We start from the raw sequence: 72089 nt of genomic DNA, 5'->3' as shown, positions 1-72089 counted from the left end.
ACAACTACAGTACTCCAAGGACTGGTTTTCCAAGAACAGCAGTGTGCAACGTTACTTGTGTTGGCATAAGTCGGCATGGGGCCAGCTGTATTGAATCCCGATGCAATTTCTGTGTTTCATCGTCACTGTGAAGGTCCAAGGTTACAAGTAAACATGCAGCGGTGCATCGGAAACAACTACAGGACTCCAAGGACTGGTTCCAAGAACAGCAGCCGGCAACGTTACTTGATTTTGCATAAGTCGCCATGGTGGCAGCTGTATTCAATCCCAATGCAAATTCTGTGTTTCATCGTCACTGTGAAGGACCAAGGTTATAAGAAAACATTCTGCGGTGCATCGGAAACAACTACGGGACTCCAAGGACTGGTTGCAAGAATAGCAGTGTGCAACGTTACTTGACTTTGCAGACGTCGGCCCCGATACAATTTCTGTGTTTCATCGTCACTATGAAGGTCCAAGGTTACCAGTAAACATGCAGCGGTGCATCGGAAACAACTACAGGACTCCAAGGACTGGTTACAAGAACTGCAGCCTGCAACGTTACTTGATTTTGCATAAGTTGGCATGGTGCAAGCTGTATTCAATCCCAATGCAATTTCTGTGTTTCATCGTCAGTGTGAAGGTCCAAGGTTACAAGTAAACGTGCAGTGGTGCATCGGAAACAACTATGGGACTCCAAGGACTGCTTCCAATAACAGCAGTGTGCAACGTTACTTCACTTTGCATACGTCGCCATGGTGCCAGCTGTATTCAATCCCGATGCAGTTTCTGTGATTCATCTTTAGTGTGAAAGTCCAAGGTTACAGGTAAACATGCAGCGGTGCATCGGAAACAACTACGGGACTCCAAGGACTGCTTCCAAGAACAGCAGTGTGCAACGTTACTTGACTTTGCAGACGTCGGCATGGTGCCAGCTGTATTCAATCCCGATGGAAGTTATGTGTTACATCGTCAGTGTGAAATTCCAAGCTTACAAGTAAACATGCAGCAGTGCATCGAAAACAACTACGGGACTCCAAGGACTGGTTCCAAGAATATCAGTGTGCAACGTTACTTGACTTTGCAGACGTGGGCCTGGTGCCAGCTGTATTCAATCCCGATGCAATTTCAGTGTTTCATCGTCAGTGTGAGGGTCCAAGGTTACAAGTAAACATGCAGCGTTGCATCGGAAACAACTCCGGGCCTCCAAGAACTGGTTCCAAGAACAGCAGTGTGCAACGTTACTTGACTTTGCATTCGTTGGCATGGTGCCAGCTGTATTCAATCCCAATGCAATTTCTGTGTTCCATCGTCGGTGTGAGGGTCCAAGGTTACAAGTAAACGTGCATCGGTGCATCGGAAACAACTACGGGACTCAAAGGACTGGTTCCAAGAACAGCAGTATGCAACGTTGCTTGACTTTGCATAAGTCGGCATGGTGACAGCTGTATTCAATCCCAATGCAATTTCTGTGTTTCATCGTCACTGTGAAGGTCCAAGGTTACAAGTAAACATGCAGCGGTGCATCAGAAACAACTACGGGTCTCCGAGGACTGGTTCCAAGAACAGCAGTGTGCAACGTTACCTGACTTTGCAGACGTCGGCCCCGATGCTATTTCTGTGTTTCATCGTCACTGTGAAGGTTCAAGGTTACAAGTAAACATGCAGCGGTGCATCGGAAACAACTACGGGACTCCAAGGACTGGTTCCAAGAACAGCAGTGTGCTACGTTACTCGACTTGGCATAAGTCGGCATGGTGCCAGCTGTATTCAATCCCGATGCAATTTCTGTTTTTCATCGTCAGTGTGAAGGTCCAAGGTTACAAGTAAACATGCAGCGGTGCATCGGAAACAACTATGTGACTCCAAGGACTGGTTCCAAGAGCAACAGTGTGCAACGTCACTTGACTTGGCATAAGTCGGCATGGTGCCAGCTGTATTCAATCCCGATGCAATTTCTGTGTTTCATCGTCAGTGTGAAGGTCCAAGGTTACAAGTAAACATTCAGCGGTGCATCGGAAATTACTACGGGACTCCAAGGACTGGATCCAAGAACAGCAGTGTGCAACGTTACTAGATTTTGCAGACGTCGACATGGTGCCAGCTGTATTCAATCCCGATGCAATTTCTGTGTTACATCGTCAGTGTGAAATTCCAAGGTTACAAGTAAACATGCAGCGGTGCATCGAAAACAACTACGGGTCTACAAGGACTGGTTCCAAGAACATCAGTGTGCAACATTACTTGACTTTGCAGACGTGGGCCTGGTGCCATGTGTATTTAATCCCGATGCAGTTTCTCTGTTTCATCGTCACTGTGAAGGTCCAAGGTTACAAGTAAACATGCAGCGGTGCATCGGAAACAACTACGCGTCTCCACGGACTGGTCCCAAGAACAGCAGTTTGCAACGTTACTTGGCTTTGCATAAGTCGGCATGGTGCCAGCTGTATGCAATCCCGATGCAATTTCTGTGTTTCATCGTCAGTGTGAAGGTCCAAGGTTACAAGTAAACATGCAGCAGTGCATTGGAAACAACTACGGGACTCCAAGGACTGGTTCCAAAAACAGCAGTGTGCAACGTTACTTGACTTTGCAGACGTCGGCATGGTGCAAAGTGTATTCAATCCCGATGCAATTTCTGTGTTCCATCGTCAATGTGAAGGTCCAGGGTTACAAGTAAACATGCAGCGATGCATCGGAAACAACTACGGGAATCCAAGGACTGGTTCCAAGAACAGCAGTGTCCAACGTTGCTTGACTTTGCAGATGTCGGCATGGTGACAGCTGTATTCAATCCCAATGCAATTTCGGTGTTTCTTCGTCAGTGTGAAGGTCCAAGGTTACAAGTAAACGTGCAGTGGTGCGTCAGAAACAACTACGGGACTCCAAGGACTGGTTCCAAGAACATCACTGTGCAACGTTACTTGACATTGCAGACATCGGCATGGTGCCAGCTGTATTCAATCCCGATGCAATTTCTGTTTTTCATCGTCAGTGTGAAGGTCCATGGTTACAAGTAAACATGCAGCGGTGCATTGGAAACAACTACGGGACTCCAAGGACTGGTTCCAAGAACAGCAGTGTCCAACGTTACTTGACTTTGCATAAGTTGGCATGGTGCCAGCTGTATTCAATCCCAATGCAATTTCTGTGTTTCATCGTCAGTGGAATGGTCCAAGGTTACAAGTAAACGTGCAGTGGTGCATCGGAAACAACTACGGGCCTCCGAGGACTGGTTCCAAGAACATCAGTGTGCAACTTTATTTTGCAGACATCGGCATGGTGCCAGCTGTATTCAATCCCAATGCAATTTCTGTGTTCCATCGTCAGTGTGAAGGTCCAAGGTTACATGTAAACGTGCAGTGGTGCATTAGAAACAACTACGGGACTCCAAGGACTGGTTCCAAGAACAGCAGTGTGCAACGTTACTTCACTTTGCAGACGTCGGCATGGTGTCAGCTGTATTCAATCCCAATGCAATTTCTGTGTTTCATCGTCACTGTGAAGGTCCAAGGTTACAAGTAAACATGCAGCGGTGCCTCAGAAACAACTACAGGACTCCAAGGACTGGTTCCAAGAACAGCAGTGTGCAACGTTACTTGACTTGGCATAAGTCGGCATGGTGCCAGCTGTATTCAATCCCGATGCAATTTCTGTGTTTCGTCGTCAGTGTGAAGGTCCAAGGTTACAAGTAAACATGCAGCGGTGCATCGGAAACAACTACAGTACTCCAAGGACTGGTTTTCCAAGAACAGCAGTGTGCAACGTTACTTGTGTTGGCATAAGTCGGCATGGGGCCAGCTGTATTGAATCCCGATGCAATTTCTGTGTTTCATCGTCACTGTGAAGGTCCAAGGTTACAAGTAAACATGCAGCGGTGCATCGGAAACAACTACAGGACTCCAAGGACTGGTTCGAAGAACAGCAGCCTGCAACGTTACTTGATTTTGCATAAGTCGCCATGGTGCCGGCTGTATTCAATCCCAATGCAATTTCTGTGTTTCATCGTCACTGTGAAGGACCAAGGTTATAAGAAAACATGCTGCGGTGCATCGGAAACAACTACGGGACTCCAAGGACTGGTTCCAAGAACAGCAGTGTGCAACGATACTTGACATTGCAGACGTCGGCCCCGATACAATTTCTGTGTTTCATGGTCACTGTGAAGGTCCAAGGTTACCAGTAAACATGCAGCGGTGTATCGGAAACAACTACGTGACTCCAAGGACTGGTTCCAAGAACAGCAGTGTGCAACGTTACTTGACTTGGCATAAGTCGGCATGGTGCCATGTGTATTCAATCCCAATGCCATTTCTGTGTTCCATCGTCAGTGTGAGGGTCCAAGGTTACAAGTAAACGTGCAGCGGTGCATCGGAAACAACTACGGGACTCAAAGGTTTGGTTCCAAGAACAGTAGTATGCAACGTCACTTGACTTTGCATAAGTCGGCATGGTGCCAGCTGTATTCAATCCCAATGCAATTTCTGTGTTTCATCGTCAGTGTGAAGGTCCAAGGTTACAAGTAAACATGCAGCGGTGCATCAGAAACAACTACGGGACTCCAAGGACTGGTTCCAAGAACAGCAGTGTGCAACGTTACTTGACTTTGCAGACGTCGGCCCCGATGCTATTTCTGTGTTTCATCGTCACTGTGAAGGTCCAAGGTTACAAGTAAACATGCAGCGGTGCATCGGAAACAACTACGGGACTCCAAGGACTGGTTCCAAGAACAGCAGTGTGCTACGTTACTCGACTTGGCATAAGTCGGCATGGTGCCAGCTGTATTCAATCCCGATGCAATTTCTGTGTTTCATCGTCAGTGTGAAGGTCCAAGGTTACAAGTAAACATGCAGCGGTGCATCGGAAACAACTACGGTTCTCCAAGGCTGGTTCTTAGAACAGCAGTGTGCAACGTTACTTGTCTTGGCATAAGTCGGCATGGTGCCAGCTGTATTCAATCCCGATGCAATTTCTGTTTTTCATCGTCACTGTGAAGGTCCAAGGTTACAAGTAAACATTCAGCGGTGGATCGGAAATTACTACGGGACTCCAAGGACTGGATCCAAGAACAGCAGTGTGCAACGTTACTAGATTTTGCAGACGTCGGCATGGTGCCAGCTGTATTCAATCCCGATGCAATTTCTGTGTTACATCGTCAGTGTGAAATTCCAAGGTTACAAGTAAACACGCAGCGGTGCATCGAAAACAACTAAGGGACTACAAGGACTGGTTCCAAGAACATCAGTGTGCAACGTTACCTGACTTTGCAGACGTCCGCATGGTGCAAAGTGTATTCAATCCCGATGCAATTTCTGTGTTTCATCGTCAGTGTGAAGGTCCAAGGTTACAAGTAAACGTGCAGTGGTGCATCGGAAACAACTACGGGACTCCAAGGACTGGTTCCAAGAACAGCAGTGTGCAACGTTACTTCACTTTGCAGACGTCGGCATGGTGTCAGCTGTATTCAATCCCAATGCAATTTCTGTGTTTCATCGTCACTGTGAAGGTCCAAGGTTACAAGTAAACATGCAGCGGTGCCTCAGAAACAACTACAGGACTCCAAGGACTGGTTCCAAGAACAGCAGTGTGCAACGTTACTTGACTTGGCATAAGTCGGCATGGTGCCAGCTGTATTCAATCCCGATGCAATTTCTGTGTTTCGTCGTCAGTGTGAAGGTCCAAGGTTACAAGTAAACATGCAGCGGTGCATCGGAAACAACTACAGTACTCCAAGGACTGGTTTTCCAAGAACAGCAGTGTGCAACGTTACTTGTGTTGGCATAAGTCGGCATGGGGCCAGCTGTATTGAATCCCGATGCAATTTCTGTGTTTCATCGTCACTGTGAAGGTCCAAGGTTACAAGTAAACATGCAGCGGTGCATCGGAAACAACTACAGGACTCCAAGGACTGGTTCGAAGAACAGCAGCCTGCAACGTTACTTGATTTTGCATAAGTCGCCATGGTGCCGGCTGTATTCAATCCCAATGCAATTTCTGTGTTTCATCGTCACTGTGAAGGACCAAGGTTATAAGAAAACATGCTGCGGTGCATCGGAAACAACTACGGGACTCCAAGGACTGGTTCCAAGAACAGCAGTGTGCAACGATACTTGACATTGCAGACGTCGGCCCCGATACAATTTCTGTGTTTCATGGTCACTGTGAAGGTCCAAGGTTACCAGTAAACATGCAGCGGTGTATCGGAAACAACTACGTGACTCCAAGGACTGGTTCCAAGAACAGCAGTGTGCAACGTTACTTGACTTGGCATAAGTCGGCATGGTGCCATGTGTATTCAATCCCAATGCCATTTCTGTGTTCCATCGTCAGTGTGAGGGTCCAAGGTTACAAGTAAACGTGCAGCGGTGCATCGGAAACAACTACGGGACTCAAAGGTTTGGTTCCAAGAACAGTAGTATGCAAAGTCACTTGACTTTGCATAAGTCGGCATGGTGCCAGCTGTATTCAATCCCAATGCAATTTCTGTGTTTCATCGTCAGTGTGAAGGTCCAAGGTTACAAGTAAACATGCAGCGGTGCATCAGAAACAACTACGGGACTCCAAGGACTGGTTCCAAGAACAGCAGTGTGCAACGTTACTTGACTTTGCAGACGTCGGCCCCGATGCTATTTCTGTGTTTCATCGTCACTGTGAAGGTCCAAGGTTACAAGTAAACATGCAGCGGTGCATCGGAAACAACTACGGGACTCCAAGGACTGGTTCCAAGAACAGCAGTGTGCTACGTTACTCGACTTGGCATAAGTCGGCATGGTGCCAGCTGTATTCAATCCCGATGCAATTTCTGTGTTTCATCGTCAGTGTGAAGGTCCAAGGTTACAAGTAAACATGCAGCGGTGCATCGGAAACAACTACGGTTCTCCAAGGCTGGTTCTTAGAACAGCAGTGTGCAACGTTACTTGTCTTGGCATAAGTCGGCATGGTGCCAGCTGTATTCAATCCCGATGCAATTTCTGTGTTTCATCGTCACTGTGAAGGTCCAAGGTTACAAGTAAACATTCAGCGGTGGATCGGAAATTACTACGGGACTCCAAGGACTGGATCCAAGAACAGCAGTGTGCAACGTTACTAGATTTTGCAGACGTCGGCATGGTGCCAGCTGTATTCAATCCCGATGCAATTTCTGTGTTACATCGTCAGTGTGAAATTCCAAGGTTACAAGTAAACACGCAGCGGTGCATCGAAAACAACTAAGGGACTACAAGGACTGGTTCCAAGAACATCAGTGTGCAACGTTACCTGACTTTGCAGACGTCCGCATGGTGCAAAGTGTATTCAATCCCGATGCAATTTCTGTGTTCCATCGTCAGCGTGAAGGTCCAGGGTTACAAGTAAACATGCAGCGATGCATCGGAAACAACTGCGGGACTCCAAGGACTGGTTCCTAGAACAGCAGTGTCCAACGTTGCTTGACTTTGCAGACGTCGGCATGGTGACAGCTGTATTCAATCCCGATGCAATTTCTGTGTTTCTTCGTCAGTGTGAAGGTCCAAGGTTACAAGTAAACATGCAGCGGTGCATCGGAAACAACTATGGGACTCCAAGGACTGGTTCCAAAAACAGCAGTGTGCAACGTTACTAGACTTTGGATACGTTGGCATGGTGCCAGCTGTATTCAATCCCAGTGCAATTTCTGTGTTTCATCGTCAGTGTGAAGGTCCAAGGTTACAAGTAAACATGCAGCGGTGCATCGGAAACAACTCCGGGACTCCAAGAACTGGTTCCAAGAACAGCAGTGTGCAACGTTACTTGACTATGCAGACGTTGGCATGGTGACAGCTGTATTCAATCCCGATGTAATTTCTGTGTTTCATCGCCAGTTTGAAGGTCCAAGGTTACAAGTAAACATGCAGCGGTGCATAGGAAACAACTACGGGACTCCAAGGACTGGTTCCAAAAACAACAGTGTGCAACGTTACTTAACTTTGCATAAGTTGGCATGGTGCCAGCTGTATTCAATCCCAATGCAATTTCTGTGTTTCATCGTCAGTGGAAAGATCCAAGGTTACAAGTAAACGTGCAGTGGTGCATCGGAAACAACTACGGGCCTCCAAGGACTGGTTCCAAGAACAGCAGTGTGCAGCGTTATTTAGCTTTGCATAAGTCGGCATGGTGCCAGCTGTATTCAATCCCGATGCAATTTCTGTGTTTCATCGTCAGTGTGAAGGTCCAAGGTTACAAGTAAACGTATAGTGGTGCATTGGAAAACTACGGGACTCCAAGGACTGGTTCCAAGAACAGCAGTGTGCAACGTTACTTCACTTTGCACACGACGTCATGGTGCCAGCTGCATTTAATCCCAATGCAATTTCTGTGTTTCATCGTCAGTGTGAAGGTCCAAGGTTACAAGTAAACATGCAGCGGTGCATCAGAAACAACTACGGGACTCCAAGGACTGGTTCCAAGAACAGCAGTGTGCAACGTTACTTCACTTTGCATAAGTTGGCATGGTGCCAGCTGTATTCAATCCCAATGCAATTTCTGTGTTTCATCGTCAGTGGAAAGGTCCAAGGATACAAGTAAACGTGCAGTGGTGCATCGGAAACAACTACGGGCCTCCAAGGACTGGTTCCAAGAACAGCAGTGTGCAACGTTACTTGTCTTTGCAGACGTCGGCATGGTGCCAGCTGTATTCAATCCCGATGCAATTTCTGTGTTTCATCGTCAGTGTGAAGGTCCAAGGTTACAAGTAAACGTACAGTGGTGCATTGGAAACAACTACGGGACTCCAAGGACTGGTTCCAAGAACAGCAGTGTGCAACGTTACTTCACTTTGCAGACGTCGGCATGGTGGCAGCTGTATTCAATCCCATTGCAATTTGTGTTTCATCGTCACTGTGAAGGTCCAAGGTTACAAGTAAACATGCAGCGGTGCATCAGAAACAACTACGGGACTCCAAGGACTGGTTCCAAGAACAGCAGTGTGCAGTGTTATTTGGCTTTGCATAAGTCGGCATGGTGCCAGCTTTATTCAATCCCGATGCAATTTCTGTGTTTCGTCGTCAGTGTTAAGGTCCAAGGTTACAAGTAAACATGCAGCGGTGCATCGGAAAAACTACAGGACTCCAAGGACTGGTTCCAAGAACTGCAGTGTACAACGTTACTTGTCTTGGCATAAGTCGCCATGGTGCCATCTGTATTGAATCCCGATGCAATTTCTGTGTTGCATCGTCACTGTGAAGGTCCAAGGTTACAAGTAAACATGCAGCGGTGCAACGGAAACAACTACGGGACTCCAAGGACTGGTTCCAAGAACAGCAGTGTGCAACGTTACTTGACTTTGCAGACGTCGGCCCCGATACAATTTCTGTGTTTCATCGTCACTGTGAAGGTCCAAGGTTACAAGTAAACATGCAGCGGTGCATCGGAAACAACTACGTGACTCCAAGGACTGGTTCCAAGAACAGCAGTGTGCAACGTTACTTGTCTTGGCATAAGTCGGCATGGTGCCAGCTGTATTCAATTCCGATGCAATTTCTGTGTTTCATCGTCACTGTGAAGGTCCGAGGTTGCAATTAAACATGCAGCGATGCATCGGAAACAACTACGGGACTCCAAGGACTGGTTTCAAGAACAGCAGTGTGCAACGTTACTTGACTTGTCATAAGTCGGCATGGTGCCAGCTGTATTCAATCCCGATGCAATTTCTGTGTTTCATCGTCACTGTGAAGGTCCAAGGTTACAAGTAAAGATGCAGCGGTGCATAGGAAACAACTACGGGACTCCAAGGACTGGTTCCATGAACAGCAGTGTGCAACGTTACTTGATTTTGCATAAGTCGTCGTGGTGCCAGCTGTATTCAATCCGAATGCAATTTCTGTGTTTCATCGTCAGTGTGAAGGTGCAAGGTTACAAGTAAATCTGCAGCTGTGCATCGGAAACAACTACGGGACTCCAAGGACTGGTTCCAAGAACAGCAGTGTGCAACGTTACTTGACTTTACAGACGTCGGCCCCGATGCAATTTTTGTGATTCATCGTCACTGTAAAGGTCCAAGGTTACAAGTAAACATGCAGCGGTGCATCGGAAACAACTATGGGACTCCAAGGACTGGTTCCAAGAACTACAGTCTGCAACGTTACTTGACGTTGCAGGCATCGGCATGGTGCCAGCTGTATTCAATCCCGATGCAATTTCTGTGTTTCATCGTCAGTGTGAAGGTTCAAGGTTACAAGTAAACATTCAGCGGTGCATCGGAAACTACTACGGGACTCCAAGGACTGGATCCAAGAACAGCAGTGTGCAACGTTACTAGACTTTGCAGACGTCGGCATGGTGCCAGCTGTATTCAATCCCGATGCAATTTCTGTGTTACATCGTCAGTGGGAAATTCCAAGGTTACAAGTAAACATGCAGCGGTGCATCGAAAACAACTACGGGACTTCAAGGACTGGTTCCAAGAACATCAGTGTGCAACATTACTTGACTTTGCAGACGTGGGCCTGGTGCCATGTGTATTCAATCCCGATGCAATTTCTCTGTTTCATCGTCACTGAGAAGGTCCAAGGTTACAAGTAAACATGCAGTGGTGCATCGGAAACAACTATGCGACTCCAAGGCCTGGTCCCAAGAACAGCAGTGTGCAACGTTACTTGGCTTTGCATAAGTCGGCATGGTGCCAGCTGTATTCAATCCCGATGTAATTTCTGTGTTTCTTCGTCAGTGTGAAGGTCCAAGGTTACAAGTAAACATGCAGCAGTGCATCGGAAACAACTACGGGACTCCAAGGACTGGTTCCAAGAACAGCAGTGTCCAACGTTACTTGACTTTGCAGACGTCGGCATGGTGCAAAGTGTATTCAATCCCGATGCAATTTCTGTGTTCCATCGTCAGTGTGAATGTCCAGGGTTACAAGTAAACATGCAGCGGTGCATCGGAAACAACTGCGGCACTCCAAGGACTGGTTCCAAGAACAGCAGTGTCCAACGTTACTTGACTTTGCAGACTTCGGCATGGTGACAGCTGTATTCAATCCCGATGCAATTTCTGTGTTTCATCGTCAGTGTGAAGGTCCAAGGTTACAAGTAAACATGCAGCGGTGCATCGGAAACAACTATGGGACTTCAAGGACTGGTTCCAAGAACTGCAGTGTGCAACGTTACTTGACTTTGGATACGTTGGCATGGTGCCAGCTGTATTCAATCCCAGTGCAATTTCTGCGTTTAATCGTCAGTGTGAAGGTCCAAGGTTACAAGTAAACGTGCAGTGGTGCATCAGAAACAACTACGGGACTCCAAGGACTGGTTCCAAGGACAGCAGTGTGCAACGTTACTTGACATTGCAGACGTCGGCATGGTGCAAAGTTTATTCAATCCCGATGCAATTTCTGTCTTTCATCGTCACTGTGAAGGTCTAAAGTTACAAGTAAAACTGCTGCGGTACATCGGAAACAACTACGGGACTCCAAGGACTGCTTCCAAGAACAGCAGTGTGCAACGTTACTTTACTTGGCATAAGTCGGCATGGTGCCAGCTGTATTCAATCCCAATGCAATTTCTGTGTTTGATCGTCACTGTGAAGGTCCAAGGTTACAAGTAAAGATGCAGCGGTGCATCGGAAACAATTACGGGACTCCAAGGACTGGTTCCAAGAACTGCAGTGTGCAACGTTACTTGATTTTGCATAAGTCGGCATGGTGCCATGTGTATTCAATCCCGATGCAATTTCTGAGTTTCATCGTCACTGTGAAGGTCCAAGGTTACAAGTAAAGATGCAGCGGTGCATCGGAAACAACTACGTGACTCCAAGGACTGGTTCCAAGGACAGCAGTGTGCACCGTCACATGACTTGGCATAAGTCGGCATGGTGCCAGCTGTATTCAATCCCGATGCAATTTCTGTGTTTCATCGTCAGTGTGAAGGTCCAAGTTTACAAGTAAACATTCAGCGGTGCATCGGAAACAACTACGGGACTCCAAGGACTGGTTCCAAGAACAGCAGTCTGCAACGTTACTTGACTTTGCAGACGTCGGCATTGTGCCAGCTGTATTCAATCCCGATGCAATTTCTGTGTTACATCGTCAGTGTGAATTCCAAGGTTACAAGTAAACATACATCGGTGCATCAAAAACAACTACGGGACTCCAAGGCCTGGTTCCAAGAACATCAGAGTGCAACGTTACTTGACGTTGCAGACGTGGGCCTGGTGCCAGCTGTATTCAATCCCGATGCAACTTCTGTGTTTCATCGTCACTGTGAAGGTCCAAGGTTACAAGTAAACATGCAGCGGTGCATCGGAAACAACTACGGGACTCCAAGGACTGGTTCCAAGAACAGCAGTGTGCAGTGTTATTTGGCTTTGCATAAGTCGGCATGGTGCCAGCTGTATTCAATCCCGATGCAATTTCTGTGTTTCATCGTCAGTGTGAAGGTCCAAGGTTACAAGTAAACATGCAGCGGTGCATCGGAAACAACTACGCGACTCCAAGGACTGGTTCCAAGAACAGCAGTGTGCAACGTTACTTCACTTTGCAGACGTCGGCATGGTGCCAGCTGTATTAAATCCCGATGCATTTTCTGTGTTTCATCGTCACTGTGAAGGTCCAAGTTTACAAGAAAACGTGCAGTGGTGCATCAGAAACAACTACGTGACTCCAAGGACTGGTTCCAAGAACAGCAGTGTGCAACGTAACTTCACTTTGCAGACGTCGGCATGGTGGCAGCTGTATTCATTCCCAATGCAATTTCTGTGTTTCATCGTCACTGTGAAGGTCCAAGGTTACAAGTAAACATGCAGCGGTGCATCGGAAACAAATACGGGTCTCCAAGGACTGGTTCCAAGAACAGCAGTGTGCAACGTTACTTCACTTTGCAGACGTCGGCATGGTGCCAGCTATATTCAATCCCGATGCAATTTCTGTGTTTCATCGTCACTGTGAAGGTCCAAGGTTACAAGTAAACATGCAGCGGTGCATCGGAAACAACTATGTGTCTCCAAGGACTGATTCCTAGAACAGCAGTGTGCAACGTTACTTGACGTTGCAGACGTCGGGATGGTGCAAAGTGTATTCAATCCCGATGCAATTTCTGTGTTCCATCGTCAGTGTGAAGGTCCTAGGTTACAAGTAAACATGCACCGGTGCATCGGAAACAACTACGGGACTCCAAGGACTGGTTCCAAGAACAGCAGTGTGCAACGTTACTTCACTTTGCAGACGTCGGCATGGTGCCAGCTGTATTCAATCCCGATGCAATTTCTGTGTTTCATCGTCACTGTTAAGGTCCAAGGTTACAAGTAAACGTGCAGTGGTGCATCAGAAACAACTACGGGACTCCAAGGACTGGTTCCAAGAACAGCAGTGTGCAACGTAACTTCACTTTGCAGACGTCGGCATGGTGCCAGCTGTATTCATTCTCAATGCAATTTCTGTGTTTCATCGTCACTGTGAAGGTCCAAGGTTATAAGTAAACATGCAGCGGTGCATCGGAAACAACTACGGGAGTCCAAGGACTGGTTCCTAGAGCAGCAGTGTGCAACGTTACTTGACTTTGCATAAGTTGGCATGGTGCCAGCTGTATTCAATCCCAATGCAATTTCTGTGTTTCATCGTCATTGTGAAGGTCCAAGGTTACAAGTAAACGTGCAGCGGTGCATCGGAAACAACTACGGGACTCCAAGGACTGGTTGCAAGAACAGCAGTGTGCAACGTTACTTCATTTTGCACAGGTCGGCATGGTGCCAGCTGTATTGAATCCCGATGCAATTTCTGTGCTTCATCGTCACTCTGAAGGTCCAAGGTTACAAGTAAACATGCAGCGGTGCATCAGAAACAATTACAGGACTCCAAGGACTGGTTCCAAGAACAGCAGTGTGCAACGTTACTTGGCCTTGCAGACGTCGGCATGGTGACAGCTGTATTCAATCCCGATGCAATTTCTGTGTTTCATCGTCAGTGTGAAGGTCCAAGGTTACAAGTAAACATGCAGCGGTGCATCGGAAACAACTACGGGACTCCATGGACTGGTTCCAAGAACAGCAGTGTGGAACGTTACTTGACTTTGCAGACGTTGGTCCCGATGCGATTTCTGTGTTTCATCGTCAGTGTGAAGGTTCAAGGTTACAAGTAAACAGGCAGTGGTGCATCGGAAACAACTATAGGACTCCAAGGGCTGGTTCCAAGAACAGCAGTGTGCAATGTTACTTGACTTGGCATAAGTCGGCATGGTGCCAGCTGTATTCAATCCCGATTCAAATTCTGTGTTTCATCGTCAGTGTGAAGGTCCAAGGTTACAAATAAACATGCAGCGGTGAATCGGAAACAACTACGGGACTCCAAGGACTGGTTCCAAGAACAGCAGTGTGCAACGTTACTTGGCTCCGCATAAGTCGGCATGGTGCCAGGTGTATTCAATCCCTATGCAATGTCTGTGTTTCATCGTCACTGTGAAGGTCCCAGGTTACAAGTAAACATGCAGCGGTGCATCGGAAACAACTACTGGACTCCAAGGACTGGTTCCAAAACAGCAGTGTGCAACGTTACTTGATTATGCATAAGTCGGCACGGTGCCAGCTTTATTCAATCCCAATGCAATTTCTGTGTTTCATGGTCAGTGTGAAGGTCCAAGGTTACAAGTAAACATGCAGCGGTGCATCGGAAACAACCACGGGACTCCAAGGACTGGTTCCAAGGACAGCAGTGTGCAACGTTACTTGACTTTGCAGACGTCGGCATGGTGCCAGCAGTATTCAATCCCGATGCAATTTCTGTGTTTCATCGTCACTGTGAAGGTCCAAGGATACAACAAAACATGCATCGGTGCATCGGAAACAACTACGGGACTCCAAGGACTGGTTCCAAGAACTGCAGTCTCCTGCGTTACTTCACTTTGCAGACGTCGGCATAATGCCAGCTGTATTCATTCCCGAAGCAACTTTTGTGTTACATCGTCAGTGTGAAATTCGAAGTTTACAAGTAAACATACAGCGGTGCATCGGAAACAACTCCGGGACTCCAAGGACTGGTTCCAGGAACAGCAGTGTGCAACGTTACTTGACTTTTCAGACGTCGGCATGGTGCAAAGTGTATTTAATCCCAGTGCAATTTCTATGTTCCATCGTCAATGTGAAGGTCCAAGGTTACAAGTAAACATGCAGCGGTGCATCGGAAACAACTACGGGACTCCAAGGACTGGTTCCAAGAACAGCAGTGTGCAACGTTACTTGACTTTGCATAAGTTGGCATGGTGCCAGCTGTATTCAATCCCAATGCAATTTCTGTGTTTCATCGTCGGTGTGAGGGTCCAAGGTTACAAGTAAACATGCAGCGGTGCATCGGAAACAACTACGGGACTCCAAGGACTGGTTCCAAGAACAGCAGTGTGCAACGTTACTTGACTTTGCAGACGTCGGGATGGTGCAAAGAGTATTCAATCCCGATGCAATTTCTGTGTTCCATCGTCAGTGTGAAGGTCCTAGGTTACAAGTAAACATGCACCGGTGCATCGGAAACAACTACGGGACTCCAAGGACTGGTTCCAAGAACAGCAGTGTGCAACGTAACTTCACTTTGCAGACGTCGGCATGGTGCCAGCTGTATTCAATCCCAATGCAATTTCTGTGTTTCATCGTCATTGTGAAGGTCCAAGGTTACAAGTAAACGTGCAGTGGTGCATCAGAAACAACTATGGGACTCCAAGGACTGGTTCCAAGAACAGCAGTGTGCAACGTTACTTCACTTTGCAGACGTCGGCATGGTGCAAAGTGTATTCAATCCCGATGCAACTTCTGTTTTCCATCGTCAGTGTGAAGGTCCAAGGTTACAAGTAAACATGCAGCGGTGCATCGGAAACAACTACGGGACTCCAAGGACTGGTTGCAAGAACAGCAGTGTGCAACGTTACTTGACTTTGCATAAGTTGGCATGGTGCCAGCTGTATTCAATCCCAATGCAATTTCTGTGTTTCATCGTCGGTGTGAGGGTCCAAGGTTACAAGTAAACATGCAGCGGTGCATCGGAAACAACTACGGGACTCCAAGGACTGGTTCCAAGAACAGCAGTGTGCAACGTTACTTGACTTTGCATAAGTTGGCATGGTGCCAGCTGTATTCAATCCCAATGCAATTACTGTGTTTCATCGTCGGTGTGAGGGTCCAAGGTTACAAGTAAACATGCAGCGGTGCATCGGAAACAACTACGGGACTCCAAGGACTGGTTCCAAGAACAGCAGTGTGCAACGTTACTTGACTTTGCAGACGTCGGGATGGTGCAAAGAGTATTCAATCCCGATGCAATTTCTGTGTTCCATCGTCAGTGTGAAGGTCCTAGGTTACAAGTAAACATGCACCGGTGCATTGGAAACAACTACGGGACTCCAAGGACTGGTTCCAAGAACAGCAGTGTGCAACGTAACTTCACTTTGCAGACGTCGGCATGGTGCCAGCTGTATTCAATCCCAATGCAATTTCTGTGTTTCATCGTCATTGTGAAGGTCCAAGGTTACAAGTAAACGTGCAGTGGTGCATCAGAAACAACTATGGGACTCCAAGGACTGGTTCCAAGAACAGCAGTGTGCAACGTTACTTCACTTTGCAGACGTCGGCATGGTGCAAAGTGTATTCAATCCCGATGCAACTTCTGTTTTCCATCGTCAGTGTGAAGGTCCAAGGTTACAAGTAAACATGCAGCGGTGCATCGGAAACAACTACGGGACTCCAAGGACTGGTTGCAAGAACAGCAGTGTGCAACGTTACTTCATTTTGCACAGGTCGGCATGGTGCCAGCTGTATTGAATCCCGATGCAATTTCTGTGCTTCATCGTCACTCTGAAGGTCCAAGGTTACAAGTAAACATGCAGCGGTGCATCAGAAACAATTACAGGACTCCAAGGACTGGTTCTAAGAACAGCAGTGTGCAACGTTACTTGACATTGCATAAGTTGGCATGGTGACAGCTGTATTCAATCCCGATGCAATTTCTGTGTTTCATCGTCAGTGTGAAGGTCCAAGGTTACAAGTAAACATGCAGCGGTGCATCGGAAACAACTACGGGACTCCATGGACTGGTTCCAAGAACAGCAGTGTGGAACGTTACTTGACTTTGCAGACGTTGGTCCCGATGCGATTTCTGTGTTTCATCGTCAGTGTGAAGGTTCAAGGTTACAAGTAAACAGGCAGTGGTGCATCGGAAACAACTATAGGACTCCAAGGGCTGGTTCAAAGAACAGCAGTGTGCAACGTTACTTGGCTCCGCATAAGTCGGCATGGTGCCAGGTGTATTCAATCCCTATGCAATGTCTGTGTTTCATCGTCACTGTGAAGGTCCCAGGTTACAAGTAAACATGCAGCGGTGCATCGGAAACAACTACTGGACTCCAAGGACTGGTTCCAAAACAGCAGTGTGCAACGTTACTTGATTATGCATAAGTCGGCACGGTGCCAGCTTTATTCAATCCCAATGCAATTTCTGTGTTTCAAGGTCAGTGTGAAGGTCCAAGGTTACAAGTAAACATGCAGCGGTGCATCGAAAACAACTATGGGACTCCAAGGACTGGTTCCAAGAACAGCAGTGTGCAACGTTACTTGACATTGCAGACGCCGGCATGGTGCCAGCTCTATTCAATCCCGATGCAATTTCTGTGTTTCACCGACACTGTGAAGGTACAAGGTTACAAGTAAACATGCAGCGGTGTATCGGAATCAGCTACGGGACTCCAAGGACTGGTTCCAAGGACAGCAGTGTGCAATGTTACTTGTCTTTGCAGACGTGGGCATGGTGCCATGTGTATTCAATCCCGATGCAATTTCTGTGTCTCATCGTCAGTGTGATGGTCCAAGCTTACAAGTAAACATGCAGCGGTGCATCGGAAACAACCACGGGACTCCAAGGACTGGTTCCAAGGACAGCAGTGTGCAACGTTACTTGACTTTGCAGACGTCGGCATGGTGCCAGCAGTATTCAATCCCGATGCAATTTCTGTGTTTCATCGTCACTGTGAAGGTCCAAGGATACAACAAAACATGCATCGGTGCATCGGAAACAACTACGGGACTCCAAGGACTGGTTCCAAGAACTGCAGTCTCCTGTGTTACTTCACTTTGCAGACGTCGGCATAATGCCAGCTGTATTCATTCCCGAAGCAACTTTTGTGTTACATCGTCAGTGTGAAATTCGAAGTTTACAAGTAAACATACAGCGGTGCATCGGAAACAACTCCGGGACTCCAAGGACTGGTTCCAGGAACAGCAGTGTGCAACGTTACTTGACTTTTCAGACGTCGGCATGGTGCAAAGTGTATTTAATCCCAGTGCAATTTCTATGTTCCATCGTCAATGTGAAGGTCCAAGGTTACAAGTAAACATGCAGCGGTGCATCGGAAACAACTACGGGACTCCAAGGACTGGTTCCAAGAACAGCAGTGTGCAACGTTACTTGACTTTGCATAAGTTGGCATGGTGCCAGCTGTATTCAATCCCAATGCAATTTCTGTGTTTCATCGTCGGTGTGAGGGTCCAAGATTACAAGTAAACATGCAGCGGTGCATCGGAAACAACTACGGGACTCCAAGGACTGGTTCCAAGAACAGCAGTGTGCAACGTTACTTGACTTTGCAGACGTCGGACCCGATGCAATTTCTGTGTTTCATCGTCACTGTGAAGGTCCAAGGTTACAAGTAAACATGCAGCGGTGCATCGGAAACAACTAAGGGACACCAAGGACTGGTTCCAATAACAGCAGTGTGCAACGTTATTTGACTTGGCATAAGTCGGCATGGTGGCAGCTGTATTCAATCCCGATGCAATTTCTGTGTTTCATCGTCAGTGTGAAGGTCCAAGGTTACGCAAACGTGCAAACATGCAGCGGTGCATCGGAAACAACTACGGGACTCCAAGGACTGGTTCCAAGAACAGCAGTGTGCAACGTTACTTGTTTTTGCATAAGTCGGCATGGTGCCAGCTGTATTCAATCCCAATGCAATTTCTGTGTTTCATCGTCACTGTGAAGGTCCAAGTTTACAAGTAAACATGCTGCGGTGCATCGGAAACAACTACGGACTCCAAGGACTGGTTCCAGAACAGCAGTGTGCAACGTTACTTGACTTTGCAGACGTCGGCATGGTGCCAGCTGTATTCAATCCCGATGCAATTTCCGTGTTTCATCGTCACTGTGATGGTACAAGGTTACAAGTAAACATGCAGCTGTGCATCGCAATCAACTACGGGACTCCAAGGACTGGTTCCAAGGACAGCAGTGTGCAACGTTACTTGACTTTGCAGACGTCGGCATGGTGCCACGTGTATTCTATCCCGATGCAATTTCTGTGTTTCATCGTCAGTGTGAAGGTCCAAGGTTACGAGTAAACATGCAGCGGTGCATTAGAAACAACTACGCGACTCCAAGGACTGGTTCCAAGAACAGCAGTGTGCAACGTTACTTGGCTTTGCATAAGTCGGCATGGTGCCAGCTGTATTCAATCCCGATGCAATTTCTGTGTTTCATCGTCAGTGTGAAGGTCCAAGGTTACTAGTAAACATGCAGCGGTGCATCGGAAACAACTACGGGACTCCGAGGACTGCTTCCAAGAACAGCAGTGTGCAACGTTATTTGACTTTGCAGACGTCGGCATGGTGCAAAGTGTATTCAATCCCGATGCAATTTCTGTGTTCCATCGTCAGTGTGAAGGTCCAAGGTTACAAGTAAACATACAGCGGTGCATCGGAAACAGCTACGGGACTCCAAGGACTGGTTCCAAAAACAGCAGTGTGCAACGTTACTTGACTTTGAACACGTCGGCATGGTGACATCGGTTTTCAATCCCGATGCAATTTCTGTGTTTCATCGTCAGTGTGAAGGTCCAAGGTTACAAGTAAACATGCAGCGGTGCATCAGAAACAACTACGGGACTCCAAGGACTGGTTCCAAGAACAGCAGTGTGCAACGTTACTTGACTTTGCAGACGTCGGCATGGTGCCAGCTGTATTCAATCCCGATGCAATTTATGTAATACATCGTCAGTGTGAAATTCCAAGGTTACAAGTAAACATGCAGCGGTGCATCGGAACCAACTACGGGACTCCAAGGACTGCTTCCAAGAACAGCAGTGTGCAGCGTTACTTGACTTTGCAGACGTCGGCATGGTGCCAGCTGTATTCAACCCCGATGCAATTTCAGTGTTTCATCGTCAGAGTGAGGTATAAGACTACAAGTAAACATGCAGCGGTGCATCGGAAACAACTACGGGACTCCAAGGACTGGTTCCAAGAACAGCAGTGTGCAACGTTACTAGACTATGCAGACGTCGGCATGGTGCAAAGTGTATTCAATCCCGATGCAATTTCTGTGTTCCATCGTCAGTGTGAAGATCCAGGGTTACAAGTAAACATGCAGCGGTGCATCGGAAACAACTACGGCACTCCAAGGACTGGTTCCAAAAACAGCAGTGTCCAACGTTACTTGACTTTGCAGACTTCGGCATGGTGCCAGCTGTATTCAATCCCGATGCAATTTCTGTGTTAACATCGTCAGTGTGAAATTCCAAGGTTACAAGTAAACATGCAGCGGTGCATTGGAAACAACTATGGGACTTCAAGGACTGGTTACAAGAACAGCAGTGTGCAACGTTACTTGACTTTGGATACGTTGGCATTGTGCCAGCTGTATTCAATCCCAGTGCAATTTCTGTGTTTAATCGTCAGTGTGAAGGTTCAAGGTTACAAGTAAACATGCAGCGGTGCATCGGAAACAACTACGGGACTCCAAGGACTGCTTCCAAGAACAGCAGTGTGCAACGTTACTTTACTTGGCATAAGTCGGCATGGTGCCAGCTGTATTCAATCCCGATGCAATTTCTGTGTTTGATCGTCACTGTGAAGGTCCAAGGTTACAAGTAAAGATGCAGCGGTGCATCGGAAACCATTACGGGACTCCAAGGACTGGTTCCAAGAACAGCAGTGTGCAACGTTACTTGACTTTGCAGACGTCGGCCCCGATGCAATTTCTGTGTTTCATCGTCACTGTGAAGGTCCAAGGTTACAAGTAAACGTGCAGTGGTGCATCAGAATCAACTACGGGACTCCAAGGAATGGTTCCAAGAACATCAGTGTGCAACGTTACTTGACTGTGCAGACGTCGGCATGGTGCCAGCTGTATTCAATCCCGATCCAAGTTCCGTGTTTCATCGTCACTGTGATGGTACAAGGTTACAAGTAAACATGCAGCTGTGCATCGCAATCAACTACGGGACTCCAAGGACTGGTTCCAAGGACAGCAGTGTGCAACGTTACTTGACTTTGCAGACGTCGGCATGGTGCCACGTGTATTCTATCCCGATGCAATTTCTGTGTTTCATCGTCAGTGTGAAGGTCCAAGGTTACGAGTAAACATGCAGCGGTGCATTAGAAGCAACTACGCGACTCCAAGGACTGGTTCCAAGAACAGCAGTGTGCAACGTTACTTGGCTTTGCATAAGTCGGCATGGTGCCAGCTGTATTCAATCCCGATGCAATTTCTGTGTTTCATCGTCATTGTGAAGGTCCAAGGTTACTAGTAAACATGCAGCGGTGCATCGGAAACAACTACGGGACTCCGAGGACTGCTTCCAAGAACAGCAGTGTGCAACGTTATTTGACTTTGCAGACGTCGGCATGGTGCAAAGTGTATTCAATCCCGATGCAATTTCTGTGTTCCATCGTCAGTGTGAAGGTCCAAGGTTACAAGTAAACATACAGCGGTGCATCGGAAACAGCTACGGGACTCCAAGGACTGGTTCCAAGAACAGCAGTGTGCAACGTTACTTGACTTTGAAGACGTCGGCATGGTGACATCTCTTTTCAATCCCGATGCAATTTCTGTGTTTCATCGTCAGTGTGAAGGTCCAAGGTTACAAGTAAACATGCAGCGGTGCATCGGAAACAACTACGGGACTCCAAGGTCTGGTTCCAAGAACAGCAGTGTGCAGCGTTACTTGACTTTGCAGACGTCGGCATGGTGCCAGCTGTATTCAACCCCGATGCAATTTCAGTGTCTCATCGTCAGAGTGAAGGTATAAGACTACAAGTAAACATGCAGCAGTGCATCGGAAACAACTACGAGACTCCAAGGACTGGTTCCAAGAACAGCAGTGTGTAACGTTACTTGACTTTGCATAAGTCGGCATGGTGCCAGCTGTATTCAATCCCGATGCAATTTCTGTGTTAACATCGTCAGTGTGAAATTCCAAGGTTACAAGTAAACATGCAGCGGTGCATCGAAAACAACTACGGGACTCCAAGGACTGGTTCCAAGAACAGCAGTGTGCAACGTTACTAGACTATGCAGACGTCGGCATGGTGCAAAGTGTATTCAATCCCGATGCAATTTCTGTGTTCCATCGTCAGTGTGAAGGTCCAGGGTTACAAGTAAACATGCAGCGGTGCATCGGAAACAACTACGGCACTCCAAGGACTGGTTCCAAAAACAGCAGTGTCCAACGTTACTTGACTTTGCAGACTTCGGCATGGTGCCAGCTGTATTCAATCCCGATGCAATTTCTGTGTTAACATCGTCAGTGTGAAATTCCAAGGTTACAAGTAAACATGCAGCGGTGCATCGGAAACAACTATGGGACTTCAAGGACTGGTTACAAGAACAGCAGTGTGCAACGTTACTTGACTTTGGATACGTTGGCATTGTGCCAGCTGTATTCAATCCCAGTGCAATTTCTGTGTTTAATCGTCAGTGTGAAGGTCCAAGGTTACAAGTAAACGTGCAGTGGTGCATCAGAAACAAGTACAGGACTAGAAGGACTGGTTCCAAGAACAGCAGTGTGCAACGTTACTTCACTTTGCAGACGTCGGCATGGTGCCAGCTGTATTCAATCCCGATGCAATTTCTGTGTTTCATCTTTAGTGTGAAGGTCCAAGTTTACAAGTAAACATGCAGCGGTGTATCGGAAACAACTACGGGACTCCAAGGACTGGTTCCAAGAACATCAGTGTGCAACGATACTTGACTTTGCAGACGTCGGCATGGTGCCAGCTGTATTCAATCCCGATGCAATTTCTGTGTTTCATCGTCACTGTGAAGGTCCAAGGTTACAAGTAATCATGCAGCGGTGCATCGGAATCAGCTACGGGACTTCAAGGACTGGTTACAAGAACAGCAGTGTGCAACGTTACTTTACTTGGCATAAGTCGGCATGGTGCCAGCTGTATTCAATCCCGATGCAATTTCTGTGTTTGATCGTCACTGTGAAGGTCCAAGGTTACAAGTAAAGATGCAGCGGTGCATCGGATACCATTACGGGACTCCAAGGACTGGTTCCAAGAACATCAGTGTGCAACGTTACTTGACATTGCAGACGTCGGATTGGTGCAAAGTTTATTCAATCCCGATGCAATTTCTGTCTTTCATCGTCACTGAGAAGGTCCAAGGTTACATGTAAAACTGCTGCGGTAAATCAGAAACAACTACGGGACTCCAAGGACTGGTTCCAAGAACAGCAGTGTGCAACGTTACTTGACTTTGCAGACGTCGGCCCCGATGCAATTTCTGTGTTTCATCGTCACTGTGAAGGTCCAAGGTTACAAGTAAACATGCAGCGGTGCATTAGAAACAACTACGGGACTCCAAGGACTGGTTCCAAGAACAGCAGTGTGCAACGTTACTTGACTTTGCAGACGTCGGCATGGTGCCAGCTGTATTCAATCCCGATGCAATTTATGTAATACATCGTCAGTGTGAAATTCCAAGGTTACAAGTAAACATGCAGCGGTGCATCGGAACCAACTACGGGACTCCAAGGACTGCTTCCAAGAACAGCAGTGTGCAGCGTTACTTGACTTTGCAGACGTCGGCATGGTGCCAGCTGTATTCAACCCCGATGCAATTTCAGTGTTTCATCGTCAGAGTGAAGGTATAAGACTACAAGTAAACATGCAGCGGTGCATCGGAAACAACTACGGGACTCCAAGGACTGGTTCCAAGAACAGCAGTGTGCAACGTTACTAGACTATGCAGACGTCGGCATGGTGCAAAGTGTATTCAATCCCGATGCAATTTCTGTGTTCCATCGTCAGTGTGAAGGTCCAGGGTTACAAGTAAACATGCAGCAGTGAATCGGAAACAACTACGGCACTCCAAGGACTGGTTCCAAAAACAGCAGTGTCCAACGTTACTTGACTTTACAGACTTCGGCATGGTGCCAGCTGTATTCAATCCCGATGCAATTTCTGTGTTAACATCGTCAGTGTGAAATTCCAAGGTTACAAGTAAACATGCAGCGGTGCATCGGAAACAACTATGGGACTTCAAGGACTGGTTACAAGAACAGCAGTGTGCAACGTTACTTGACTTTGGATACGTTGGCATTGTGCCAGCTGTATTCAATCCCAGTGCAATTTCTGTGTTTAATCGTCAGTGTGAAGGTCCAAGGTTACAAGTAAACGTGCAGTGGTGCATCAGAAACAACTACGGGACTCCAAGGACTGGTTCCAAGAACATCAGTGTGCAACGTTACTTGACATTGCAGACGTCGGCATGGTGCAAAGTTTATTCAATCCCGATGCAATTTCTGTCTTTCATCGTCACTGTGAAGGTCCAAGGTTACAAGTAAAACTGCTGCGGTAAATCAGAAACAACTACGGGACTCCAAGGACTGGTTCCAAGAACAGCAGTGTGCAACGTTACTTGACTTTGCAGACGTCGGCCCCGATGCAATTTCTGTGTTTCATCGTCACTGTGAAGGTCCAAGGTTACAAGTAAACGTGCAGTGGTGCATCAGAATCAACTACGGGACTCCAAGGAATGGTTCCAAGAACATCAGTGTGCAACGTTACTTGACTGTGCAGACGTCGGCATGGTGCCAGCTGTATTCAATCCCGATGCAATTTCTGTGTTTCATCGTCACTGTGAAGGTTCAAGGTTACAAGTAAACATGCAGCGGTGCATCGGAAACAACTACGGGACTCCAAGGACTGTTTCCAAGAACAGCAGTGTGCAACGTTACTTTACTTGGCATAAGTCGGCATGGTGCCAGCTGTATTCAATCCCGATGCAATTTCTGTGTTTGATCGTCACTGTGAAGGTCCAAGGTTACAAGTAAAGATGCAGCGGTGCATCGGAAACCATTACGGGACTCCAAGGACTGGTTCCAAGAACAGCAGTGTGCAACGTTACTTGACTTTGCAGACGTCGGCCCCGATGCAATTTCTGTGTTTCGTCGTCACTGTGAAGGTCCAAGGTTACAAGTAAACGTGCAGTGGTGCATCAGAATCAACTACGGGACTCCAAGGAATGGTTCCAAGAACATCAGTGTGCAACGTTACTTGACTGTGCAGACGTCGGCATGGTGCCAGCTGTATTCAATCCCGATCCAATTTCCGTGTTTCATCGTCACTGTGATGGTACAAGGTTACAAGTAAACATGCAGCTGTGCATCGCAATCAACTACGGGACTCCAAGGACTGGTTCCAAGGACAGCAGTGTGCAACGTTACTTGACTTTGTAGACGTCGGCATGGTGCCACGTGTATTCTATCCCGATGCAATTTCTGTGTTTCATAGTCAGTGTGAAGGTCCAAGGTTACGAGTAAACATGCAGCGGTGCATTAGAAGCAACTACGCGACTCCAAGGACTGGTTCCAAGAACAGCAGTGTGCAACGTTACTTGGCTTTGCATAAGTCGGCATGGTGCCAGCTGTATTCAATCCCGATGCCATTTCTGTGTTTCACCGTCATTGTGAAGGTCCAAGGTTACTAGTAAACATGCAGCGGTGCATCGGAAACAACTACGGGACTCCGAGGACTGCTTCCAAGAACAGCAGTGTGCAACGTTATTTGACTTTGCAGACGTCCGAATGGTGCAAAGTGTATTCAATCCCGATACAATTTCTGTGTTCCATCGTCAGTGTGAAGGTCCAAGGTTACAAGTAAACATACAGCGGTGCATCGGAAACAGCTACGGGACTCCAAGGACTGGTTCCAAGAACAGCAGTGTGCAACGTTACTTGACTTTGAAGACGTCGGCATGGTGACATCTGTTTTCAATCCCGATGCAATTTCTGTGTTTCATCGTCAGTGTGAAGGTCCAAGGTTACAAGTAAACATGCAGCGGTGCATCGGAAACAACTACGGGACTCCAAGGACTGCTTCCAAGAACAGCAGTGTGCAGCGTTACTTGACTTTGCAGACGTCGGCATGGTGCCAGCTGTATTCAATCCCGATGCAATTAATGTGTTACATCGTCAGTGTGAAATTCCAAGGTTACAAGTAAACATGCAGCGGTGCATCGGAACCAACTACGGGACTCCAAGGACTGGTTCCAAGAACAGCAGTGTGCAGCGTTACTTGACTTTGCAGACGTCGGCATGGTGCCAGCTGTATTCAACCCCGATGCAATTTCAGTGTTTCATCGTCAGAGTGAAGGTATAAGACTACAAGTAAACATGCAGCAGTGCATCGGAAACAACTACGAGACTCCAAGGACTGGTTCCAAGAACAGCAGTGTGTAACGTTACTTGACTTTGCAGACGTCGGCATGTTGCCATGTGTATTCAATGCCGATGCAATTTCTGTGTTTCATCGTCAGTGTGAAGGTCCAAGGTTACAAGTAAACATACAGCTGTGCATGGGAAAGAACTACGGGACTCCAAGGACTGGTTCCAAGAACTGCAGTCTGCAACGTTACTTGACTTTGCAGACGTCGGCATGGTGCCAGCTGTATTCAATCCCGATGCAATTTCTGTGTTAACATCGTCAGTGTGAAATTCCAAGGTTACAAGTAAACATGCAGCGGTGCATCGAAAACAACTACGGGACTCCAAGGACTGGTTCCAAGAACAGCAGTGTGCAACGTTACTAGACTATGCAGACGTCGGCATGGTGCAAAGTGTATTCAATCCCGATGCAATTTCTGTGTTCCATCGTCAGTGTGAAGGTCCAGGGTTACAAGTAAACATGCAGCGGTGCATCGGAAACAACTACGGCACTCCAAGGACTGGTTCCAAAAACAGCAGTGTCCAACGTTACTTGACTTTGCAGACTTCGGCATGGTGCCAGCTGTATTCAATCCCGATGCAATTTCTGTGTTAACATCGTCAGTGTGAAATTCCAAGGTTACAAGTAAACATGCAGCGGTGCATCGGAAACAACTATGGGACTTCAAGGACTGGTTACAAGAACAGCAGTGTGCAACGTTACTTGACTTTGGATACGTTGGCATTGTGCCAGCTGTATTCAATCCCAGTGCAATTTCTGTGTTTAATCGTCAGTGTGAAGGTCCAAGGTTACAAGTAAACGTGCAGTGGTGCATCAGAAACAACTACGGGACTCCAAGGACTGGTTCCAAGAACATCAGTGTGCAACGTTACTTGACATTGCAGACGTCGGATTGGTGCAAAGTTTATTCAATCCCGATGCAATTTCTGTCTTTCATCGTCACTGAGAAGGTCCAAGGTTACAAGTAAAACTGCTGCGGTAAATCAGAAACAACTACGGGACTCCAAGGACTGGTTCCAAGAACAGCAGTGTGCAACGTTACTTGACTTTGCAGACGTCGGCCCCGATGCAATTTCTGTGTTTCATCGTCACTGTGAAGGTCCAAGGTTACAAGTAAACGTGCAGTGGTGCATCAGAATCAACTACGGGACTCCAAGGAATGGTTCCAAGAACATCAGTGTGCAACGTTACTTGACTGTGCAGACGTCGGCATGGTGCCAGCTGTGTTCAATCCCGATGCAATTTCTGTGTTTCATCGTCAGTGTGAAGGTTCAAGGTTACAAGTAAACATGCAGCGGTGCATCGGAAACAACTACGGGACTCCAAGGACTGCTTCCAAGAACAGCAGTGTGCAACGTTACTTTACTTGGCATAAGTCGGCATGGTGCCAGCTGTATTCAATCCCGATGCAATTTCTGTGTTTGATCGTCACTGTGAAGGTCCAAGGTTACAAGTAAAGATGCAGCGGTGCATCGGATACCATTACGGGACTCCAAGGACTGGTTCCAAGAACAGCAGTGTGCAACGTTACTTGATTTTGCATAAGTCGGCATGGTGCCATGTGTATTCAATCCCGATGCAATTTCTGTGTTTCATCGTCACTGTGAAGGTCCAAGGTTACAAGTAAAGATACGGCGGTGCATCGGAAACAACTACGTGACTCCAAGGACTGGTTCCAAGAACAGCAGTGTGCACCGTCACTTGACTTGGCATACGTCGGCATGGTGCCAGCTGTATTCAATCCCGATGCAATTTCTGTGTTTCATCGTCAGTGTGAAGGTCCAAGTATACAAGTAAACATTCAGCGGTGCATCGGAAACAACTACGGGACTCCAAGGACTGGTTCCAAGAACAGCAGTCTGCAACATTACTTGACTTTGCAGACGTCGGCATTGAGCCAGCTGTATTCAAACCGGATGCAATTTCTGTGTTACATCGTCAGTGTGAATTCCAAGGTTACAAGTAAACATACATCGGTGCATCAAAAACAACTACGGGACTCCAAGGACTGGTTCCAAGAACATCAGAGTGCAACGTTACTTGACTTTGCAGACGTGGTCCTGGTGACAGCTGTATTCAATCCCGATGCTACTTCTGTGTTTCATCGTCAGTGTGAAGGTCCAAGGTTACAAGTAAACATGCAGCGGTGCATCGGAAACAAATACGGGACTCCAAGGATTGGTTCCAAGAACAGCAGTGTGCAACGTTACTTGACTTTGCATAAGTTGGCATGGTGCCAGCTGTATTCAATCCCAATGCAATTTCTGTGATTCATCGTCATTGTGAAGGTCCAAGGTTAGAAGTAAACGTGCAGTGGTGCATCAGAAACAACTACGGGACTCCAACGACTGGTTCCAAGAACAGCAGTGTGTAACGTTACTTCACTTTGGAGACGTCGGCATGGTGCAAAGTGTATTCAATCCCGATGCAACTTCTGTGTTCCATCGTCAGTGTGAAGGTCCAAGGTTAAAAGTAAACATGCAGCGGTGCATCGGAAACAACTACAGGACTCCAAGGACTGGTTCGAAGAACAGCAGTGTTCAACGTTACTTCACTTTGCAGACGTCGCCATGGTGCCAGCTGTATTCAATCCCGATGCAACTTCTGTGTTCCATCGTCAGTGTGAAGGTCCAAGGTTAAAAGTAAACATGCAGCGGTGCATCGGAAACAACTACAGGACTCCAAGGACTGGTTCCAAGAACAGCAGTGTCCAACGTTACATGACTTTGCAGACGTCGGCATGGTGCCAGCTCTATTCAATCCCGATGCATTTCTGTGTTTCACCGACACTGTGAAGGTACAAGGTTACAAGTAAACATGCAGCGGCGTATCGGAATCAGCTACGGGACTCCAAGGACTGGTTCCTAGGACAGCAGTGTGCAATGTTACTTGACTTTGCAGACGTGGGCATGGTGCCATGTGTATTCAATCCCGATGCAATTTCTGTGTCTCATCGTCAGTGTGATGGTCCAAGGTTACAAGTAAACATTCAGCGGTGCATCGGAAACAACTACAGGACTCCAAGGACTGGTTCGAAGAACAGCAGTGTTCAACGTTACTTCACTTTGCAGACGTCGCCATGGTGCCAGCTGTATTCAATCCCGATGCAATTTCTGTGTTTCATCTTCAGTGTGAAGGTCTAAGGTTACAAGTAAACATGCAGCGGTGCATCGGAAACAACTACAGGACTCCAAGGACTGGTTCCAAGACCATCAGTGTGCAACGTTAATTGACTTTGCAGACGTCAGTATGGTGCCAGCTGTATTCAATCCCGATGCAATTTCTGTGTTTCATCGACAGTGTGAAGATCCAAGGTTACAAGTAAACATGCAGCGGTGCATCGGAAACAACCACGGGACTCCAAGGACTGGTTCCAAGGACAGCAGTGTGCAACGTTACTTGACTTTTCAGACGTCGGCATGGTGCAAAGTGTATTTAATCCCAGTGCAATTTCTATATTCCATCGTCAGTGTGAAGGTCCAAGGTTACAAGTAAACATGCAGCGGTGCATCGGAAACAACTACACGACTCCAAGGACTGGTTCCAAGATCAGCAGTGTGCAACGTAACTTGACTTTGCAGACGTCGGCCCCGATGCAATTTCTGTGTTTCATCGTCACTGTGAAGGTCCAAGGTTACAAGTAAACATGCAGCGGTGCATCGGAAACAACTAAGGGACACCAAGGACTGGTTCCAAGAACAGCAGTGTGCAACGTTACTTGACTTGGCATAAGTCGGCATGGTGCCAGCTGTATTCAATCCCAATGTAATTTCTGTGTTTCATCGTCACTGTGATGGTCCAAGTTTACAAGTAAACATGCTGCGGTGCATCGGAAACAACTACGGACTCCAAGGACTGGTTCCACGAACAGCAGTGTGCAACGTTACTTGACTTGGCAGACGTCGGCATGGTGCCAGCTGTATTCAGTCCCGATGCAATTTCCGGGTTTCATCGTCACTGTGATGGTAAAAGTTTACAAGTAAACATGCAGCTGTGCATCGCAATCAACTACGGGACTCCAAGGACTGGTTCCAAGGACAGCAGTGTGCAACGTTACTTGACTTTGCAGACGTCGGCATGGTGCCACGTGTATTCTATCCCGATACAATTTCTGTGTTTCATCGTCAGTGTGAAGGTCCAAGGTTACAAGTAAACATGCAGCGGTGCATCAGAAACAACTACGTGACTCCAAGGACTGGTTCCAAGAACAGCAGTGTGCAACGTTACTTGGCTTTGCATAAGTCGGCTTGGTGCCAGCTGTATTCAATCCCGATGCAATTTCTGTGTTTCATCGTCGGTGTGAAGGTCCAAGGTTACTAGTAAACATGCAGCGGTGCATCGGAAACAACTACGGGACTCCGAGGACTGCTTCCAAGAACAGCAGTGTGCAACGTTACTTGACTTTGCAGACGTCGGCATGGTGCAAAGTGTATTCAATCCCGATGCAATTTCTGTGTTCCATCGTCAGTGTGAAGGTCCAAGATTACAAGTAAACGTGCAGTGGTGCATCAGAAACAACTACGGGACTCCAAGGACTGGTTCCAAGAACAGCAGTGTGCAACGTTACTTCACTTTGCAGACGTCGGCATGGTGCCAGCTGTATTCATTCCCAATGCAATTTCTGTGTTTCATCGTCACTGTGAAGGTCCAAGTTTATAAGTAAACATGCAGCGGTGCATCGGAAACAACTACGGGACTCCAAGGACTGGTTCCTAGAGCAGCAGTGTGCAACGTTACTTGACTTTGCATAAGTTGGCATGGTGCCAGCTGTATTCAATCCCAATGCAATTTCTGTGATTCATCGTCATTGTGAAGGTCCAAGGTTAGAAGTAAACGTGCAGTGGTGCATCAGAAACAACTACGGGACTCCAACGACTGGTTCCAAGAACAGCAGTGTGCAACGTTACTTCACTTTGCAGACGTTGGCATGGTGCCAGCTGTATTCATTCCCAATGCAATTTCTGTGTTTCATCGTCACTGTGAAGGTCCAAGTTTATAAGTAAACATGCAGCGGTGCATCGGAAACAACTACAGGACTCCAAGGACTGGTTCCTAGAGCAGCAGTGTGCAACGTTACTTGACTTTGCATAAGTTGGCATGGTGCCAGCTGTATTCAATCCCAATGCAATTTCTGTGATTCATCGTCATTGTGAAGGTCCAAGGTTAGAAGTAAACGTGCAGTGGTGCATCAGAAACAACTACGGGACTCCAACGACTGGTTCCAAGAACAGCAGTGTGCAACGTTACTTCACTTTGGAGACGTCGGCATGGTGCAAAGTGTATTCAATCCCGATGCAACTTCTGTGTTCCATCGTCAGTGTGAAGGTCCAAGGTTAAAAGTAAACATGCAGCGGTGCATCGGAAACAACTACGGGACTCCAAGGACTGGTTCCAAGAACAGCAGTGTGCAACGTTACTTGGCTTCGCATAAGTCGTCATGGTGCCAGGTGTATTCAATCCCTATGCAATGTCTGTGTTTCATCGTCACTGTGAAGGTCCCAGGTTACAAGTAAACATGCAGCGGTGCATCGGAAACAACTACTGGACTCCAAGGACTGGTTCCAAAACAGCAGTGTGCAACGTTACTTGATTTTGCATAAGTCAGCATGGTGCCAGCTTTATTCAATCCCAATGCAATTTCTGTGTTTCATGGTCACTGTGAAGGTCCAAGGTTACAAGTAAACATGCAGCGGTGCATCGAAAACAACTACGGGACTCCAAGGACTGGTTCCAAGAACAGCAGTGTCCAACGTTACATGACTTTGCAGACGTCGGCATGGTGCCAGCTCTATTCAATCCCGATGCAATTTCTGTGTTTCACCGACACTGTGAAGGTACAAGGTTACAAGTAAACATGCAGCGGTGTATCGGAATCAGCTACGGGACTCCAAGGACTGGTTCCTAGGACAGCAGTGTGCAATGTTACTTGACTTTGCAGACGTGGGCATGGTGCCATGTGTATTCAATCCCGATGCAATTTCTGTGTCTCATCGTCAGTGTGATGGTCCAAGGTTACAAGTAAACATTCAGCGGTGCATCGGAAACAACTACGGGACTCCAAGGACTGGTTCGAAGAACAGCAGTGTTCAACGTTACTTCACTTTGCAGACGTCGCCATGGTGCCAGCTGTATTCAATCCCGATGCAATTTCTGTGTTTCATCTTCAGTGTGAAGGTCTAAGGTTACAAGTAAACATGCAGCGGTGCATCGGAAACAACTACAGGACTCCAAGGACTGGTTCCAAGACCATCAGTGTGCAACGTTAATTGACTTTGCAGACGTCAGTATGGTGCCAGCTGTATTCAATCCCGATGCAATTTCTGTGTTTCATCGTCAGTGTGAAGATCCAAGGTTACAAGTAAACGTGCAGTGGTGCATCAGAATCAACTACGGGACTCCAAGGAATGGTTCCAAGAACATCAGTGTGCAACGTTACTTGACTGTGCAGACGTCGGCATGGTGCCAGCTGTGTTCAATCCCGATGCAATTTCTGTGTTTCATCGTCAGTGTGAAGGTTCAAGGTTACAAGTAAACATGCAGCGGTGCATCGGAAACAACTACGGGACTCCAAGGACTGCTTCCAAGAACAGCAGTGTGCAACGTTACTTTACTTGGCATAAGTCGGCATGGTGCCAGCTGTATTCAATCCCGATGCAATTTCTGTGTTTGATCGTCACTGTGAAGGTCCAAGGTTACAAGTAAAGATGCAGCGGTGCATCGGATACCATTACGGGACTCCAAGGACTGGTTCCAAGAACAGCAGTGTGCAACGTTACTTGATTTTGCATAAGTCGGCATGGTGCCATGTGTATTCAATCCCGATGCAATTTCTGTGTTTCATCGTCACTGTGAAGGTCCAAGGTTACAAGTAAAGATACGGCGGTGCATCGGAAACAACTACGTGACTCCAAGGACTGGTTCCAAGAACAGCAGTGTGCACCGTCACTTGACTTGGCATACGTCGGCATGGTGCCAGCTGTATTCAATCCCGATGCAATTTCTGTGTTTCATCGTCAGTGTGAAGGTCCAAGTATACAAGTAAACATTCAGCGGTGCATCGGAAACAACTACGGGACTCCAAGGACTGGTTCCAAGAACAGCAGTCTGCAACATTACTTGACTTTGCAGACGTCGGCATTGAGCCAGCTGTATTCAAACCGGATGCAATTTCTGTGTTACATCGTCAGTGTGAATTCCAAGATTACAAGTAAACATACATCGGTGCATCAAAAACAACTACGGGACTCCAAGGACTGGTTCCAAGAACATCAGAGTGCAACGTTACTTGACTTTGCAGACGTGGTCCTGGTGACAGCTGTATTCAATCCCGATGCTACTTCTGTGTTTCATCGTCAGTGTGAAGGTCCAAGGTTACAAGTAAACATGCAGCGGTGCATCGGAAACAAATACGGGACTCCAAGGATTGGTTCCAAGAACAGCAGTGTGCAACGTTACTTGACTTTGCATAAGTTGGCATGGTGCCAGCTGTATTCAATCCCAATGCAATTTCTGTGATTCATCGTCATTGTGAAGGTCCAAGGTTAGAAGTAAACGTGCAGTGGTGCATCAGAAACAACTACGGGACTCCAACGACTGGTTCCAAGAACAGCAGTGTGTAACGTTACTTCACTTTGGAGACGTCGGCATGGTGCAAAGTGTATTCAATCCCGATGCAACTTCTGTGTTCCATCGTCAGTGTGAAGGTCCAAGGTTAAAAGTAAACATGCAGCGGTGCATCGGAAACAACTACGGGACTCCAAGGACTGGTTCCAAGAACAGCAGTGTGCAACGTTACTTGGCTTCGCATAAGTCGGCATGGTGCCAGGTGTATTCAATCCCTATGCAATGTCTGTGTTTCATCGTCACTGTGAAGGTCCCAGGTTACAAGTAAACATGCAGCGGTGCATCGGAAACAACTACTGGACTCCAAGGACTGGTTCCAAAACAGCAGTGTGCAACGTTACTTGATTTTGCATAAGTCGGCATGGTGCCAGCTTTATTCAATCCCAATGCAATTTCTGTGTTTCATGGTCACTGTGAAGGTCCAAGGTTACAAGTAAACATGCAGCGGTGCATCGAAAACAACTACGGGACTCCAAGGACTGGTTCCAAGAACAGCAGTGTCCAACGTTACATGACTTTGCAGACGTCGACATGGTGCCAGCTCTATTCAATCCCGATGCATTTCTGTGTTTCACCGACACTGTGAAGGTACAAGGTTACAAGTAAACATGCAGCGGCGTATCGGAATCAGCTACGGGACTCCAAGGACTGGTTCCTAGGACAGCAGTGTGCAATGTTACTTGACTTTGCAGACGTGGGCATGGTGCCATGTGTATTCAATCCCGATGCAATTTCTGTGTCTCATCGTCAGTGTGATGGTCCAAGGTTACAAGTAAACATTCAGCGGTGCATCGGAAACAACTACAGGACTCCAAGGACTGGTTCGAAGAACAGCAGTGTTCAACGTTACTTCACTTTGCAGACGTCGCCATGGTGCCAGCTGTATTCAATCCCGATGCAATTTCTGTGTTTCATCTTCAGTGTGAAGGTCTAAGGTTACAAGTAAACATGCAGCGGTGCATCGGAAACAACTACAGGACTCCAAGGACTGGTTCCAAGACCATCAGTGTGCAACGTTAATTGACTTTGCAGACGTCAGTATGGTGCCAGCTGTATTCAATCCCGATGCAATTTCTGTGTTTCATCGACAGTGTGAAGATCCAAGGTTACAAGTAAACATGCAGCGGTGCATCGGAAACAACCACGGGACTCCAAGGACTGGTTCCAAGGACAGCAGTGTGCAACGTTACTTGACTTTTCAGACGTCGGCATGGTGCAAAGTGTATTTAATCCCAGTGCAATTTCTATATTCCATCGTCAGTGTGAAGGTCCAAGGTTACAAGTAAACATGCAGCGGTGCATCGGAAACAACTACACGACTCCAAGGACTGGTTCCAAGATCAGCAGTGTGCAACGTAACTTGACTTTGCAGACGTCGGCCCCGATGCAATTTCTGTGTTTCATCGTCACTGTGAAGGTCCAAGGTTACAAGTAAACATGCAGCGGTGCATCGGAAACAACTAAGGGACACCAAGGACTGGTTCCAAGAACAGCAGTGTGCAACGTTACTTGACTTGGCATAAGTCGGCATGGTGCCAGCTGTATTCAATCCCAATGTAATTTCTGTGTTTCATCGTCACTGTGATGGTCCAAGTTTACAAGTAAACATGCTGCGGTGCATCGGAAACAACTACGGACTCCAAGGACTGGTTCCACGAACAGCAGTGTGCAACGTTACTTGACTTGGCAGACGTCGGCATGGTGCCAGCTGTATTCAGTCCCGATGCAATTTCCGGGTTTCATCGTCACTGTGATGGTAAAAGTTTACAAGTAAACATGCAGCTGTGCATCGCAATCAACTACGGGACTCCAAGGACTGGTTCCAAGGACAGCAGTGTGCAACGTTACTTGACTTTGCAGACGTCGGCATGGTGCCACGTGTATTCTATCCCGATACAATTTCTGTGTTTCATCGTCAGTGTGAAGGTCCAAGGTTACAAGTAAACATGCAGCGGTGCATCAGAAACAACTACGTGACTCCAAGGACTGGTTCCAAGAACAGCAGTGTGCAACGTTACTTGGCTTTGCATAAGTCGGCTTGGTGCCAGCTGTATTCAATCCCGATGCAATTTCTGTGTTTCATCGTCGGTGTGAAGGTCCAAGGTTACTAGTAAACATGCAGCGGTGCATCGGAAACAAGTACGGGACTCCGAGGACTGCTTCCAAGAACAGCAGTGTGCAACGTTACTTGACTTTGCAGACGTCGGCATGGTGCAAAGTGTATTCAATCCCGATGCAATTTCTGTGTTCCATCGTCAGTGTGAAGGTCCAAGATTACAAGTAAACGTGCAGTGGTGCATCAGAAACAACTACGGGACTCCAAGGACTGGTTCCAAGAACAGCAGTGTGCAACGTTACTTCACTTTGCAGACGTCGGCATGGTGCCAGCTGTATTCATTCCCAATGCAATTTCTGTGTTTCATCGTCACTGTGAAGGTCCAAGTTTATAAGTAAACATGCAGCGGTGCATCGGAAACAACTACGGGACTCCAAGGACTGGTTCCTAGAGCAGCAGTGTGCAACGTTACTTGACTTTGCATAAGTTGGCATGGTGCCAGCTGTATTCAATCCCAATGCAATTTCTGTGATTCATCGTCATTGTGAAGGTCCAAGGTTAGAAGTAAACGTGCAGTGGTGCATCAGAAACAACTACGGGACTCCAACGACTGGTTCCAAGAACAGCAGTGTGCAACGTTACTTCACTTTGCAGACGTCGGCATGGTGCCAGCTGTATTCATTCCCAATGCAATTTCTGTGTTTCATCGTCACTGTGAAGGTCCAAGTTTATAAGTAAACATGCAGCGGTGCATCGGAAACAACTACAGGACTCCAAGGACTGGTTCCTAGAGCAGCAGTGTGCAACGTTACTTGACTTTGCATAAGTTGGCATGGTGCCAGCTGTATTCAATCCCAATGCAATTTCTGTGATTCATCGTCATTGTGAAGGTCCAAGGTTAGAAGTAAACGTGCAGTGGTGCATCAGAAACAACTACGGGACTCCAACGACTGGTTCCAAGAACAGCAGTGTGCAACGTTACTTCACTTTGGAGACGTCGGCATGGTGCAAAGTGTATTCAATCCCGATGCAACTTCTGTGTTCCATCGTCAGTGTGAAGGTCCAAGGTTAAAAGTAAACATGCAGCGGTGCATCGGAAACAACTACGGGACTCCAAGGACTGGTTCCAAGAACAGCAGTGTGCAACGTTACTTGGCTTCGCATAAGTCGTCATGGTGCCAGGTGTATTCAATCCCTATGCAATGTCTGTGTTTCATCGTCACTGTGAAGGTCCCAGGTTACAAGTAAACATGCAGCGGTGCATCGGAAACAACTACTGGACTCCAAGGACTGGTTCCAAAACAGCAGTGTGCAACGTTACTTGATTTTGCATAAGTCAGCATGGTGCCAGCTTTATTCAATCCCAATGCAATTTCTGTGTTTCATGGTCACTGTGAAGGTCCAAGGTTACAAGTAAACATGCAGCGGTGCATCGAAAACAACTACGGGACTCCAAGGACTGGTTACAAGAACAGCAGTGTCCAACGTTACATGACTTTGCAGACGTCGGCATGGTGCCAGCTCTATTCAATCCCGATGCAATTTCTGTGTTTCACCGACACTGTGAAGGTACAAGGTTACAAGTAAACATGCAGCGGTGTATCGGAATCAGCTACGGGACTCCAAGGACTGGTTCCTAGGACAGCAGTGTGCAATGTTACTTGACTTTGCAGACGTGGGCATGGTGCCATGTGTATTCAATCCCGATGCAATTTCTGTGTCTCATCGTCAGTGTGATGGTCCAAGGTTACAAGTAAACATTCAGCGGTGCATCGGAAACAACTACGGGACTCCAAGGACTGGTTCGAAGAACAGCAGTGTTCAACGTTACTTCACTTTGCAGACGTCGCCATGGTGCCAGCTGTATTCAATCCCGATGCAATTTCTGTGTTTCATCTTCAGTGTGAAGGTCTAAGGTTACAAGTAAACATGCAGCGGTGCATCGGAAACAACTACAGGACTCCAAGGACTGGTTCCAAGACCATCAGTGTGCAACGTTAATTGACTTTGCAGACGTCAGTATGGTGCCAGCTGTATTCAATCCCGATGCAATTTCTGTGTTTCATCGTCAGTGTGAAGATCCAAGGTTACAAGTAAACATGCAGCGGTGCATCGGAAACAACCACGGGACTCCAAGGACTGGTTCCAAGGACAGCAGTGTGCAACGTTACTTGACTTTTCAGACGTCGGCATGGTGCAAAGTGTATTTAATCCCAGTGCAATTTCTATGTTCCATCGTCAGTGTGAAGGTCCAAGGTTACAAGTAAACATGCAGCGGTGCATCGGAAACAACTACACGACTCCAAGGACTGGTTCCAAGATCAGCAGTGTGCAACGTTACTTGACTTTGCAGACGCCGGCATGGTGACAGCTGTATTCAATCCCGATGCAATTTCTGTGTTTCATCGTCAGTGTGAAGGTAAAAGTTTACAAGTAAACATGCAGCGGTGCATCGGAAACAACTACGGGACTCCAAGGACTGGTTCCAAGAACAGCAGTGTGCAACGCTACTTGACTTTTCATAAGTTGGCATCGTGCCAGCTGTATTCAACCCCAATGCAATTTCTGTGTTTCATCGTCAGTGTGAAGATCCAAGGTTACAAGTAAACATGCAGCGGTGCATCGAAAACAACTACGGGATTCCAAGGACTGGTTCCAAGAACAGCAGTGTGCAACGTAACTTGACTTTGCAGACGTCGGCCCCGATGCAATTTCTGTGTTTCATCGTCACTGTGAAGGTCCAAGGTTACAAGTAAACATGCAGCGGTGCATCGGAAACAACTAAGGGACACCAAGGACTGGTTCCAAGAACAGCAGTGTGCAACGTTACTTGACTTGGCATAAGTCGGCATGGTGCCAGCTGTATTCAATCCCAATGCAATTTCTGTGTTTCATCGTCACTGTGATGGTCCAAGTTTACAAGTAAACATGCTGCGGTGCATCGGAAACAACTACGGACTCCAAGGGCTGGTTCCACGAACAGCAGTGTGCAACGTTACTTGACTTTGCAGACGTCGGCATGGTGCCACCTGTATTCAGTCCCGATGCAATTTCCATGTTTCATCCTCACTGTGATGGTACAAGGTTACAAGTAAACATGCAGCTGGGCATCGCAATCAACTACGGGACTCCAAGGACTGGTTCCAAGGACAGCAGTGTGCAACGTTACTTGACATTGCAGACGTCGGCATGGTGCCACGTGTATTCTATCCCGATGCAATTTCTGTGTTTCATCGTCAGTGTGAAGGTCCAAGGTTACAAGTAAACATGCAGCGGTGCATCAGAAACAACTACGCGACTCCAAGGACTGGTTCCAAGAACAGCAGTGTGCAACGTTACTTGGCTTTGCATAAGTCGGCATGGTGCCAGCTGTATTCAATCCCGATGCAATTTCTGTGTTTCATCGTCAGTGTGAAGGTCCAAGGTTACTAGTAAACATGCAGCGGTGCATCGGAAACAACTACGGGACTCCGAGGACTGCTTCCAAGAACAGCAGTGTGCAACGTTACTTGACTTTGCAGACGTCGGCATGGTGCAAAGTGTATTCAATCCCGATGCAATTTCTGTGTTCCATCGTCAGTGTGAAGGTCCAAGATTACAAGTAAACATACAGCGGTGCATCGGAAACAACTACGGGACTCCAAGGACTGGTTCCAAGAACAGCAGTGTGCAACGTTACTTGACTTTGCAGACGTCGGCATGGTGACATCTGTTTTCAATCCCGATGCAATTTCTGTGTTTCATCGTCAGTGTGAAGGTCTAAGGTTACAAGTAAACATGCAGCGGTGCATCGGAAACAACTACGGGACTCCAAGGACTGGTTCCAAGAACAGCAGTGTGCAGCGTTACTTGACTTTGCAGACGTCGGCATGGTGCCAGCTGTATTCAATCCCGATGCAATTTATGTGTTACATCGTCAGTGTGAAATTCCAAGGTTACAAGTAAACATGCAGCGTTGCATCGGAACCAACTACGGGACTCCAAGGACTGCTTCCAAGAACAGCAGTGTGCAGCGTTACTTGACTTTGCAGACGTCGGCATGGTGCAAGCTGTATTCAACCCCGATGCAATTTCAGTGTTTCATCGTCAGAGTGAAGGTATAAGATTACAAGTAAACATGCAGCGGTGCATCGGAAACAACTACGAGAATCCAAGGACTGGTTCCAAGAACAGCAGTGTGTAACGTTACTTGACTTTGCAGACGTCGGCATGGTGCCATGTGTATTCAATGCCGATGCAATTTCTGTGTTCCATCGTCAGTGTGAAGGTCCAAGGTTACAAGTAAACATACAGCTGTGCATGGGAAACAACTACGGGACTCCAAGGACTGGTTCCAAGAACTGCAGTCTGCAACGTTACTTGACTTTGCAGACGTCGGCATGGTGCCAGCTGTATTCAATCCCGATGCAATTTCTGTGTTTACATCGTCAGTGTGAAATTCCAAGGTTACAAGTAACCACGCAGCGGTGCATCGAAAACAACTACGGGACTCCAAGGACTGGTTCCAAGAACAGCAGTGTGCAACGTTACTAGACTATGCAGACGTCGGCATGGTGCCAGCTGTATTCAATACCGATGCAATTACTGTGTTTCATCGTCAGTGTGAAGGTCCAAGGTTACGCAAACGTGCAAACATGCAGCGGTGCATTGGAATGAACTACGGGACTCCAAGGACTGGTTCCAAGAACAGCAGTGTGCAACGGTACTTGTTTTTTGCATAAGTCGTCATGGTGCCAGCTGTATTCAATCCCGATGCAATTTCTGTGTTAACTTCGTCAGTGTGAAATTCCATGGTTACAGGTAAACATGCAGCGGTGCATCGAAAACAACTACGGGACTCCAAGGACTAGTACCAAGAACAGCAGTGTGCAACGGTACTTGTCTTTGAGGACGTCGGCATGGTATCAGCTGTATTCAATCCCGATGTAATTTCTGTGTTTCATCTTTAGTGTGAAGGTCCGAGGTTACAAGTAAACATGCAGCGGTGCATCGGAAACAACTACGGGACTCCAAGGACTGGTTCCAAGACCATCAGTGTGCAACGTTAATTGACTTTGCAGACGTCAGCATGGTGCCAGCTGTATTCAATCCCGATGCAATTTCTGTGTTTCATCTTCAGTGTGAAGGTCCAAGTTTACAAGTAAACAGGCAGCGGTGCATCGGAAACAACCACGGGACTCCAAGGACTGGTTCCAAGGACAGCAGTGTGCAACGTTACTTGACTTTGCAGACGTCGGCATGGTGCCAGCTGTATTCAATCCCGATGCAATTTCTGTGTTTCATCGTCAGTGTGAAGGTCCAAGGTTACAACAAAACATGCAGCGGTGCATCGGAAACAACTACGGGACTCCAAGGACTGGTTCCAAGAACTGCAGTCTCCTGCGTTAATTCACTTTGCAGACGTCGGCATAATGCCAGCTGTATTCATTCCCGATGCAACTTCTGTGTTACATCGTCAGTGTGAAATTCCAAGTTTACAAGTAAACATGCAGCGGTGCATCGGAGACAACTCCGGGACTCCAAGGACTGGTTCCAAGAACAGCAGTGTGCAACGTTACTTGACTTTTCAGACGTCGGCATGGTGCAAAGTTTATTTAATCCCAGTGCAATTTCTATGTTCCATCGTCAGTGTGAAGGTCCAAGGTTACAAGTAAACTTGCAGCGGTGCATCGGAAACAACTACGGGACTCCAAGGACTGGTTCCAAGAACAGCAGTGTGCAACTTTACTTGACTTTGCATAAGTTGGCATGGTGCCAGCTGTATTCAATCCCAATGCAGTTTCTGTGTTTCATCGTCAGTGTGAAGGTCCAAGGTTAGAAGTAAACATGCAGCGGTGCATCGGAAACAACTATGGGACTCCAGGGACTGGTTCCAAGAACAGCAGTGTGCAACGTTACTTGACTTTGCAGACGTCGGCCCCGATGCAATTTCTGTGTTTCATCGTCACTGTGAAGGTCCAAGGTTACAAGTAAACATGCAGCTTTGCATCGGAAACAACTAAGGGGCACCAAGGACTGCTTCCAATAACAGCAGTGTGCAACGTTACTTGACTTGGCATAAGTCGGCATGGTGCCAGCTGTATTCAGTCCCGATGCAATTTCTGTGTTTCATCGTCAGTGTGAAGGTCCAAGGGTACGCAAACGTGCAGACATGCAGCGGTGCATCGGAAATAACTACGGGACTCCAAGGACTGGTTCCAAGAACAGCAGTGTGCAACATTACTTGTTTTTGCATAAGTCGGCATGGTGCCAGCTGTATTCAATCCCAATGCAATTTCTGTGTTTCATCGTCAGTGTGAAGGTCCAAGGTTACAAGTAAACATGCAGCGGTGCATCAGAAACAACTACGTGACTCCAAGGACTGGTTCTAAGAACAGCAGTGTGCAACGTTACTTGGCTTTGCATAAGTCGGCATGGTGCGAGCTGTATTCAATCCCGATGCAATTTCTGTGTCTCATCGTCAGTGTGAAGGTCCAAGGTTACTAGTAAACATGCAGCGGTGCATCGGAAACAACTACGGGACTCCGAGGACTGCTTCCAAGAACAGCAGTGTGCAACGTTACTTGACTTTGCAGACGTCAGCATGGTGCCAGCTGTATTCAATCCCGATGCAATTTCTGTGTTTCATCGTCACTTTGAAGGTCCAAGGTTACAAGTAAACATGCAGCGGTGCATTGGAAACAACTACGGGACGCCAAGGACTGGTTCCAAGAACAGCAGTGTGCAACGTTACTTGACTTTGCAGACGTCGGCATGGTGCAAAGTGTATTCAATCCCGATGCAATTTCTGTGTTCCATCGTCAGTGTAAAGGTCCAAAGTTACAAGTAAACATGCATTGGTGCATCGGAAACAACTACGGGACTCCAAGGACTGGTTCCAAGAACAGCAGTGTGCAACGTTACTTGGCTTTGCATAAGTCGTCATGGTGCCAGCTGTATTCATTCCCAATGCAATTTCTGTGTTTCATCGTCACTGTGAAAGACCAAGGTTATAAGTAAACATGCTGCGGTGCATCGGAAACTACTACGGACTCCAAGGACTGGTTCCAAGAACAGCAGTGTGCAACGTTACTTGACTTTGCAGACGTCGGCATGGTGCAAAGTGTATTCAGTCACGATGCAATTTCTGTGTTCCATCGTCAGTGTGAAGGTCCAAGGTTACAAGTAAACATGCAGCGGTGCATCGGAAACAACTACGGGACTCCAAGGACTGGTTCCAAGTACAGCAGCGTGCAACGTTACTTGACTTTGCAGGCGTTGGCATAGTGACAGCTGTATTCAATCCTGATGCAATTTCTGTGTTTCATCGTCAGTGTGAAGGTCCAAGGTTACAAGTAAACATGCAGCGGTGCATCGGAAACAACTACGGGACTCCAAGGACTGGTTCCAAGAACAGCAGTGTGCAACGTTACTTGACTTTGCAGTCGTCGGCATGGTGCCAGCTGTATTCAACCCCGATGCAATTTCAGTGTTTCATCGTCAGAGTGAAGGTATAAGGTTACAAGTAAACATGCAGCGGTGCATCTGAAACAACTACGAGACTCCAAGGACTGGTTCCAAGAAGAGCAGTGTGCAACGTTACTTGACTTTGCAGACGTCGCCATGGTGCCATGTGTATTCAATCCCGATGCAATTTCTGTGTTTCATCGTCAGTGTGAAGGTCCAAGGTTACAAGTAAACATGCAGCGGTGCATCAGAAACAACTCCGGGACTCCAAGAACTGGTTCCAAGAACAGCAGTGTGCAACGTTACTTGACTTTGCAGACGTTGGCAAGGTGACAGGCGTATTCAATCCCGATGCAATTTCTGTGTTTCATCGTCAGTGTGAAGGTCCAAGGTTACAAGTAAACATGCAGCGGTGCATCGGAAACAACTCCGGGACTCCAAGAACTGGTTCCAAAAACAGCGGAGTGCAACGTTTCTTGACTTTGCATAAGTTGGCATGGTGCCAGCTGTATTCAATCCCAATGATATTTCTGTGTTTCATCGTCAGTGGAAAGGTCCAAGGTTACAAGTAAACGTGCAGTGGTGCATCGGAAACAACTACGGGACTCCAAGGACTGGTTCCAAGAACAGCAGTGTGCAACGTTACTTGACTTTGCAGACGTCGGAATGGTGCTGGCTGTATTCAATCCCGATGCAATTTCTGTGTTTCACCGTCACTTTGAAGGTCCAACGTTACAAGTAAACATGCAGCGGTGCATCGGAAACAACTACGGGACTCCAAGGATTGGTTCCAAGAACAGCAGTGTGCAACGTTACTTGACTTTGCAGACGTTGGCATGGTGACAGCTGTATTCAATCCCGAAGCAATTTCTCTGTTTCATCGTCAGTGTGACGGTCCAAGGTTACAACTAAACATGCAGCGGTGAATCGGAAACAACTACGGGACTCCAAGGACTGGTTCAAAGAACTGCAGTCTCCTGCGTTACTTCACTTTGCAAACGTCGGCATAATGCCAGCTGTATTCATTCCCGAAGCAATTTCTGTGTTACATCGTCAGTGTGAAATTCCAAGTTAACAAGTAAACATGCAGCGGTGCATCGGAAACAACTCCGGGACTCCAAGGACTGGTTCCAGGAACAGCAGTGTGCAACGTTACTTGACTTTTCAGACGTCGGCATGGTGCAAAGTGTATTTAATCCCAGTGCAATTTCTATGTTCCATCGTCAGTGTGAAGGTCCAAGGTTACAAGTAAACATGCAGCGGTGCATCGGAAACAACTAAGGGACACCAAGGACTGGTTCCAATAACAGCAGTGTGCAACGTTACTTGACTTTGCAGACGTCGGCCCCGATGCAATTTCTGTGTTTCATCGTCACTGTGAAGGTCCAAGGTTACAAGTAAACATGCAGCGGTGCATCGGAAACAACTAAGGGACACCAAGGACTGGTTCCAATAACAGCAGTGTGCAACGTTACTTGACTTGGCATAAGTCGGCATGGTGCCAGCTGTATTCAATCCCGATGCAATTTCTGTGTTTCATCGTCAGTGTGAAGGTCCAAGGTTACGCAAACGTGCAAACATGCAGCGGTGCATCGGAAACAACTACGGGACTCCAAGGACTGGTTCCAAGAACAGCAGTGTGCAACATTACTTGTTTTTGCATAAGTCGGCATGGTGCCAGCTGTATTCAATCCCAATGAAATTTCTGTGTTTCATCGTCACTGTGAAGGTCCAAGGTTACAAGCAAACATGCTGCGGTGCATCGGAAACAACTACGGGACTCCAGGGACTGGTTCCAAGAACAGCAGTGTGCAACGTTACTTGACTTTGCAGACGTCGGCATGGTGCCAGCTGTATTCAATCCCGATGCAATTTCTGTGTTAACATCGTCAGTGTGAAATTCCAAGGTTACAAGTAAACATAAAGCGGTGCATCGAAAACAACTACGGGACTCCAAGGACTGGTTCCAAGAACAGCAGTGTGCAACGTTACTAGACTATGCAGACGTCGGCATGGTGCAAAGTGTATTAAGTTCCGATGCAATTTCTGTGTTCCATCATCAGTGTGAAGGTCCAAGGTTACAAGTAAACATGCAGCGGTGCATCGGAAACAACAACGGGACTCCAAGGACTGGTTCCAAGAACAGCAGTGTGCAACGGTACTTGTTTTTGCATAAGTCGTCATGGTGCCAGCTGTATTCATTCCCAATGCAATTTCTGTGTTTCATCGTCACTGTGAAAGACCACGGTTATAAGTAAACATGCTGCGGTGCATCGGAACCAACTAAGGGACTCCAAGGACTGCTTCCAAGAACAGCAGTGTGCAGCCTTACTAGACTATGCAGACGTCGGCATGGTGCCAGCTGTATTCAATCCCGATGCAATTTCTGTGTTCCATCGTCAGTGTGAAGGTCCAAGGTTACAAGTAAACATGCAGCGGTGCATCAGAAATAACTATGCGACTCCAAGGACTGGTTTCAAGAACAGCAGTGTGCAACGTTACTTGACTTTGCAGACGTCGGCATGGTGCAAAGTGTATTAAGTTCCGATGCAATTTCTGTGTTCCATCATCAGTGTGAAGGTCCAAGGTTACAAGTAAACATGCAGCGGTGCATCGGAAACAACAACGGGACTCCAAGGACTGGTTCCAAGAACAGCAGTGTGCAACGTTACTTGACTTTGCAGGCGTTGGCATGGTGACAGCTGTATTCAATCCCGATGCAATTTCTGTGTTTCATCGTCAGTGTGAAGGTCCAAGGTTACAAGTGAACATGCAGCGGTGCATCGGAAACAACTACGGGACTCCAAGGACTGGTTCCAAGAACAGCAGTGTGCAACGTTACTTGACTTTGCAGACGTCGGAATGGTGACAGCTGTATTCAATCCCGATGCAATTTATGTGTTACATCGTCAGTGTGAAATTCCAAGGTTACAAGTAAACATGCAGCGGTGCATCGGAACCAACTAAGGGACTCCAAGGACTGCTTCCAAGAACAGCAGTGTGCAGCCTTACTTGACTTTGCAGACGTCGGCATGGTGCCAGCTGTATTCAACCCCGATGCAATTTCAGTGTTTCATCGTCAGAGTGAAGGTATAAGGTTACAAGTAAACATGCAGCGGTGCATCTGAAACAACTACGAGACTCCAAGGACTGGTTCCAAGAAGAGCAGTGTGCAACGTTACTTGACTTTGCAGACGCCGCCATGGTGCCATGTGTATTCAATCCCGATGCAATTTCTGTGTTTCATCGTCAGTGTGAAGGTTCAAGGTTACAAGTAAACATTCTACGGTGCATCGGAAACAACTACGGGACTCCAAGGACTGGTTCCAAGAACAGCAGTGTACAACGTTACTTGTCTTTGCAGACGTCGGCATGGTCCCAGCTGTATTCAATCCCGATGCAATTTCAATGTTTCATCTTCAGTGTGAAGGTCCAAGGTTACAAGTAAACATGCAGCGGTGCATCGGAAACAACTCCGGGACTCCAAGAACTGGTTCCAAGAACAGCAGTGTGCAACGTTACTTGACTTTGCAGACGTTGGCAAGGTGACAGGCGTATTCAATCCCGATGCAATTTCTGTGTTTCATCGTCAGTGTGAAGGTCCAAGGTTACAAGTAAACATGCAGCGGTGCATCGGAAACAACTACGGGACTCCAAGGACTGGTTGCAAGAACAGCAGTGTGCAACGTTTCTTGACTTTGCATAAGTTGGCATGGTGCCAGCTGTATTCAATCCCAATGCAATTTCTGTGTTTCATCGTCAGTGGAAAGGTCCAAGGTTACAAGTAAACGTGCAGTGGTGCATCGGAAACAACTACGGGACTCCAAGGACTGGTTCCAAGAACAGCAGTGTGCAACGTTACTTGACTTTGCAGACGTCGGAATGGTGCTAGCTGTATTCAATCCCGATGCAATTTCTGTGTTTCACCGTCACTTTGAAGGTCCAACGTTACAAGTAAACATGCAGCGGTGCATCGTAAACAACTACGGGACTCCAAGGATTGGTTCCAAGAACAGCAGTGTGCAACGTTACTTGACTTTGCAGACTTTAGCATGGTGACAGCTGTATTCAATCCCGACGCAATTTCTGTGTTTCATCGTCAGTGTGAAGGTCCAAGGTTACAACTAAACATGCAGCGATGCATCGGAAACAACTACGGGACTCCAAGGACTGGTTCCAAGAACTGCAGTCTCCTGTGTTACTTCACTTTGCAAACGTCGGCATAATGCCAGCTGTATTCATTCCCGAAGCAATATCTGTGTTACATCGTCAGTGTCAAATTCCAAGTTTACAAGTAAACATGCAGCGGTGCATCGGAAACAACTCCGGGACTCCAAGGACTGGTTCCAGGAACAGCAGTGTGCAACGTTACTTGACTTTTCAGACGTCGGCATGGTGCAAAGTGTATTTAATCCCAATGCAATTTCTATGTTCCATCGTCAGTGTGAAGGTCCAAGGTTACAAGTAAACATGGAGTGGTGCATCGGAACAACTACGGGACTCCAAGGACTGGTTCCAAGAACAGCAGTGTGCAACGTTACTTGACTTTGCAGACGTCGGCCCCGATGCAATTTCTGTGTTTCATCGTCACTGTGAAGGTCCAAGGTTACAAGTAAACATGCAGCGGTGCATCGGAAACAACTAACGGACACCAAGGACTGGTTCCAAGAACAGCAGTGTGCAACGTTACTTGACTTTGCAGACGTCGGCATGGTGACAGCTGTATTCAATCCCGATGGAATTTCTGTGTTTCATCGTCAGTGTGAAGGTCCAAGGTTACAAGTAAACATGCAGCGGTGCATCAGAAACAACTACGGGACTCCAAGGACTGGTTCATAGAAAAGCAGTGTGCAGCGTTACTTGACTTTGCAGACGTCGGCATGGTGCCAGCTGTATTCAATCCCGATGCAATTTATGTGTTACATCGTCAGTGTGAAATTCCAAGGTTACAAGTAAACATGCAGCGGTGCATCGGAACAAACTACGGGACTCCAAGGACTGCTTCCAAGAACAGCAGTGTGCAGCGTTATTTCACTTTGCAGACGTCGGCATGGTGCCAGCTGTATTCAACCCCGATGCAATTTCATTGTTTCATCGTCAGAGTGAAGGTATAAGGTTACAAGTAAACATGCAGCGGTGCATCGGAAACAACTACGAGACTCCAAGGACTGGTTCCAAGAACAGCAGTGTGCACCGTTACTCGACTTTGCAGACGTCGGCATGGTGCCATGTGTATTCAATCCCGATCCAATTTCTGTGTTTCATCGTCAGTGTGAAGGTCCAAGGTTACAAGTAAACTTACAGCGGTGCATGGGAAACAACTACGGGACTCCAAGGACTGGTTCCAAGAACTGCAGTCAGCAACGTTACTTGACTTTGCAGACGTCGGCATGGTGCCAGCTGTATTCAGTCCCGATGCAATTTCTGTGTTATCATCGTCAGTGTGAAATTCCAAGGTTACAAGTAAACATGCAGCGGTGCATCGAAAACAACTACGGGAGTCCAAGGACTGGTTCCAAGAACAGCATTGTACAACGTTACTTGACTTTGCAGACGTCGGCATGGTGCCAGCTGTATTCCATCCCTATGCAATTTTTGTGTTTCATCGTCAGTGTGAAGGTCCAAGGTTACGCAAACGTGCAAACATGCAGCGGTGCATCAGAAACAACTACGGGACTCCAAGGACTGTTTCCAAGAACAGCAGTGTGCAACGTTACTTGACTTTGCATAAGTCGGCATGGTGCCAGCTCTATTCAACCCCAATGCAAATTCTGTGTTTCATCGTCAGTGTGAAGGTCCAAGGTTACAAGTAAACTTGCAGCGGTGCATCAGAAACAACTTCGGGACTCCAAAGACTGGTTCCAAGAACAGCAGTGTGCAACGTTACTTGACTTTGCAGACGTCGGCCCCGATGCAATTTCTGTGTTTCATCGTCACTGTGAAGGTCAAAGGTTACAAGTAAATATGCAGCGGTGCATCGGAAACAACTACGGGATTCCAAGGACTGGTTCCAAGAACAGCAGTGCGCAACGTTACTTAACTTGGCATAAGTCGGCATGGTGCCAGCTGTATTCAATCCCGATGCAATTTCTGTGTTTCATCGTCAGTGTGAAGGTCCAAGGTTACAAGTAAACTTGCAGCGGTGCATCGGAAAGAACTACAGGACTCCAAGGACTGGTTCCAAGAACAGCAGTGTGCAACGGTACTTGTTTTTGCATAAGTCGTCATGGTGCCAGCTGTATTCATTCCCAATGCAATTTCTGTGTTTCATCGTCACTGTGAAGGTCCAAGGTTACAAGTAAACATGCAGCGGTGCATCGTAATCAACTACGGGACACCAAGGACTGGTTCCAAGGAGAGCAGTGTGCAACGTTACTTGACTTTGCAGACGTCGGCATGTTGCCAGCTGTATTCACTCCCGATGCAATTTCTGTGTTCCATTGTCAGTGTGAAGGTCCAAGGTTACAAGTAAACCTGCAGCGGTGCATCAGAAACAACTACGGGACTCCAAGGACTGGTTCCAAGAACAGCAGTGTGGAACGTTACTTGGCTTTGCATAAGTCGGCATGGTGCCAGCTGTATTCAATCCCGATGCAATTTCTGTGTTTCATCGTCAGTGTGAAGGTCCAAGATTACATGTAAACATGCAGCAGTGCATCGGAAACAACTACGGGACTCCAAGGACTGGTTCCAAGAACAGCAGTGTGCAACGTTGCTTGACTTTGCAGACGTCGTCATGGTGCAAAGTGTATTCAGTCCCGATGCAATTTCTGTGTTCCATCGTCAGTGTGAAGGTCCAAGGTTACAAGTAAACATGCAGCGGTGCATCGGAAACAACTACGGGACTCCAAGGACTGGTTCCAAGAACAGCAGTGTGCAACGTTAATTCACTTTGCAGACGTCGGCATGGTGACAGCTGTATTCAATCCCGATGCAAATTCTGTGTTTCATCGTCAGTGTGAAGGTCCAAGATTACAAGTAAACATGCAGCAGTGCATCGGAAACAACTACGGGACTCCAAGGACTGGTTCCAAGAACAGCAGTGTGCAACGTTACTTGACTTTCCAGACGTCGTCATGGTGCCAGCTGTATTCAATCCCGATGCAAATTATGTGTTACATCGTCAGTGTGAAATTCCAAGGTTACAAGTAAACATGCAGCGGTGCATCGGAACCAACTATGGGACTCCAAGGACTGCTTCCAAGAACAGCAGTGTGCAACGTTACTTGACTTTGCAGACGTCGGCATGGTGCCAGCTGTATTCAATCCTGATGCAATTTCAGTGTTTCATCGTCAGTGTGAAGGTCCAAGGTTACAAGTAAACATGCAGCGGTGCATCGGAAACAACTCCGGGACTCTAAGAACTGGTTCCAAGAACAGCAGTGTGCAACGTTACTTGACTTTGCAGACGTTGGCATGGTGACAGCTGTATTCAATCCCGATGCAATTTCTGTGTTTCATCGTCACTGTGAAGGTCCAAGGTTACAAGTAAACATGCAGCGGTGCATCGGAAACAACTACGGGACTCCAAGGACTGGTTCCAAGAACAGCAGTGTGCAACGTTTCTTGGCTTTGCATAAGTTGGCATGGTGCCAGCTGTATTCAATCCCAATGCAATTTCTGTGTTTCATCGTCAGTGGAAAGGTCCAAGGTTACAAGTAAACGTGCAGTGGTGCATCGGAAACAACTACGGCACTCCAAGGACTGGTTCCAAGAACAGCAGTGTGCAACGTTACTTGACTTGGCATAAGTCGGCATGGTGCCAGCTGTATTCAATCCCGATGCAATTTCTGTGTTTCGTCGTCAGTGTGAAGGTCCAAGGCTGCAAGTAAACATGCAGCGGTGCATCGGAAACAACTACAGGACTCCAAGGACTGGTTCCAAGTACAGCAGTGTGCAACGTTACTTGTCTTGGCATAAGTCGGCATGGTGCCAGCTGTATTGAATCTCGATGCAATTTCTGTGTTTCATCTTTAGTGTGAAGGTCCAAGGTTACAAGTAAACATGGAGCGGTGCATCGGAAACAACTACGGGACTCCAAGGTCTGGTTCCAAGAACAACAGTGTGCAACGTTACTTGACTTTGCAGATGTCGGCAGGGTGCCACCTGTATTCAATCCCGATGCAATTCCTGTGTTACATCGTCAGTGTGAAGGTCCAAGGTTACAAGTAAACATGCATCGGTGCATCGGAAACAACTACGGGACTCCAAGGACTGGTTCCAAGAACAGCAGTGTGCAACGTTTCTTGGCTTTGCATAAGTTGGCATGGTGCCAGCTGTATTCAATCCCAATGCAATTTCTGTGTTTCATCGTCAGTGTGAAGGTCCAAGGTTACAAGTAAACATGCAGCGGTTGCATCGGAAACAACTACGGGACTCCAAGGACTGGTTCCAAGAACAGCAGTGTGCATCGTTACTTGACTTTGCAGTCGTCGGCATGGTGCCAGCTGTATTCAATCCCGATGCAATTTCTGTGTTACATCGTCAGTGTGAAGGTCCAAGGTTACAAGTAAACATGCAGCGGTGCATCGAAAACAACTACGGGACTCCATGGACTGGTTCCTAGAATATCAGTATGCAACGTTAATTGACTTTGCAGACGTGGGCGTGGTTCCAGCTGTATTCAATCCCGATGCAATTTCTGTGTTTCATCGTCACTGTGAAGGTCCAAGGTTACAAGTAAACATGCAGCGGTGCATCGGAAACAACTACGGGACTCCAAGGACAGGTTCCAAGAACAGCAGCCTGCAACGTTACTTGATTATGCATAAGTCGGCAAGGTGCCAGCTGTATTCAATCCCAATGCAATTTCTGTGTTTCATCGTCAGTGTGAACGACCAAGGTTATAGGTAAACATGCTGCGGTGCATCGGAAACAAGTACGGGACTCCAAGGACTGGTTCCAAGAACAGCAGTGTGCAACGTTACTTGACTTTGCAGACGTCGGCCCCGATACAATTTCTGTGTTTCATCGTCACTGTGAAGGTCCAAGGTTACAAGTCAACATGCAGCGGTGCATCGGAAACAACTACGGGACTCCAAGGACTGGTTCCAAGAACAGCAGTGTGCAACGTTTCTTGACTTTGCATAAGTTGGCATGGTGTCAGCTGTATTCAACCCCAATGCAACATCTGTGTTTCATCGTCAGTGGAAAGGTCCAAGGTTACAATTAAACGTGCAGTGGTGCATCGGAAACAACTACGTGACTCCAAGGACTGGTTCCAAGAACAGCAGTGTGCAACGTTACTTGACTTTGCAGACGTCGGAATGGTGCTAGCTGTATTCATTCCCGATGCAATTTCTGTGTTTCATCGTCACTTTGAAGGTCCAACGTTACAAGTAAACATGCAGCGGTACATCGGAAACAACAACGGGACTCCAAGGATTGGTTCCAAGAACAGCAGTGTGCAACGTTACTTGACTTTGCAGACGTCGGCATGGTGACAGCTGTATTCAATCCCGACGCAATTTCTGTGTTTCATCGTCAGTGTGAAGGTCCAAGGTTACACGTAAACATGCAGCGGTGCATCGGAAACAACTACGGGACTCCAAGGACTGCTTCCAAGAAAATCAGTGTGCAACGTTACTTCACTTTGCAGACGTTGGCATGGTGCAAGCTGTATTCAATCCCGATGCAATTTCTGTGTTTCATCGTCACTGTGAAGGTCCAAGGTTACAAGTAAACATGCAGCGGTGCATCGGAAACAACTACGGGACTCCAAGGACTGGTTCCAAGAACAGCAGTGTGCAACGTTACTTGACTTGGCATAAGTCGGCATGGTGCCAGCTGTATTCAATCCCGATGCAGTTTCTGTGTTTCGTCGTCAGTGTGAAGGTCCAAGGCTGCAACTAAACATGCAGCGGTGCATCGGAAACAACTACAGGACTCCAAGGACTGCTTCCAAGAACAGCAGTGTGCAACGTTACTTGTCTTGGCATAAGTCGGCATGGTGCCAGCTGTATTGAATCCCGATGCAATTTCTGTGTTTCATCGTCACTGTGTAGGTCCAAGGTTACAAGTAAACATGCAGCGGTGCATCGGAAACAACTACGGGACTCAAGGACAGGTTCCAAGAACAGCAGCCTGCAACGTTACTTGATTATGCATAAGTCGGCAAGGTGCCAGCTGTATTCAATCCCAATGCAATTTCTGTGTTTCATCGTCTGTGTGAAGGACCAAGGTTATAAGTAAAAATGGTGCGGTGCATCGGAAACAACTAAAGGGACTCCAAGGACTGGTTCCAAGAACAGCAGTGTACAACGTTACTTGACGTTGCAGACGTCGGCCCCGATACAATTTCTGTGTTTCATCGTCACTGTGAAGGTCCATGGTTACAAGTAAACATGCAGCGGTGCATCGGAAACAACTACGGGACCCCAAGGACTGGTTCCAAGAACAGCAGTATGCAACGGTACTTGACTTTGCATAAGTCGTCATGGTGCCAGCTGTATTCAATCCCAATTCAATTTCTGTGTTTCATCGTCAGTGTGAAGGTCCAGGGTTCAAGTAAACATGCAGCGGTGCATCAGAAACAACTACGGGACTCCAAGGACTCATTCCAAGAACAGCAGTGTGCAACGTTACTTGACTTTGCAGACGTCGGCCCCGATGCAAGTTCTGTGTTTCATAGTCACTGTGAGGGTCCAAGGTTACAAGTAAACATGCAGCGGTGCATCGGAAACAACTACGGGACTCCAAGGACTGGTTCCAAGAACAGCAGGGTACAAAGTTACTTGACTTTGCAGACGTCGGCATGGTGCCAGCTGTATTCAATCCCGATGCAATTTCTGTGTTACATCGTTAGTGTGAAATTCCAAGGTTACAAGTAAACATGCAGCGGTGCATCGGAACCAACTACGGGACTCCAAGGACTGCTTCCAAGAACAGCAGTGTGCAGCGTTACTTGACTTTGCAGACTTCGGCATGGTGCCAGCTGTATTCAACGCCGATGCAATTTCAGTGTTTCATCGTCAGAGTGAAGGTATAAGGTTACAAGTAAACATGCAGCGGTGCTTCGGAAACAGCTACGAGACTCCAAGGACTGGTTCCAAGAACAGCAGGGTGCAACGTTACTTGACTTTGCAGACGTCGGCATGGTGCCATGTGTATTCAATCCCGATGCAATTTCTGTGTTTCATCGTCAGTGTGAGGGTCCAAGGTTACAAGTAAACAATCAGCGGTGCATCGGAAACAACTACGGGACTCCAAGGACTGGTTCCAAGAACTGCAGTCTGCAACGTTACTTGACTTTGCAGACGTCGGAATGGTGCCAGCTGTATTCAATCCCGATGCAAAAAATGGTTCAAATGGCTCTGAGCACTATGGGACTCAACTGCTGAGGTCATTAGTCCCCTAGAACTTAGAACTAGTTAAACCTAACTAACCTAAGGACATCACAAACATCCATGCCCGAGGCATGATTCGAACCTGCGACCGTAGCGGTCACGCGGTTCCAGACTGCAGCGCCTTTAACCGCACGGCCACTTCGGCCGGCAATCCCGATGCAATTTCTGTGTTAAATCGTCAGTGTGAAATTCCAAGGTTACAAGTAAACATGCAGCGGTGCATCGAAAACAACTACGGGACTCCAAGGACTAGTTCCAAGAACAGCAGTGTGCAACGTTACTTGTCTTTGCTGACGTCGGCAAGGTGCCAGCTTTATTCAATCCCGATGCAATTTCAGTGTTTCATCGTCAGTGTGAAGGTCAAAGGTTACAAGTAAACATGCAGCGGTGTATGGGAAACAACTCTGGGACTCCAAGAACTGGTTCCAAGAACAACAGTGTGCAACGTTACTTGACTTTGCAGACGTTGGCATGGTGACAACTGAATTCAATCCCGATGCAATTTCTGTGTTTCATCGTCAGTGTGAAGGTCCAAGGTTACAAGTAAACATGCAGCGGTGCATCGGAAACAACTACGGGACTCCAAGGACTGGTTCCAAGCACAGCAGTGTGCAACGTTTCTTGACTTTGCATAAGTTGGCATGGTGCCAGCTGTATTCAATCCCAATGCTATTTCTGTGTTTCATCGTCAGTGGAAAGGTCCAAGGTTACAAGTAAATGTGCAGTGGTGCATCGGAAACAACTACGGGACTCCAAGGACTGGTTCCAAGAACAGCAGTGTGCAGCGTTACTTGACTATGCAGACGTCGGTATGGTGCTAGATGTATTCTATCCCGATGCATTTTCTGTGTTTCATCGTCACTTTGAAGGTCCAAGGTTACAAATAAACATGCAGCGGTGCATTGGAAACAACTACGGGACGCCAAGGACTGGTTCCAAGAACAGCAGTGTGCAACGTTACTTGACTTTGCAGACGTCGGCATGGTGCAAAGTGTATTCAATCCCGATGCAATTTCTGTGTTCCATCGTCAGTGTAAAGGTCCAAAGTTACAAGTAAACATGCATCGGTGCATCGGAAACAACTACGGGACTCCAAGGACTGGTTCCAAGAACAGCAGTGTGCAACGTTACTTGACTTTGCAGACGTCGGCATGGTGACAGCTGTATTCAATCCCGACGCAATTTCTGTGTTTCATCGTCAGTGTGAAGGTCCAAGGTTACACGTAAACATGCAGCGGTGCATCGGAAACAACTACGGTCCTCCAAGGACTGGTTCCAAGAACATCAGTGTGCAACGTTACTTCACTTTGCAGACGTCAGCATGGTGCCAGCTTTTTCAATCCCAATGCAATTTCTGTGCTTCATCGTCACAGTGAAGGTCCAAGGTTACAAGTAAACATGCAGCGGTGCATCAGAAACAACTTCGGGACTCCAAGGACTGGTTCCAAGAACAGCAGCCTGCAACGTTAATTGATTTTGCATAAGTCGGCATGGTGCCAGCTGCATTCAATCCCAATGCAATTTCTGTGTTTCATCGTCACTGTGAAGGACCAAGGTTATAAGTAAACATGCTGCAGCGCATCGGAAACAACTACGGGACTCCAAGGACTGGTTCCAAGAACAGCAGTGTGCAACGTTACTTGACTTTGCAGACGTCGGCCCCGATACAATTTCTGTGTTTCATCGTCACTGTGAAGGTCCAAGGTTGCAAGTAAACATGCAGCCGTGCATCGGAAACAACTACGTGACTCCAAGTACTTGTTCCAAGAACAGCAGTGTGCAACGTTACTTGTCTTGGCATAAGTCGGCATGGTGCCATGAGGATTCAATCCCAATGCCATTTCTGTGTTCCATCGTCAGTGTGAAGGTCCAAGGTTACAAGTAAACTTGCAGTGGTGCATCGGAAACAACTACGGGACTCCAAGGACTGGTTCCAAGAACAGCAGTATGCAACGTTACTTGACTTTACATGAGTCGGCATGGTGCCAGCTGTATTCAATCCCAATGCAATTTCTGTGTTTCATCGTCACTGTGAAGGACCAAGGTTACAAGTAAACATGCAGCGGTGCATCAGAATCAACTACGGGGCTCCAAGGACTGGTTCCAAGAACAGCATTGTGCTACGTTACTTGACTTTGCAGACGTCGGCCCCGATGCAATTTCTGTGTTTGATCGTCACTGTGAAGGTCCAAGGTTACAAGTAAACATGCAGCGGTGCATCGGAAACAACTACGGGACTCCAAGGACTGGTTCCAAGAACAGCAGTGTGCTACGTTACTCGACTTGGCATAAGTCGGCATGGTGCCAGCTGTATTCAGTCCCGATGCAATTTCTGTGTTTCATCGTCACTGTGAAGGGCCAAGGTTACAGGTAAACATGCAGCGGTGCATCGGAAACAACTACGGGACTCCAAGTACTGGTTCCAAGAACAGCAGTGTGCAACGTTACTTGACTTTACAGACGTCGACTCCGATGGAATTTCTGTGATTCATCGTCACTGTAAAGGTCCAAGTTTACAAGTAAACATGAAGCGGTGCATCGGAAACAACTACGGGACTCCAAGGACTGGTTCCAAGAACAGCAGTGTGCAACGTCACTTGACTTGGCATAAGTCGGCATAGTGCTAGCTGTATTCAATCCCGATGCAATTTCTGTGTTTCATCGTCAGTGTGAAGGTCCAAGGTTACAAGTAAACATTCAGCGGTGCATCGGAAACAACTACGGGACTCGAAGGACTGGATCCAAGAACAGCAGTGTGCAACGTTACTAGACTTTGCAGACGTCGGCGTGGTGCCAGCTGTATTCAAGCCCGATGCAATTTCTGTGTTACATCGTCAGTGTCAAATTCCAAGCTTACAAGTAAACATGCAGCGGTGCATCGAAAACAACTACGTGACTCCAAGGACTGGTCCCAAGAACATCAGTGTGCAACGTTACTTGACTTTGCAGACGTGGGACTGGTGCCATGTGTATTCAATCCCGATGCAATTTCTCTGTTTCATCGTCACTGTGAAGGTCCAAGGTTACAAGTAAACATGCAGCGGTGCATCGGAAACAACTACCTGACTCCAAGGACTGGTCCCAAGAACAGCAGTGTGCAACGTTACTTGGCTTTGCATAAGTCGGCATGGTGCCAGCTGTATTCAATCCCGATGCAAATTTCTGTGTTTCATCGTCAGTGTGAAGGTCCAAGGTTACAAGTAAACATGCAGCGGTGCATCAGAAACAACTACGGGACTCCAAGGACTGGTTCCAAGAACAGCAGTGTGCAACGTTACTTGACTTTGCATAAGTTGGCATGGTGCAAACTGTATTCAATTACAATGCATTTTCTGTGTTTCATCGTCAGTGTGAAGGTCCAAGGTTACAAGTAAACGTGCAGTGGTGCATCAGAAACAAGTACAGGACTAGAAGGACTGGTTCCAAGAACAGCAGTGTGCAACGTTACTTCACTTTGCAGACGTCGGCATGGTGCCAGCTGTATTCAATCCCGATGCAATTTCTGTGTTTCATCTTTAGTGTGAAGGTCCAAGGTTACAAGTAAACATGCAGCGGTGTAACGGAAACAACTACGGGACTCCAAGGACTGGTTCCAAGAACATCAGTGTGCAACGTTACTTGACTTTGCAGACGTCGGCATGGTGCCAGCTGTATTCAATCCCGATGCAATTTCTGTGTTTCATCGTCACTGTGAAGGTCCAAGGTTACAAGTAATCATGCATCGGTGCATCGGAATCAGCTACGGGACTTCAAGGACTGGTTCCAAGGACAGCAGTGTGCAACTTTACTTGGCTTTGCAGACGTCGGCTTGGTGCCATGTGTATTCAATCCCGATGCAATTTCTGTGTTTCATCGTTAGTGTGAAGGTCAAAGGTTACAAGTAAACATTCAGCGGTGCATCGGAAACAACTACGGGACTCCAAGGACTGGTTCAAAGGACAGCAGTGTGCACCGTTACTTGACTTTGCAGACGTCGGCATGGTGCCATGTGTATTCAATCCCGATGCAATTTCTGTGTTTCATCGTCAGTGTGAAGGTCCAAGGTTACAAGTAAACATGCAGCGGTGCATCGAAAACAACTACGGGACTCCAAGGACTGGTTCCAAGAACATCAGTGTGCAACGTTACTTGACTTTGCAGACGTGGGCCTGGTGCCATGTGTAATCAATCCCGATGCAATTTCTCTGTTTCATCGTCACTGTGAAGGTCCAAGGTTACAAGTAAACATGCAGCCGTGCATCGGAAAAAACTACGCGACTCCAAGGACTGGTCCCAAAAACAGCAGTGTGCAACGTTACTTGGGTTTGCATAAGTCGGCATGGTGCCAGATGTATTCAATCCCGATGCAATTTCTGTGTTTCATCGTCAGTGTGAAGGTCCAAGGTTACAAGTAAACATGCAGCAGTGCATCGGAAACAACTACGGGACTCCAAGAACAGGTTCCAAGAACAGCAGTGTGCACCGTTACTTGACTTTCCAGACGTCGGCATGGTGCAAAGTGTATTCAAACCCGATGCAATTTCTGTGTTCCAACGTCAGTGTGAAGGTCCAGGGTTACAAGTAAACAAGCAGCAGTGCATCGGAAACAACTACGGGACTCCAAGGACTGGTTCCAAGAACAGCCGTGTCCAACGTTACTTGACTTTGAGACGTCGGCATGGTGTCAGCTGTATTCTATCCCGATGCAATTTCTGTGTTTCTTCGTCAGTGTGAAGGTCCAAGGTTACAAGTAAACTTGCAGCGGTGCATCGGAAACAACTACGGGACTCCAAGGACGGGTTCCAAGAACATCAGTGTGCAACGTTACTTCACTTTGCAGACGTCAGCATGGTGCCAGCTTTATTCAATCCCAATGCAATTTCTGTGCTTCATCGTCAATGTGAAGGTCCAAGGTTACAAGTAAACATGCAGCGGTGCATCAGAAACAACTTCGGGACTCCAAGGACTGGTTCCAAGAACAGCAGCCTGCAACGTTAATTGATTTTGCATAAGAGGCATGGTGCCAGCTGCATTCAATCCCAATGCAATTTCTGTGTTTCATCGTCACTGTGAAGGACCAAGGTTATAAGTAAACATGCTGCAGCGCATCGGAAACAACTACGGGACTCCAAGGACTGGTTCCAAGAACAGCAGTGTGCAACGTTACTTGACTTTGCAGACGTCGGCCCCGATACAATTTCTGTGTTTCATCGTCACTGTGAAGGTCCAAGGTTACAAGTAAACATGCAGCCGTGCATCGGAAACAACTACGTGACTCCAAGTACTTGTTCCAAGAACAGCAGTGTGCAACGTTACTTGTCTTGGCATAAGTCGGCATGGTGCCATGAGGATTCAATCCCAATGCCATTTCTGTGTTCCATCGTCAGTGTGAAGGTCCAAGGTTACAAGTAAACTTGCAGCGGTGCATCGGAAACAACTACGGGACTCCAAGGACTGGTTCCAAGAACAGCAGTATGCAACGTTACTTGACTTTACATGAGTCGGCATGGTGCCAGCTGTATTCAATCCCAATGCAATTTCTGTGTTTCATCGTCACTGTGAAGGTCCAAGGTTACAAGTAAACATGCAGCGGTGCATCAGAATCAACTACGGGGCTCCAAGGACTGGTTCCAAGAACAGCAGTGTGCAACGTTACTTGACTTTGCAGACGTCGGCCCCGATGCAATTTCTGTGTTTGATCGTCACTGTGAAGGTCCAAGGTTACAAGTAAACATGCAGCGGTGCATCGGAAACAACTACGGGACTCCAAGGACTGGTTCCAAGAACAGCAGTGTGCTACGTGACTCGACTTGGCATAAGTCGGCATGGTGCCAGCTGTATTCAGTCCCGATGCAATTTCTGTGTTTCATCGTCAGTGTGAAGGGCCAAGGTTACAGGTAAACATGCAGCGGTGCATCGGAAACAACTACGGGACTCCAAGTACTGGTTCCAAGAACAGCAGTGTGCAACGTTACGTGACTTGTCATAAGTCGGCATGGTGCCAGCTGTATTCAATCCCGATGCAATTTCTGTGTTTCATCGTCACTGTGAAGGTCCAAGGTTACAAGTAAAGATGCAGAGGTTCATCGGAAACAACTACGGGACTCCAAGTACTGGTTCCAAGAACAGCAGTGTGCAACGTTACGTGACTTGTCATAAGTCGGCATGGTGTCAGCTGTATTCAATCCCGATGCAATTTCTGTGTTTCATCGTCACTGTGAAGGTCCAAGGTTACAAGTAAACATGCAGCTGTGCATCGGAAACCACTACGGGACTCCAAGGACTGGTTCCAAGAACAGCAGTGTGCAACGTTACTTGACTTTACAGACGTCGACTCCGATGGAATTTCTGTGATTCATCGTCACTGTAAAGGTCCGAGTTTACAAGTAAACATGCAGCGGTGCATCGGAAACAACTATGTAACTCCAAGGACTGGTTCCAAGAACAGCAGTGTGCAACGTCACTTGACTTGGCATAAGTCGGCATAGTGTAGCTGTATTCAATCCCGATGCAATTTCTGTATTTCATCGTCAGTGTGAAGGTCCAAGGTTACAAGTAAACATTCAGCGGTGCATCGGAAACAACTACGGGACTCGAAGGACTGGATCCAAGAACAGCAGTGTGCAACGTTACTAGACTTTGCAGACGTCGGCGTGGTGCCAGCTGTATTCAATCCCGATGCAATTTCTGTGTTACATCGTCAGTGTCAAATTCCAAGGTTACAAGTAAACATGCAGCGGTGCATCGAAAACAACTACGTGACTCCAAGGACTGGTCCCAAGAACATCAGTGTGCAACGTTACTTGACTTTGCAGACGTGGGCCTGGTGCCATGTGTATTCAATCCCGATGCAATTTCTCTGTTTCATCGTCACTGTGAAGGTCCAAGGTTACAAGTAAACATGCAGCGGTGCATCGGAAACAACTACCCGACTCCAAGGACTGGTTCCAAGAACAGCAGTGTGCAACGTTACTTGACTTTGCATAAGTTGGCATGGTGCCAGCTGTATTCAATTGCAATGCATTTTCTGTGTTTCATCGTAAGTGTGAAGGTCCAAGGTTACAAGTAAACGTGCAGTGGTGCATCAGAAACAAGTACAGGACTAGAAGGACTGGTTCCAAGAACAGCAGTGTGCAACGTTAGTTCACTTTGCAGACGTCGGCATGGTGCCAGCTGTATTCAATCCCGATGCAATTTCTGTGTTTCATCTTTAGTGTGAAGGTCCAAGGTTACAAGTAAACATGCAGCGGTGTAACGGAAACAACTACGGGACTCAAGGACTGGTTCCAAGAACATCAGTGTGCAACGTTACTTGACTTTGCAGACGTCGGCATGGTGCCATGTGTATTCAATCCCGATGCAATTTCTGTGTTTCATCGTCAGTGTGAAGGTCCAAGGTTACAAGTAAACATGCAGCGGTGCATCGAAAACAACTACGGGACTCCAAGGACTGGTTCCAAGAACATCAGTGTGCAACGTTACTTGACTTTGCAGACGTGGGCCTGGTGCCATGTGTAATCAATCCCAATGCAATTTCTCTGTTTCATCGTCACTGTGAAGGTCCAAGGTTACAAGTAAACATGCAGCCGTGCATCGGAAACAACTACGCGACTCCAAGGACTGGTCCCAAAAACAGCAGTGTGCAACGTTACTTGGGTTTGCATAAGTCGGCATGGTGCCAGCTGTATTCAATCCCGATGCAATTTCTGTGTTTCATCGTCAGTGTGAAGGTCCAAGGTTACAAGTAAACATGCAGCAGTGCATCGGAAACAACTACGGGACTCCAAGAACAGGTTCCAAGAACAGCAGTGTGCACCGTTACTTGACTGTGCAGACGTCGGCATGGTGCAAAGTGTATTCAAACCCGATGCAATTTCTGTGTTCCAACGTCAGTGTGAAGGTCCAGGGTTACAAGTAAACAAGCAGCAGTGCATCGGAAACAACTACGGGACTCCAAGGACTGGTTCCAAGAACAGCCGTGTCCAACGTTACTTGACATTGAGACGTCGGCATGGTGTCAGCTGTATTCTATCCCGATGCAATTTCTGTGTTTCTTCGTCAGTGTGAAGGTCCAAGGTTACAAGTAAACATGCAGCAGTGCATCAGAAACAACTATGGGACTCGAAGGACTGGTTCCAAGAACAGCAGTGTGCAACGTTACTTGACTTTGCATACGTTGGCATGGTGCCAGCTGTATTCAATCCCAATGCATTTTCTGTGTTTCATCGTCAGTGTGAAGGTCCAAGGTTACAAGTAAATGTGCAGTGGTGCATCAGAAACAACTACGGGACTCCAAGGACTGGTTCCAAGAACATCAGTGTGCAACGTCACTTGACATTGCAGACGTCGGCATGGTGCCAGCTGTATTCAATCCCAATGCAATTTCTATGTATCATCGTCAGTGTGAAGGTCCAAGGTTACAAGTAAACATGCAGCGGTGCATCAGAAACAACTACAGGACTCCGAGGACTGCTTCCAAGAACAGCAGTGTGCAACGTTACGTGACTTTGCAGACGTTGGCATGGTGCCAGCTGTATTCAATCCCGATGCAATTTCTGTGTTTTATCGTCACTGTGATGGTCCAAGGTTACAAGTAAACATGCTGCGGTACATCGGAAACAACTATGGGACTCCAAGGACTGAATCCGAGTACAGCAGTGTGCAACGTTACTTGACTTTGCAGACGTTGGCCCCGATGCAATTTCTGTGATTCATCGTCACTGTGAAGGTCCAAGGTTACAAGTAAACGTGCAGTGGTGCATCAGAAACAACTACGGGACTCCAAGGACTGGTTCCCAGAACATCAGTGTGCAACGTTACTTGGCTTTGCATAAGTCGGCATGGTGCCAGCTGTATTCAATCCATATGCAATTTCTGTGTTTCATCGTCAGTGTGAAGGTCCAAGGATACAAGTAAACATGCAGCGGTGCATCAGAAACAACTACGGGACTCCTAGGACTGGTTCCAAGAACAGCAGTGTGTAACGTTACTTGACTTTGCATAAGTTGGCATGGTGCCAGCTGTATTCAATTGCAATGCATTTTCTGTGTTTCATCGTCAGTGTGAAGGTCCAATGTTACAAGTAAACGTGCAGTGGTGCATCAGAAACAAGTACAGGACTAGAAGGACTGGTTCCAAGAACAGCAGTGTGCAACGTTACTTCACTTTGCAGACGTCGGCATGGTGCCAGCTGTATTCAATCCCGATGCAATTTCTGTGTTTCATCTTTAGTGTGAAGGTCCAAGTTTACAAGTAAACATGCAGCGGTGTATCGGAAACAACTACGGGACTCCAAGGACTGGTTCCAAGAACATCAGTGTGCAACGATACTTGACTTTGCAGACGTCGGCATGGTGCCAGCTGTATTCAATCCCGATGCAATTTCTGTGTTTCATCGTCACTGTGAAGGTCCAAGGTTACAAGTAATCATGCAGCGGTGCATCGGAATCAGCTACGGGACTTCAAGGACTGGTTCCAAGGACAGCAGTGTGCAACTTTACTTGACTTTGCAGACGTCGGCTTGGTGCCATGTGTATTCAATCCCGATGCAATTTCTGTGTTTCATCGTCAGTGTTAAGGTCCAAGGTTACAAGTAAACATGCAGCGGTGCATCGAAAACAACTACGGGACTCCAAGGACTGGTTCCAAGAACAGCAGTGTGCAACGTTACTTGACTTTGCATAACTTGGCATGGAGCCAGCTGTATTCAATTGCAATGCATTTTCTGTGTTTCATCGTCAGTGTGAAGGTCCAAGGTTACAAGTAAACATGCAGCCGTGCATCGGAAACAACTACGCGACTCCAAGGACTGGTCCCAAAAACAGCAGTGTGCAACGTTACTTGGCTTTGCATAAGTCGGCATGCTGCCAGCTGTATTCAATCCCGATGCAATTTCTGTGTTTCATCGTCAGTGTGAAGGTCCAAGGTTACAAGTAAACATGCAGCAGTGCATCGGATACATTACGGGACTCCAAGAACAGGTTCCAAGAACAGCAGTGTGCAACGTTACTTGACTGTGCAGACGTCGGCATGGTGCAAAGTGTATTCAAACCCGATGCAATTTCTGTGTTCCAACGTCAGTGTGAAGGTCCAGGGTTACAAGTAAACAAGCAGCAGTGCATCGGAAACAACTACGGGACTCCAAGGACTGGTTCCAAGAACAGCCGTGTCCAACGTTACTTGACTTTGAGACGTCGGCATGGTGTCAGCTGTATTCTATCCCGATGCAATTTCTGTGTTTCTTCGTCAGTGTGAAGGTCCAAGGTTACAAGTAAACTTGCAGCGGTGCATCGGAAACAACTACGGGACTCCAAGGACGGGTTCCAAGAACATCAGTGTGCAACGTTACTTCACTTTGCAGACGTCAGCATGGTGCCAGCTTTATTCAATCCCAATGCAATTTCTGTGCTTCATCGTCAATGTGAAGGTCCAAGGTTACAAGTAAACATGCAGCGGTGCATCAGAAACAACTTCGGGACTCCAAGGACTGGTTCCAAGAACAGCAGCCTGCAACGTTAATTGATTTTGCATAAGAGGCATGGTGCCAGCTGCATTCAATCCCAATGCAATTTCTGTGTTTCATCGTCACTGTGAAGGACCAAGGTTATAAGTAAACATGCTGCAGCGCATCGGAAACAACTACGGGACTCCAAGGACTGGTTCCAAGAACAGCAGTGTGCAACGTTACTTGACTTTGCAGACGTCGGCCCCGATACAATTTCTGTGTTTCATCGTCACTGTGAAGGTCCAAGGTTACAAGTAAACATGCAGCCGTGCATCGGAAACAACTACGTGACTCCAAGTACTTGTTCCAAGAACAGCAGTGTGCAACGTTACTTGTCTTGGCATAAGTCGGCATGGTGCCATGAGGATTCAATCCCAATGCCATTTCTGTGTTCCATCGTCAGTGTGAAGGTCCAAGGTTACAAGTAAACTTGCAGCGGTGCATCGGAAACAACTACGGGACTCCAAGGACTGGTTCCAAGAACAGCAGTATGCAACGTTACTTGACTTTACATGAGTCGGCATGGTGCCAGCTGTATTCAATCCCAATGCAATTTCTGTGTTTCATCGTCACTGTGAAGGTCCAAGGTTACAAGTAAACATGCAGCGGTGCATCAGAATCAACTACGGGGCTCCAAGGACTGGTTCCAAGAACAGCAGTGTGCAACGTTACTTGACTTTGCAGACGTCGGCCCCGATGCAATTTCTGTGTTTGATCGTCACTGTGAAGGTCCAAGGTTACAAGTAAACATGCAGCGGTGCATCGGAAACAACTACGGGACTCCAAGGACTGGTTCCAAGAACAGCAGTGTGCTACGTGACTCGACTTGGCATAAGTCGGCATGGTGCCAGCTGTATTCAGTCCCGATGCAATTTCTGTGTTTCATCGTCAGTGTGAAGGGCCAAGGTTACAGGTAAACATGCAGCGGTGCATCGGAAACAACTACGGGACTCCAAGTACTGGTTCCAAGAACAGCAGTGTGCAACGTTACGTGACTTGTCATAAGTCGGCATGGTGCCAGCTGTATTCAATCCCGATGCAATTTCTGTGTTTCATCGTCACTGTGAAGGTCCAAGGTTACAAGTAAAGATGCAGAGGTTCATCGGAAACAACTACGGGACTCCAAGTACTGGTTCCAAGAACAGCAGTGTGCAACGTTACGTGACTTGTCATAAGTCGGCATGGTGTCAGCTGTATTCAATCCCGATGCAATTTCTGTGTTTCATCGTCACTGTGAAGGTCCAAGGTTACAAGTAAACATGCAGCTGTGCATCGGAAACCACTACGGGACTCCAAGGACTGGTTCCAAGAACAGCAGTGTGCAACGTTACTTGACTTTACAGACGTCGACTCCGATGGAATTTCTGTGATTCATCGTCACTGTAAAGGTCCGAGTTTACAAGTAAACATGCAGCGGTGCATCGGAAACAACTATGTAACTCCAAGGACTGGTTCCAAGAACAGCAGTGTGCAACGTCACTTGACTTGGCATAAGTCGGCATAGTGTAGCTGTATTCAATCCCGATGCAATTTCTGTATTTCATCGTCAGTGTGAAGGTCCAAGGTTACAAGTAAACATTCAGCGGTGCATCGGAAACAACTACGGGACTCGAAGGACTGGATCCAAGAACAGCAGTGTGCAACGTTACTAGACTTTGCAGACGTCGGCGTGGTGCCAGCTGTATTCAATCCCGATGCAATTTCTGTGTTACATCGTCAGTGTCAAATTCCAAGGTTACAAGTAAACATGCAGCGGTGCATCGAAAACAACTACGTGACTCCAAGGACTGGTCCCAAGAACATCAGTGTGCAACGTTACTTGACTTTGCAGACGTGGGCCTGGTGCCATGTGTATTCAATCCCGATGCAATTTCTCTGTTTCATCGTCACTGTGAAGGTCCAAGGTTACAAGTAAACATGCAGCGGTGCATCGGAAACAACTACCCGACTCCAAGGACTGGTTCCAAGAACAGCAGTGTGCAACGTTACTTGACTTTGCATAAGTTGGCATGGTGCCAGCTGTATTCAATTGCAATGCATTTTCTGTGTTTCATCGTAAGTGTGAAGGTCCAAGGTTACAAGTAAACGTGCAGTGGTGCATCAGAAACAAGTACAGGACTAGAAGGACTGGTTCCAAGAACAGCAGTGTGCAACGTTAGTTCACTTTGCAGACGTCGGCATGGTGCCAGCTGTATTCAATCCCGATGCAATTTCTGTGTTTCATCTTTAGTGTGAAGGTCCAAGGTTACAAGTAAACATGCAGCGGTGTAACGGAAACAACTACGGGACTCAAGGACTGGTTCCAAGAACATCAGTGTGCAACGTTACTTGACTTTGCAGACGTCGGCATGGTGCCATGTGTATTCAATCCCGATGCAATTTCTGTGTTTCATCGTCAGTGTGAAGGTCCAAGGTTACAAGTAAACATGCAGCGGTGCATCGAAAACAACTACGGGACTCCAAGGACTGGTTCCAAGAACATCAGTGTGCAACGTTACTTGACTTTGCAGACGTGGGCCTGGTGCCATGTGTAATCAATCCCAATGCAATTTCTCTGTTTCATCGTCACTGTGAAGGTCCAAGGTTACAAGTAAACATGCAGCCGTGCATCGGAAACAACTACGCGACTCCAAGGACTGGTCCCAAAAACAGCAGTGTGCAACGTTACTTGGGTTTGCATAAGTCGGCATGGTGCCAGCTGTATTCAATCCCGATGCAATTTCTGTGTTTCATCGTCAGTGTGAAGGTCCAAGGTTACAAGTAAACATGCAGCAGTGCATCGGAAACAACTACGGGACTCCAAGAACAGGTTCCAAGAACAGCAGTGTGCACCGTTACTTGACTGTGCAGACGTCGGCATGGTGCAAAGTGTATTCAAACCCGATGCAATTTCTGTGTTCCAACGTCAGTGTGAAGGTCCAGGGTTACAAGTAAACAAGCAGCAGTGCATCGGAAACAACTACGGGACTCCAAGGACTGGTTCCAAGAACAGCCGTGTCCAACGTTACTTGACTTTGAGACGTCGGCATGGTGTCAGCTGTATTCTATCCCGATGCAATTTCTGTGTTTCTTCGTCAGTGTGAAGGTCCAAGGTTACAAGTAAACATGCAGCAGTGCATCAGAAACAACTATGGGACTCGAAGGACTGGTTCCAAGAACAGCAGTGTGCAACGTTACTTGACTTTGCATACGTTGGCATGGTGCCAGCTGTATTCAATCCCAATGCATTTTCTGTGTTTCATCGTCAGTGTGAAGGTCCAAGGTTACAAGTAAATGTGCAGTGGTGCATCAGAAACAACTACGGGACTCCAAGGACTGGTTCCAAGAACATCAGTGTGCAACGTCACTTGACATTGCAGACGTCGGCATGGTGCCAGCTGTATTCAATCCCAATGCAATTTCTATGTATCATCGTCAGTGTGAAGGTCCAAGGTTACAAGTAAACATGCAGCGGTGCATCAGAAACAACTACAGGACTCCGAGGACTGCTTCCAAGAACAGCAGTGTGCAACGTTACGTGACTTTGCAGACGTTGGCATGGTGCCAGCTGTATTCAATCCCGATGCAATTTCTGTGTTTTATCGTCACTGTGATGGTCCAAGGTTACAAGTAAACATGCTGCGGTACATCGGAAACAACTATGGGACTCCAAGGACTGAATCCGAGTACAGCAGTGTGCAACGTTACTTGACTTTGCAGACGTTGGCCCCGATGCAATTTCTGTGATTCATCGTCACTGTGAAGGTCCAAGGTTACAAGTAAACGTGCAGTGGTGCATCAGAAACAACTACGGGACTCCAAGGACTGGTTCCCAGAACATCAGTGTGCAACGTTACTTGGCTTTGCATAAGTCGGCATGGTGCCAGCTGTATTCAATCCATATGCAATTTCTGTGTTTCATCGTCAGTGTGAAGGTCCAAGGATACAAGTAAACATGCAGCGGTGCATCAGAAACAACTACGGGACTCCTAGGACTGGTTCCAAGAACAGCAGTGTGTAACGTTACTTGACTTTGCATAAGTTGGCATGGTGCCAGCTGTATTCAATTGCAATGCATTTTCTGTGTTTCATCGTCAGTGTGAAGGTCCAATGTTACAAGTAAACGTGCAGTGGTGCATCAGAAACAAGTACAGGACTAGAAGGACTGGTTCCAAGAACAGCAGTGTGCAACGTTACTTCACTTTGCAGACGTCGGCATGGTGCCAGCTGTATTCAATCCCGATGCAATTTCTGTGTTTCATCTTTAGTGTGAAGGTCCAAGTTTACAAGTAAACATGCAGCGGTGTATCGGAAACAACTACGGGACTCCAAGGACTGGTTCCAAGAACATCAGTGTGCAACGATACTTGACTTTGCAGACGTCGGCATGGTGCCAGCTGTATTCAATCCCGATGCAATTTCTGTGTTTCATCGTCACTGTGAAGGTCCAAGGTTACAAGTAATCATGCAGCGGTGCATCGGAATCAGCTACGGGACTTCAAGGACTGGTTCCAAGGACAGCAGTGTGCAACTTTACTTGACTTTGCAGACGTCGGCTTGGTGCCATGTGTATTCAATCCCGATGCAATTTCTGTGTTTCATCGTCAGTGTTAAGGTCCAAGGTTACAAGTAAACATGCAGCGGTGCATCGAAAACAACTACGGGACTCCAAGGACTGGTTCCAAGAACAGCAGTGTGCAACGTTACTTGACTTTGCATAACTTGGCATGGAGCCAGCTGTATTCAATTGCAATGCATTTTCTGTGTTTCATCGTCAGTGTGAAGGTCCAAGGTTACAAGTAAACATGCAGCCGTGCATCGGAAACAACTACGCGACTCCAAGGACTGGTCCCAAAAACAGCAGTGTGCAACGTTACTTGGCTTTGCATAAGTCGGCATGCTGCCAGCTGTATTCAATCCCGATGCAATTTCTGTGTTTCATCGTCAGTGTGAAGGTCCAAGGTTACAAGTAAACATGCAGCAGTGCATCGGATACATTACGGGACTCCAAGAACAGGTTCCAAGAACAGCAGTGTGCAACGTTACTTGACTGTGCAGACGTCGGCATGGTGCAAAGTGTATTCAAACCCGATGCAATTTCTGTGTTCCAACGTCAGTGTGAAGGTCCAGGGTTACAAGTAAACAAGCAGCAGTGCATCGGAAACAACTACGGGACTCCAAGGACTGGTTCCAAGAACATCAGTGTGCAACGTCACTTGACATTGCAGACGTCGACATGGTGCCAGCTGTATTCAATCCCGATGCAATTTCTGTGTTTCATCGTCAGTGTGAAGGTCCAAGGTTACAAGTAAACATGCAGCGGTGCATCGGAAACAACTACAGGACTCCGAGGACTGCTTCCAAGAACAGCAGAGTGCAACGTTACGTAACTTTGCAGACGTTGGCATGGTGCCAGCTGTATTCAATCCCGATGCAATTTCAGTGTTTCATCGTCAGTGTGAAGGTCCAAGGTTACAAGTAAACATGCTGCGGTACATCGGAAACAACTATGGGACTCCAAGGACTGAATCCAAGTACAGCAGTGTGCAACCTTACTTGACTTTGCAGACGTCGGCCCCGATGCAATTTCTGTGATTCATCGTCACTGTGAAGGTCCAAGGTTACAAGTAAACGTGCAGTGGTGCATCAGAAACAACTACGGGACTCCAAGGACTGGTTCCCAGAACATCAGTGTGCAACGTTACTTGACTTTGCAGACGTCGGTATGGTGCCAGCTGTATTCTATCCCGATGCGATTTCTGTGTTTCATCGTCAGTGTGAAGGTCCAAGGTTACAAGTAAACATGCAGCGGTGCATCGGAAACAACTACGGGACTCCAAGGACTGCTTCCAAGAACAGCAGTGTGAAACGTTACTTTACTTGGCATAAGTCGGCATGGTGCCAGCTGTATTCAATCCCGATGCAATTTCTGTGTTTGATCGTCACTGTGAAGGTCCAAGGTTACAAGTAAAGATGCAGCGGTGCATCGGAAACAATTACGGGACTCAAAGGACTGGTTCCAAGAACAGCAGTGTGCAACGTTACTTGACTTTGCAGACGTCGGCATTGTGTCAACTGTATTCAATCCCGATGCAATTTCTGTGTTACTTCGTCAGTGTGAATTCCAAGGTTACAAGTAAACATGCATCGGTGCATCGAAAACAACTACGGGACTCCAAGGTCTGGTTCCAAGAACATCAGTGTGCAACGTTACTTGACTTTGCAGACGAAGACCTGGTGCCAGCTGTATTCAATCCCCATGCAACTTCTGTGTTTCATCGTCACTGTGAAGGTCCAAGGTTACAAGTAAACATGCAGCGGTGCATCGGAAACAACTACGGGACTCCAAGGACTGGTTCCAAGAACAGCAGTGTGCAACGTTACTTGACTTTGCAGACGTCGGCATGGTGACAGCTGTATTCAATCCCGAAGCAATTTCTGTGTTTCATCGTCAGTGTGAAGTTCCAAGGTTACAAGTAAACATGCAGCGGTGCATCGGAAACAACTACGGGACTCCAAGGTCTGGTTCCAAGTACAGCAGTGTGCAACGTTACTTGACTTTGCATAAGTTGACATGGTGGCAGCTGTATTCACTCCCAATGCAATTTCTGTGTTTCATCGTCAGTGTGAAGGTCCAAGGTTACAAGTAAACGTGCAGTGGTGCATCGGAAACAACTACGGGTCTCCAAGGACTGGTTCCAAGAACAGCAGTGTGAAACGTTACTTGACTTTGCAGACGTCGGCATGGTGC

The sequence above is a fragment of the Schistocerca nitens genome, chromosome 8 (genome assembly GCF_023898315.1).
Source record: "Schistocerca nitens isolate TAMUIC-IGC-003100 chromosome 8, iqSchNite1.1, whole genome shotgun sequence".
NCBI lineage: Eukaryota > Metazoa > Arthropoda > Insecta > Orthoptera > Acrididae > Schistocerca > Schistocerca nitens.
This window is presented reverse-complemented; position numbering follows the sequence as displayed.